Source organism: Gopherus flavomarginatus, chromosome 7, assembly GCF_025201925.1.
Source record: "Gopherus flavomarginatus isolate rGopFla2 chromosome 7, rGopFla2.mat.asm, whole genome shotgun sequence".
Classification (NCBI taxonomy): domain Eukaryota; kingdom Metazoa; phylum Chordata; order Testudines; family Testudinidae; genus Gopherus; species Gopherus flavomarginatus.
In genome coordinates, this window is record NC_066623.1 from 15435643 (window position 1) to 15499079 (window position 63437).

At 42.0% G+C, this 63437-nt stretch overlaps 1 protein-coding gene across 1 annotated transcript; it reads right to left on the reverse strand.

Moving 5' to 3' along the window:
- Positions 1-29635: 29635 nt before the first annotated feature.
- Positions 29636-60430, reverse strand: KIF3A (kinesin family member 3A). The gene is made up of 17 exons (XM_050962651.1): positions 60287-60430; positions 56751-57033; positions 55165-55309; positions 54786-54870; positions 53339-53444; positions 52058-52197; positions 51190-51387; positions 48732-48906; positions 46960-47058; positions 38986-39142; positions 37838-38018; positions 37364-37474; positions 36109-36234; positions 34178-34231; positions 32785-32853; positions 31775-31899; positions 29636-30423 (listed from the first exon to the last, which is right to left on the reverse strand). Exons 1-17 carry the CDS (start codon positions 60290-60292, stop codon positions 30375-30377), a joined length of 2109 nt encoding a protein of 702 aa, XP_050818608.1. The 5' UTR covers positions 60293-60430; the 3' UTR covers positions 29636-30374.
- Between the last annotated feature and the right edge of the window lie 3007 nt (positions 60431-63437).

The following is a 63437-nucleotide window of genomic DNA, read 5'->3' on the forward strand; positions in this document are numbered from 1 at the left end:
AATTTTAGATCCACTTGAGTCCATAGGAGCTACACCCATATGACTGAGGACAGGACTTGCCTCATAGCAATAATATCAAGTCACTATAAGGCTAGAACAACTAACTGGTGGGGGGTTCTGGTTTAAGTAATAATATGCAACATGGTATGGTATGTTATGTGCTAGGCAAGGTGCCCAGAGCATCTGGCACCCAAGAAGTCTGTAGGACTCGGAACAGATGCGCTGCCCAGACCATTAACTGAGTCAAAATGGGGATGTGACTAATTAGACAATAGATGAGAACTTTGTCAAAAGAACTTTGTGGTGATTATCTAAAGCTGAAAAATATTCATTTTACTTAAGACTCTAGTTTTAACTTATTTCTTTAGTTTGTTTTGTTTTCTCCCAAAAGAAATGATAAGGAAATACTTTACCCATAGATTGTTCACTAAGCTTTGCTTGATTGTACTGGGAGCAGGACTGCACTAAAACCACACTGAAAACTGCCAGATAAACTCTCAGTTTTGGTTTAAATCATTCTAAGTTCTTCTTCTGATGCTATCATTTGTGTTGCTTTTCCAGATACCCTGCAATAATACCAGAGTGATGAGGGTCAAATTCACTGATCCAAAGGTAAGAGATGATATATATGTGTATAGAAAAAAAAATATTTAAGACATAGACAGAAATAACTAAAGGTTTAATTTTATATATAAACAGTGTTTGTAGTAGTGAGCAAACAGACATTAAACAGATACGTACCACTAGCTTTTCTTCACACAAACTTGCACTGGTTTACTAATTTGGTTTAAAAATACAACATTGGTGAAATGTCTACACACAAATCTGCAGCAAAGACTTGTTTTACATGAGCCAATATGGAGACCTCAGTTATTAACACAGCTAAAATATTTACCAGTTGGTAGATGGTATGCAATTTCTGCTAAGTTTTCAGATAGTGCAGGGATGATTTAAACACAGGCCATGTTTACAATAATACCCAGGGTGACAATTCATAAATGCTCATCAAAAGTATCCTGTTATCATGTGATAACTGGCTAGTGTAGCCATTTCATGTCAGTGGAACCGTTCTGTGGTTACATAGGTCCTATAAAGACGACACAGAACATAATGTACATAACCAAGGTCATTTATCATATATAAAGGATATAGATGAGATTAAAAAAACCCTGTAAAGGGCAACTAAAAGGATTCTGGTTTAGAGAGTCAATGGCTAATTTCCCATTGATTTCAGTGGGAGGAGATACCCAGAAACCATTAGCTGGGTGTGACTGTTTATAGCAATTGCAAAGGTTTCAATCTTTTTTTCCTGCTGTCTTATGTTTAATAGGTGCCTGAGTCTGAAAAGTTGTGCCAAGCCTCAGAGGCTCTGAAGAGCGTCACTAAATGTAAAGAAGATTACGAACCAATCCTAAGCAATTTGCTCAGTCTGCATGAAAGGAATGTAAGTATCTGTTGAAAGCCTATAGTATAGTTCAGAATGTGTTTGCCAGGCATTTCTGATTATATTCTCATTTCTGATTATAGTCTCATTCCTCAGCTCTATTTGTTATACAGCAAATTTGTATTTTAAACCTGTGTTCTTTGCAATTTAATTGCACTCGGAGTCGGAGAGTGAACCTCAAATATTCTCACAACAAGCTTGTCCAGATCTTAAGAATCAGTTTCAGGCACATACAAGATTTTATGAGCATGGTAATAATCACGAGTGCATAGCAAATCCGGTGCTGTTAGTGTCGTGGAAATAAATGTTGCTCAGAGCATTTAAAGAAAGTTTTCTATCTGTCTTAGAATGGCTCAGATTTGTGATAGCTGTGAGCCATTCAGTATTGGGGGTTAGAAACTAATGCAAGTAAAGCAATGAAATAATATTCTGCTTTCTTCCCCAAAACACAAATAAAAACAACCTTTGAATCTTTATCAGATTGCAGAAAAGCATATTCAGTAGCCTATAAAAGGCAAGCCCTTTGCTATCAGTAAAGCACCTGGCACACTGGGGATGTTATATAAATGCTAATAAAAATCCTAATATCATCAATAGCATAGGGGCTCCATTGTTTCTGAACTTCGAGGTCTTCTCTTATCATCCTTTCCTAGAAAGGCAAAATTCCTGAACTCCAGATTCATCGGTCACACCTCCTTTAACTGAACAGAACGTACTAGTATTATTAATTATCTGTAAAGCTCTGTAGATACACTGGTATCTTATTGACATACAGAGAAAATCCATGACCTGGAGAGCTTAACATTTACATTCCAAGTTCAAGTCATTGTCTCCACAATCAGTAGGAGCAGCTTTGCCCCCAAGCAGTTATTTCATGGAACTGATTTTGCTTACATATTTGGCTCATAAAACAAACAAAGGGCCATTTGTTTTTTAAGTGATTGAAAATTGCTGCTGGCTTTGTTTAACCATTTCTAACTTGGTTTCTTTAGCAGAACTGCTCCATGGAAAACGGAGATGAGATTTATCTGAGAAACTTCTTGCCTCAGCTGGGAAACTACACCCAAGGACTCATCAGAAACTTAAAATTGAACTAAATGAAACCAACGTTTCATCGGGGTGCAGGCTGCAGCTGATGTTTTAAAACCAACCGCCCATTAATCTCTGTTCTGATCACTCTTAAAATAAGTTGTAACATTGATAAATGCACCATGCGCTTCCTCAGGGTTAGACGGGTTAGTGTCCATTCATTGGTATGCTCACCCACCCAATGCCAATGCTCAATTTAACTGTAAAGGGGTCAGCACTAAAATTAATTTGTACTGTCTGTCAAACGTGCAGCTGCCCCTTCTGCACATATGCCTCAGTTCAACAAGGTACTTAGCAAATCATGGCTAACTGTAAGCATGCAATTTGTTCCACTGACTTTAGGGGAACTGCTCACATGCTCAGGGTCAGGCATGTGCTTAAGTATCTTGATGAACGGGGATGATACAAGTGGAGTCATTGTGGACCTGCTCCTCAAGGTACACTGGAATGGTTAGTTTTGTCACTGTATACCCGGAGACATTCTGCTGAGGCACAGTATATAGATATATATATATTTATTTATGTATATATATTTAATTTAGGTACGTGTGTGTGTATGTACCTCAAATAAATAGCTAAAAGCTCAGTGGCAGGAGGGAACATCAGTCCCTCCTTGCCCTGGAGATTTCTAGACCACTGGACCTCAACAGCTCTAGTCCCGTCAGCCTACAACAGGCTGGCTTGGAGGCCATGCATGGCCATTCCATTGTCAAGGCCACACAGGGGAGCTCTGTGTGACCTCTGCCTTTGAGTACATGTCATCTCTATTTCATAAAAATGCTTTTATTGCAGTATTGAACTGGATGACGGTATTTCTGGGAGGCGAAGGTGAGCTGTGATAGGGGCGATCATAGGTCGTGATTCAAGAAACTGTCCTCCTTCAGAAAAGCACTTATTCACATACTTAATTTAGGGGCATGCTTAAGTGCTTTCCTGAAACAGAGCCATAACGGGTAGGGATGTCATTTATTTGTCTGATTTTTGGAGGCAGAGGGGGGTTGTAGCTGCTCATTATTCTCTATGATAAAGTCAGTGCACGTCATCAGCTTCACATAGGGACCACAATTAGGTTACCAAAAAATCAGAAAGTCTAAGAGAAATATTTTCAAGACATGTTTTTTAAAAAAACAACCTTTGAAAATATTTCACTGGGGTTTAAACTTTCCTCTGCAGTGCCCTGTTGAGCTCAAGTTTGTGCCATGCATGAGACTGTCTTAGATCCCAAGGAGACAGATGTATTAGAAATACTTCAGTTATACTGGTTGAAAAGCTAAAACTAGAAAGTGAAATTGATTATAATCAGACCATTTTAGTTTCATTCTCTAAGCTGAGAAAAGTGGAAGGGTTGAACAAAATATCAAACAATCAAGGTTTGGGAATTCTTTCAGATGTAATAATCCAAGTATTGTTAGTACAAAAGGTAAATAATTTTTAATATATGACTTTGATATTAACACTGTCCTTTTAAATCATTAACAGTAAAAATCTAGGATTGTGTACAATGTTGACATCTTATTGGACTGCTTTGATGCTTTTAGCACTTCAGTGGCACAATATAGTTTGATTTTATTTATTATTGTATTTTATTTAAAGGTAACTTATTTTACAGTGTATGTTCTAAAAATTATTTGATCAAGACCAAAGTCCTGATTTAGGAACACGTATGCTTAAATTTAAGAGCGACCTACAATAAGAGGCCAGGGCTTAGAATTTGCATTTTATATTTTAACTTATATGTGTGTAATTCTGTGTATTTAAAATCCTGCTACCTCATTCTCAGGACATTATTTTACAGTTGCCTTCTCAGGACAGCAAGTGAGCCTAGGCTGAGCCATAATTTATTCTTCTTCCTTATATTTAAACTATTTGTATTACAAAAGAGTTGTTAATATATTCAAACTGTCATATATTTGTATTTTATTTTTTTATGACAAGTTGCTACTGACAATATACAGTATCTCTGTTTCCAAACAAGCAATAAAATATTGAACAAGACATTCTTCTAATGACTGTATTTTGTACTACTCTCATGGTATTTTATAAAGTAGCTTGGTTAAAACATGGCAAAAAAACAACAGCTGCCACATTTGTGTGAATGTAAACCTCAGACTAGGGAACTGAAGGGGCCAATCCTGCAATTCCCGTATACTGGTTCCAAGTAAGTCATGTGATTAAGGCCTGTTGGGCTTGCCCTTATTAAAACAAATGTTTGAGCCGAACTGAAGAAAATATACTGGGTAACAAGGTGAACAGAGTGAAGAACAATGAAGTGTCTGGGCTCTGACCTCTTGTACGGTTCAGTATATGAGAGAGGTAACTTTGTGCACCAAACCTTTAAGCAGTGCTTAATTTGTAATGAAAGAGCGGCCAGAGCTCAAGCAATTAGGTGCTGGGGCTTACGCAATATTTTTGTTTTCATAACTGATGCGACAAACCCAGAGGTGCTGGGGCTCAGAACTGCCAAGCCTAGAGGTGCCAGGGTTCAGCCCTGGTAAGCTCCGGCAGAAATTAAGCACTGCCCTTAGCATGCAAGCAGTTCAGTTGATCTCATTACTGACTTCAAAGTCACTTGGAAGGACCACTGAGGGGATACAGGAGAGTGTCAGGCAGGACTGTAGGGTTGCGTAATAGAGCCAGCCAGGCAGAGAAAGCATGTAAGGGTTATACTTAGATTGTAAACTCGCTGGGGCAAGGACCAACTTTTTGTACCGTGTTTGTACAATGTCTCACGTGATTGAGTCCTGGTCTGTGAATGGGTTTTCTAGATAATAATATCCATAAAAGAAAGGAAGCAGGTTTTAGCAATTTTAAAGTTGTCTTGAGTAGCAGAGCTCTGGACTGCAGCCCACACAGTTCCTCTCAACCACACATGGTAATTCTACAAGTTAGCACAGCATGAAAACGGACGAGAATTTCTCTATGCAAGCTCCCATGAACATGTTTACCATAGCTCCTGCTTCCACAACACAACAAAAAAAAAATCTGCATTTTGCAAGCCATGTGGGCATTTAAATCTGTCTTTGGTGCAGCACAGCTTATTTTCATTGGACAAAGGTCCCCTTTAAAAGACAGGTAAAGTGAGTTCATTTTAAGTTAATAATGAAATGTAAAAAAGCCCTCAAATTCCACATAGTTTTTTTTTTGTCTTTCATTGACATATTTCATGTTCTACTTTGTGGAATCATCATTTTTACCCCACACTGTAACTCGGCAATTACAGTTACAAATCTGCAGTTAAAATTACTAAGATGTTATCAAAGAAAGCATCAAAAAAGCAAAGAAAATATACAGCAAGCCACTCTTGAATGAAGAAACACTTCCACGGAAGGTCTTAATAACAGTCCGGCGCAATGCTTAATTTCATGATGGATATATTCCTAGATGCACACAGCCCCAGCATTACAACAACCTGTGTTAGAGGAAGGAGTAATGGAAAAAAAGGAAGAAAGACACACAAAAGCCTATTATGAATGACAAACAAGAGTTTCAAGGACTGCAACCCAGAGACCCTATCAGGATCAAATTATTCCCTCGGGACAAATCACATACTTGGAAATAAGCTACTTGTGTTGCACAGATAAATCCTCATCCCTAAAATGTAGCAGCAGATGGGCATATATGTCACTGAAATTGCCAATACATTAACTCACATAAATATGGATGTGGAGGACGGTAGTTCAGGAGAACAACCTTTAAAAATCTGGGCCTTTGTTCCTAGATACATGGCTTTCACTTGGCCCTATTGTTTACTTGCACCCATCTCACCAAGTGCTTCAGCTTGTTCTGTATCGGTGACATGTCCTCGTCATTATTTACCACGTCCCCCCAATCTTTGTGTCACTGGCAATGTTCATCAGTGATGATTTTATGTTTTGTTCCAGGTTATTGATAAAAATGATAAATAGCCAAGAACAAGAACCCCACTAGAAGTACACCTGGCCAGTGATGTTTTTCTGCACTTATCATTACATTTTGAGACCTATCAACTAGCTAGTTTTTCATCCATTTAATGTGTCCCACATTGATTTTGTAACATTTTGTTTTTTAATCAAAATGTTGTGTGGCACCAAGCCAAATGCCTTACAGTCTATTTCCTCAACACTATTATCTTTTATCAACCAAATTTATAATCTCATCAACAAAAAAAAGCTTGTTAGTTTGACAAGATCTATTTTCCATAAACCCATGTTGATTGGCCTTAATTATATTACCCTCCTTTAATTCTTTATTAACTGAGTCCATCTCAGCTAGTCCATTCTTTTGCCCAGGATCAATGTCAAGTTGATTGGCGTATAATTTCACAGGTCATCGCATTTCTCTTTTAAACTATTGATACAATATTAGCTTTCATCCAGTCCTCTGGAACTTTCCCAGGTTTCCAAGACTTACTGAAAATCAATATTAGTGGAACAAGAGCTCCTTGGCCAGCTCCTTTAAAGTTCTTGGGTGAGAGTTTATCCAGATCTGCTGATTAAATGTTATGAAGAGACCATTAGCACTAGTGCTAGACATTATGTGCAAGCTATGTATATACAAGCTGAACTGAAGTTTTCTGGCATGTACAGATAGCAATGAGCTTACCAAACCTCTTTGTCATTGGTAAATTACAGAAATTTAAGATTTTTGGCACTCAGAAGTGAAAATCTAGTGTATTAACTGACTGTCACAAAGACCAGGCTATCCATGTTGGTTCCTGTTATGTTTAAATAAAAGAGGCTTTAGGAATCAGTTTGCTGCCATTGTTCCTTAACTTTCTGTTGAAAGCAATGGAATCTTAGGATGTAGCTGATACATTCAACAAGCGTTTAACTGGTAACCTTTTCATCACAACAAAATACCAAACTGGATGTATTTTAATCTGCCACAGGGCTATAATCCTGGGAGGCCTAGTTCTGCATTCTACTGGCAACAGTATGCAGAGCTTACTCTGGGCTTTACACTAGCAAGAGTGAGAGCAGCATTTGACTTGTGTCATTATGTAGAAACAATTCTATCGGAATTGCTACTTGTATTTTCCATAAGGTAGCAATAACTTTCTCCCCCACCCCCAGAATCCGCTTCTCGGCATCATAGTGTATAACTTCTCACACTGTTTACAGGTACTGACTTATCCACACACTGGAAAGAAGTAACCAATAATTATGTCATCCAATCGTTGTCAGGGGACACAATGAGAAATGAAATCACATGTTCCAGCTGGGGCTGCATTGATTTTATTTTTAAACATCTCACAAGTGACCCAAGAATTTATGAATAGCTATTCAGACTGTATCCGTACTATGTAACTACGTAATTTAATGCCTAATTACTCTTATACATTGCATCCTACTCAAAGGAAAACACGTGGTAATTTTTTATTTTTTGTATTCTAGCCCAATGATTTTACTACTGCATAAGTGATGCAGATTTCCATAGTGCATCAGAGGCGTTTAAAGGTTAATTTTTTTCTGTCGGTTTAGTGGAGCAGATGATTGAGCCCTGGTTTCATAGCTTTCCATTATGATTGGTGAGAATCGGTGCTCAGTGATGGTAATCAACTGATGTCTTAAAGCAAAATACTTTTTTATTTGGCAGTTGGAACGAAGCATCAGAGAAAAGGGGATTTTAACTTAACAAAAAGCCTTCGTGCATAGTTAGGCTCATCTAGGCTCAGACTTCATAGACGCTAAGTTCGACAGGCTTTCCTCTTCAGTTTACTGAAACAGACCCATGTTACAGTCTCCTACCAGATCAGATCCTCCTCTGAGTCTGTGGGATTCTTGATTTTGTTTTTCCCCCATAGCCACCCTGTTCAGACTGTCTGGTGATGCTCCCCGCCCCACGACCACAGGCTAGAGCTTGAAGGCTGGCTATTGCTTCTGGCATTGTCTCTTTAGTGTAAACTATTGCTAGGAAACTACTAGAAAGTGCCTCTACCATCTTTCCTTAGGTTGGGAGATTCTGCTACCCAGAAAGACGCCTGGGGTGAATGATCCAGCCCTATTTATGGTACAGAGACAGCATGGTAATGACACGTAACATTACTCAAAGTGCACCCCCACATTTGTCACTGTACCTCTGGTCATTAGAGATGCTGTGACCATAGGGTCCTCCCGCTAGATTTCCTTAACTTCTCATTTTAATCTACCATCCATTAAGGAATAAACACAGAAGACCCCCATCATAACCATTCAGATTTCAGAACCCTTTTGGAGGCTTTTTTTTAGTCAGTGACATGCCTTTCATCTGAGGCATTTCATGACTAGCACAAACACATTGCCTCTCAGTTCTTCTGCCCATCAATTAATAAGGTGCACAGTAGCTCTTATCTAGCATCTCATTGAAAGTTGCTATTTGAGTTTGAAAAATACCAGTTAGTTATTGCAAAACTCCAAACTTTCCCAGCCCAGCTCTATGCTCAGCATTATTTCCGGATGCAACACGGTGTGTGATGCTGAGGAAGGCTAGTGTCTGAATCCCCACTAGTCATTGTCACAGTACTATTTTCACAGCCTAATATCTCCATCACACTTAGTTTGCTGGCCTCTTTCTCTAGGTGATTTACAATAATTACTTGCAGTAAACGGACTGGTCTGAGGGAGAATATGTGAAGCAAGCCAAAGTAATTGCTTTGACTTGCGATTGGTTGTGCACATGGGAGGAAAACTCTGAGTCCCATCGGGCTAGGTGCTGAGGGCTCAACCACCCACTGACTTCAGTGGGCATTTGTAGTAACTTGACCATAATTGGGGTATGTCCTAGGTCTGCTACTATTCACTATTTTCCTTAATAAGTACGTTGGAAACTGGAGTGGAGAGTATGCTTATAAAGTGTGTGGATGACACCAAGCTGAGAGGGGTTGCTAGCACTTCGCGGGCAGGCTTAAAAGTCAAAACAACCTTCACAAGTTGGAGAATTGGGCTGAAATCAACAAAGTGCACTTTAATAAAGACAAGTACAAAGTACTACACTTAGGAAGGCAAATCAAATGCACAACTCCAATGGGGGAATAAGTGGCTAGGCAGAGGATCTTTCAGTGGATTACAAACTGAACTGGTCAACAAGGTCTTGCAGTTGCAAAAAAGGCGACTATCATTATGAGGTGTGTTAACTAGCGTGTTGTAGGTAAGACAAGGATGGTAATTATCCTGCTTTACTTGGCACTGGTGAGGCCTCAGCTGGAGTGCTACAGCCGAGTCTGAGTGACACACTTTAGGAAAGACGTGGAGAGAGTTCAGAGGACAGCAACAAAAATGATAAAAGGTTTAGAAAACCTGACCTGTGAGGCAATCTTAAAATTGCTGGACATGTTCACTCTCAAGTTTGCTAACAGGATTCAAATATGTTCCAGGTGGTTCTAAAAAAGGACTGTGATCAGTTGGTCTTCATATTCACAGAGGGTAGGACACGAAGTAATGGACTTACTCTACAGTAGTGGAGATTTAGGATTTAGGTTAAATCAGTGGTTCTCTACCTAGTTACCATTGTGGGCTGCAGGTTGAGAACCACTGCGTCAAACACAGACTGGCCTGCCGAGCCCTGTGCTGCCAGCCTGCCCATTCCCCCTGGTGGCAAGCCCGTACCACATCGACCCTCTGCCCAGCATCCCCCTGACTCCGTAGACCCAGTGCTCCCCACTCAGAGACCCCTTCACAGAGCGGGACCAGGAGCCGGGACCCTGTGGTGCAAGGCCGGGAGCAGAGCCCCAAGTAAAACCTCAGGGTGCTGCAGCACCTCCCTGCCTCCCTCATTCCTGGGCCTATGCTGCCCAGCATCTCCCCCAAAACATCCCCACCCCTCACTGCCCAGAGCAGTGCACACTAACACACTCACCGTTCCTCCCTGCCCCCCCGCCCCATTGCTGGCAGGACTGTCTGATGTTGTCTCCTCATCAGCCATTCCCACCTCCTGCCAGACCGGAGTGGCAAATTTTTAATTTATTTTTTAGCAAACAGTTGGACTGCAGCTGCATGCTAAATGGTTCACTTGCAGCCCACGGGCTGAAAACCACTGGGTTAGATATTGGGAAACACTTTCTAACTAGCAGGATAGTTAAGCACCAGATTAGGCTCCCAGGGGCGTTTGTGGATGTCCCATTATTGGAGCTTTTTTTAAGACCAGTTAGGGCTGGGCTAACTATGGCTGCCTTGTCTATACTACACAGTTTTGTCAACGCATGTTAAGCTGACAACAACAACAAAAAAAACAACACAAATGGTATAATGACATTGCTTGTGCCTGGTCACAGCACCCCTGTTGGCGGCACGTGTCCACAGTTGGTGCTCTAACATCGACAATGAGAGTAGTGCACTGTGGTTAGCTCCTCCCTCTGTGCTGCTCGCCACCTTCAGCAGCTAGACATTGTGGGAAGGTGGTGTGGCTAGCAGTGCATCATGGGTGTGGGCTCAACGTCCCATGCTGTAGTTTCTTTCTGTCCCAGCATTCCATGGGCTTCTGACTCCACTTTGTGGTATTTTTCAATGGCCTCTGTTTACTGTGCACCTGTCATTGTCTGAAAGGATGGAGCCTGCATGGCTTTCAGGGTCACTGTTATGAACACATGGTGCACGGTCATGCAGTATATCATGAGTGCCAAAGCTGAAGTTACTGTGTTCCATAGAAAGAAACACCAGGTTACTTTTGGCATTTATGGAGTTGCTGAACATGGTAGGCCATCACTTTTGGGCTGGGGAAACAAGCACTAAGTGATGGAATCGCACAGTTATACAGGTCTGGGATAATGAGCAGTGGCTGCAGAACTTTCGGCTGTGGAATGCCAGTTTCCTGGAACTGTGCGCAGAGCTCGTGCCAGCACTGCAGGGCAAAGACACCAAAATGAGAGCTGCCTTGGTAGAGAAGCGCATGGCAATTGGTGTGTAGAAGCTAGCAACTCCAGTCTGCTATTGGTTGGTTGCAAATTAGTTTGGAGTTGGGAAGTTGACCACTGGGGCTGCAGTAATGCAAGTGTGCAGGGCCATTAATCACATCCTGCTACAAAGGACTGCGCCTCTTGGAAATGTGTGTGAAATAGTAATGGCTTTGTGGCAATGGGATTCCTTAACTGCGGCAGGGTGATAGATGGCATACGTATCCCAATTTTGGCCCGGGACCATCTTGTGATGGAGTACCTCAATAGAAAGGGATACTTCACTATGGTGTTGCAGGCACTTGTGGCTCACCATGGGCATTTCACTTCATCAGTGTTGGGTGGTTTGGGAAGGTGCATGCCACATGCGTCTTCAGGAACACTGGCCTGTACAGAAAGTGCCAAGTAGGGACATTCTTTACAGATAAGAAGATTCCAGTGGGGGATGTTGAAATGCCCATAGTGATCCAGGGACCCCCAGCATACCTTTATGCCCATGGCTCATGAAGCCTTTCATGGGAAACCTGGACAACAGCGAGGAGTGCTTCAACAGCAGGTGCAGAATAACCGTAGAATGTACCCTTGGCAGATTAAAAGTGAGTTGGTGCTGCCTTTATTGCAGGTTAGACCTAAATGAGGAAAATAGTCCCAGTGACATAGCAGCCTGTTGTGCGCTCCATAATATTTGTGAGGGTAAGGGTGAAACTTTTCCCCTTGGGTGGAGTGCCTGGCTGCTGAATTTGAGCAGCCAGATATCAGGGTGATTAGAGAGGAATAACAGATGGGTGTGGCTGGCATTTGAATCAGGGAGACTTTGAGGCAACATTTTGACAATGAGCACCACTAATGTGTCTTTCCATACAGCACTCTACCATGTTTTGTTAACTTACTGCTATGCATGAAAATTGTGATGATTCCTGACTGGGATTTGTAGTCCACAAATGATTGAACTGCCACTACAACCAGCAGCAATCCCCATGTGTAGGAGACAAATAAAGATTGGTTATTTTTCAGAGAATTTGTTTTTATTAAATACCAATTAATAACACACACAAAAGGCTTGATGGGACAGGAGATAAAGAGTGCAGGGTAGGCTCTCATAGCTGTGTGTCAGGCCAGCTATCATTTTGAAAACTGTCCAAAGGGGTGGAGTGAACGGCGTACTGAGATGTTCTGGGAAGTTGCAAGGAATGTTTGAGAGGTGTTTCAAGAGGGCATGGAAAGAAGTTCTGTGTTGGCTGCAGGTGTGGGGGGGTGAGGGGGTGAAACATCCATGTATTCTTCTTGGAGCGTGATTAGGAACCTCAACATCTTTCTTTGTGCTTCCATCACTTTTATCATCCACTCCTGGCCCTTTACAATGCACTCCTCACTCTCCTTTCTGTCCCGCCTTTCTATTTTAAATTTTTCCTTCAGGGGCTCTCGCCACTCCTTGCATTCTCTTATTCCTGCCTCTGAGGATTGGTGTATCTCTCAGAACATGTCCTCCTTGCTCCACCTTGGTAGCTTCCTTATCTAGCAAAGGTGTTCTGCCAATGTGTAAGGGGTTCCCCTGAAGGCCACATCTGCAGAAGCACAAGAAATGATACACAGACGCACAACTGTTAGTTCACACACAGCATTGACTCATGATAGTAAAATACACCTTTCTTTACATATGTATGAATCACTGTCTCACTATGCTTGGTAAGCATACATCTTGATGAATACCCTAAACATGGTGAGTTAACCTGGGGGCAGTGGGTAGGGAGCAGGGGCGAGTTGGGTGTTCACTATGGGGCAAAGGATTTAGGTGTTTTTTTAAGCAGATCACTGCCGGTCACTAGAGACAATATTGTAAATTCTGCCACCATTTTCCACAAGTGAGTGTCATTTAAGCCGCTATCTCACTCCTGAGGGTAAGCAAGGATGCAAGAGTACATCTCCTGCACACATTCGGTTTCAGACCTAGTCCCTATGCTGCTCGCCTGTGTGCCACTGTGGTCCCTGCACAAGAGACTGCTGAGTGGTATGGGAAAGTTTCCTACACTGAGGGAAGGCACACACCAGCTCTGTCTAGGAACCTTTGGCAGAGGATTGGCACATACAGCCAGGAAAGTTTCCTTGTGCTCTCCCTGGAGGATTCCTGTGAAATCTCGGTGTGCATTAACACATGGTTCTGTCGCATTGCTTAGGTGCACAAGGGAATGTGGCACACACTCAAACACAGCTAGTCTTGTACATTTCTATCCCTTCACCCACTACTAGAATATATATAGAGCACAGCTCTAACTCATATAATTGAGCAGCATCAACTCAAAAAGATCACTGACCAGGTCTCTCCTCCCCTGCATTATGCATGCCAGAGATGGACCACTGGGAGTGGTTAGATCCCTCTGGAGTGGAAAAGAGGTCCCGACTTAGCACACCATTGGACGACCCTGCCATGTGCGCCACATCATTCTCCACCTTGACCACCTCATCCGTGACTTGATCCTCAAGATTGAATCCACTGTCCGCCATCTCCAGCCCCACCGAAGTTAGGGTTGCTAATTTTCTAATTGCACATAACTGAACACCCTGGCCCCAACCCTGCTATGCCCCTTCCATGAGGTCCCATCCCTTCTCTGAGGCCCCACCCCCATTCATTCCAGCCCCTCCCCCATCACTCGCTCTCCCCCATCCTCACACACGTTCACTTGGCTTGGGGAGGGGTTGGGGTCTGGAAAGGAGTGAGGGCTCCAGCTCAGGGTGCAGGCTTTGGGTGGGGGGGCATAAATGAGGGATTCAGGGTGCAAGAGGAGCCTCTGGGCTGGGGCAGGATCTTGGGGTGTGGGAGGCTGTTAGGGCTTTGGCTGGGGTGCAGGTTCCAGGGTGGGGCTGGGGATGTCAGGTTTGGGATGCAGGAGGGTGCTTCAGGCTGGGGAAGGGAGTTCGGGGTGCAGGCTCCGGCTTGGGGTGCAGGCTCTGGGGTGAGGCCAGGGATGAGGGGGTTGGGGTGCAGGAGGGGCTCTGGGCTGAGGCCAAGGGGTTTAGAGTACAGAGAGGGCTAAAGGATAGGGCATGGGGTTGGAGTGCAGAACGGGGTTTGGGCTCTGGGAGAGCATTTGGGTGCAGGAGTGGGGTCCAACCTGGGGCAGGCAGCTGGGGTGCAGGTGGGGGTGCAGGGTCTGGCAGGGAAACAGGGTGCGTGAGGATGTTCCAACCTGGGGCAGGGGGATTGGAGGTGTGGCCTCCGGCCAGGCAGCACTTACCTCAGGTGGGTCCGAGTCAGCAGCACAGTGGGGCTAAGGCAAGCTCCTTGCATGCCCTGGCTCCATGCTGCACCCATAAGTGGCTGGCATAGGCAGCCAGTAGGCAGAGGTGTGGCCAGGCAGCTCTGTGTAGCATGTGCTGCCCATGCCGTTAGCACTACCCCCGCAGCTCATACTGGCCATGGTTCCTGGCCAATGGGAGCTCCAGAGCTGGTCCTGGGCAGGAGCAGTATGCAGAGCTTCCCTGATCACCCCTATGTCTAGGGGCTGCAAGGACATGCTGGCAGCTTCCGGGGAGCTCTGCAGAGCCAGGGCAGGCAAGGAGCCTGCCTTAGCCCCACTGTGCCGCTGACCTGACTTTTATCAGCCCAGTCAGTGGTGCTGACTGGAGCCACCAATGTCCCTTTCTGACTGGGGGTTCCTTGTGGCCAGGACCAAGGACTGGGGGCGGGGGTTGAGGGGGAGGAAAAAGGACACTAAGCCCCTGCCTGGGGTGCTGCTATGGAGCCTCCCAGATGGGCTGGAAATAGCTTCCCCTCTCTACTCCAACACACATCTGGGGTGGAGAGGGTCCCCCATGCCCACCTGTGTAGTGTCCAACTGGTGCTGTGAAGGGCTCTGGGCGGCTCTGGCACATGCAGGGCTGCCTTGGAACCTCCTGTGCAGGAGAGTCTTGGATTTTCCCTGAGTACTGGCCCAGCCAGAGGCAGGAAGGAGCCTGCCGGGCAGGCTGCAGGTGTGCTGAGAACTTCCACCAGGGGCTGGTTCTCCGCAGCGTGCTGGAAGCGGGGCACGCCCTGCCAGGGGTTTATGGAGGAGCAGTGGGGATGGTGGGGGAGGGAGGGCAAAGGGGTGAAGCAGGATTGGACAGCGTGGAGGGGAGCATGTAAAGCACCGCTGGGTGGGCAGCAGAGGAGACACATGGGGGGTTCATGTGACCTCCAAATCTTTAAATTGCCCCCCTTCCCCCCATCAATAGTTATGAGTCACTAGCTCTCACCCAGGTGGTTTTAGTCAGCAAAGCAGAAGAGTTTTGTCAGTGGAAGGAGCATTGCAGCGTGTACACCGCCACTGTTTTGTCGATGACATCTGACTTGTCGCCAAAACGATATAGTGTAGACAAGGCCTAAGACAGGCCTACTTGGCCCTGTCTCAGCTCAGGACTTGATGACTTCTTGCCATCCTTCCCAGACCTCCATGAGTCTATGATCACAGAGTGGCTAGATTGTTAAGCTAACATAATTAACACTGATCAAGTTAACACTGTTGATATTTAAACTCCTGTCATTAGTCTTGGCAATTAACACCACGTTGAGATGCACAGAGCAGCCAGCACTTCTCTTCAATCTATCCTTCAGAGAGGTAGCCCTGATTCATAGTCAGAAGTTTTTCTTTGCAGTTATATAACTACTTGTAACAGTTGGGTGACTATGCAGCCAAGATTTGTATAGTCTGATACTGCAATTTTTTTGAGTTGGTGACTGAATATTTAAGATATCTGTAGGGGCCTGATTTAGAGCCCTCCATGTCTTTCCCTGGATTATATTTTATTATATCACATTCACCTTTTTGTTCTGATCATTTACCCCATAGAAGTAAGCAATAATAGCATTATTAATGTGGCAGCAATTTTCATGGTGCCTAGGATGCTTCTTTCCCCATCAGGGTACCTTTAATTGACCCTATCAAGATAAAAATGTAATAGTAAATGTCCTTCCTTTTATATGTTGCCTTTTTCTATAGTGACCATTAAAGGGTCTTTTTTGCACCAGTTTAAGCCACTGTAGATAGATAATGTTATGCAATGACCATCTTAAAACTAAAACTTGCTTTATATCAATATTTGTAACTATTGACATTAAAGAGAGGGAGCAAGAGCAATGAAAGAGTAGCCAAGATAATTAGAGGTCACCGCAAACCACAAAATTGGGAAGAAGCCCCAGCATTTCCTGGTGTGCAGATATGGGATGTTGGTTTGGGCTTATCTAGACGTTAACTTTGCCTAACATCAAATTATACATCACTTAGTGTAATGAAATTAGAAAAACTGCAATTTAGTTATTTGTATGCAATTACAGCATACAAATACCATGAAGTGACTATCAGTTGTTATCGGCAGGACGGAAATTTCCTATGGTCAATTCAATTGCAAGATTAGAAACAAAAGTCTAATTTTTCCCTTTTATCTATATCCTGGAAGCAGATATAAACTCATGAACAGTAATGACTTAGCCAGTTGTGCACAAAATCTATTTATATTTTCAGTGTTTTTCCGGCAGCTTCAGCAACTTCACATCTATAAGTAGTGACACTTTTTCCAGAATCACACAGCAAGGTGTAAATAAATCCTCTTGATTCACAATTGCTAGATATTTGAATAATATATAATCAGACATGGGTGTAAGGTTTTCATTTATTCTAACTTGCTTATGCTTGTTAGCCTGCAACAAACATGTGGTCCTGGGAAGGCACAGAATCTGCTGGGTCACCTATTTAAGAGAAATCATCAAGATACTGGACAACATAACAAAGCAGAAGGTATGTGAATCCTCCAGAGTGAGCCTTTAACAATTTGATGGAAGGGACAGAAGACTTTATTCAGTTCTGTAACTGCTGAAGTAAAGCTAAGAGCTGAGCTGGCATTGGCGGGCAAAAAAAATTGTTAAGCAGACTAGAGTGAAATCATCCTCCAGTGGCTCCTTGAGGGGAGCAGATAACCTGAGGGTAGCTTGTGGGTTATTGGCTTGTCTAACCTCATGTCTCCTCTCTCTTTTTGCCTTGATCAAGGTTTCCTGTGGTGAGATGAATGTGACGAATATTTTTGCAGACACCGAGGTAAGAGAAAAATAAATCATCCTAAATCAGGCATAGCATATGGTTGTTATGGGCTTCACCAAGAAACCCTGTTCAAAGAATGGTAGGCAACTTGTGTAGCGGTCACAGTGCAGGTGGAACTAAAGAGTTTCCTCTCTTAGCTGGGGAACTGGACAAAAATACACTCCAACATACTGATGATGAACAATGCTGTTCCTCGTTCTGCTAGAGATAAAACTGAAGAGAACTCCTGAGTTAGAGTCGAGGCCACTATTCAGATAATAAAAGTTAGAAGCCTGCAGGCCGCCTTCAGGCAAAACCCTTCCGCCTGGAGGTTTTCAGAATTTAGCAGAAACTAGTTCTGGTAAGAACGTTTGTAAGCGTTCTGTTGAGCTGCTTTCAGCAAAGAGCAATCCCACTTCCACCTTTTCATGTTCTCTGTATGTATAAATATCTCCTGTCTGTGTGTTCCATTCTATGCATCTGAAGAAGTGAGCTGTAGCCCATGAAAGCTCATGCTGAAATAAATGTTAGTCTCTAAGGTGCCACAAGTACACCTGTTCTTTTTGCGGATACAGACTAACACGGCTGCTCCTCTGAAACCCACAGAGCAGTGGTTCTGACAGGATTGCTGGGACTACAATAACTGAAAGGATTTACAGGCTCTTTACCTTTGCTGGCACAAGAGAACACGTTGCAAAACTAAAAAGAATTGAAATTTCCTTTTTCTTGGAGCTGTCTGTGTGTGTGTCTGTCTGTCTCTCTCATACACACATCATTCTATATTGCTATTTCTGGTTAGGCAGAACATCCCTCTAGTCCCACTTATCTGGAGGAAGCTTGTTGAGTTAGCACTTAACGATTTAATAGCAGATAATGAAGTCTCAGATGCCTTTGTTTTCCTCTGAAAACTGCTGCCTAAGTCAAGTATCTCTCTCTCTCCAGTTCCTGCATTCATAGAAAGGTGATGTTCTATACTGCTGAGGCAAGGCAGCTCATGATCCTACCTGATCTTATGGGCAATCCCCTCCATGCTGCTGAACCTCTCTTCCACTTCTGGGAGAAGGGGTGACAAGTCAGGCACTGCACACCTTGTGCCCCACTGAGCATGGCTCTGAACTGCCTCCAGCTGGACTGGCACACAAGGGAATGTTGGGACTGAGCTGGGGGAAGAGTCCCTGGACGCTGGGAATACCAGACTGGGGATGTGCAGTGGTTGCAGGAGGATCAAAAGAACTTCAAAAACAAATTCCAAAGAGAGACTGCTGAACTCGAATTAATATGCAAATTAGACACAATTATCTCAGGCTTAAACAGAGACTGGGAATGGCTGGGTCATTACACTAATTGAATCTATTTCCCTATGTTAAGTTCTCCTCACACCTTCTATGGGTCATCTTAATTATCACTTCAAACGCTTTTTTTCTCCTTCTGACGATAGCTCATCTCAATTGATTAGACTCTTCCTGTTGGTATGCATACTTCCATCTTTTCATGTTCTCTGTATGTATAAATATCTCCTGTCTGTGTGTTCCATACTATGCATCTGAAGAAGTGAGCTGTAGCTCACGAAAGCTCATGCTGACATAAATTTGTTAGTCTCTAAGGTGCCACAAATACTCCTGTTCTTTCTGCTGCTGAGAGGCTGCCATGCCACCTGCTGTCTCCCTGCAGGTTGCACTTTGTATTGGGGAGGGGAAGGTGATGCAGATGCCAGCCTCACAGCCCGTTTGTAGAAAGGCAGGAATGGTATGGAGAGGCAGAAATTTCACCCAGAGCCCATTCCCTCTCCCCCCTCCCCACCCCAAGGCTTCACTTTTGGCACACACCATTTTATAACAGCTCTTGTAAAGTTTTCATTGTCAATCAGTGGCATTGTACATTGGCCCCTTCATGGAGGATACTCACTGGAAAACCACTGGCATGGTGATATTAGTGTTCAGCAGGAAACCACCACTCACTCAATCGCCATGGAGTTTACTGATGCTGTCAATATGTTTTTCTCATAGTCATATTTATTCAGGCTGATCTAACAAACCAACATTCCTTTTTTTCTAATCCAGTTTATGGCACCTACAAGTTTAGTGAACATACAACAAGATCCAACCTGTGCACCTCTCGTCCTGGTAAGTCACATGCAAAGAGTACATTACCATGGAAGCTTTGGCATCAAAGACTAAGTTTGCTCTAAAGCAGAGTCCAACAGGACATTCTTACAGACCAGGGTAGCAAGAGAGATCATCAAGCACATCAGGCTCTGGGCAGAGATGTTGCATCAACACACCTGTAATGTAAATCATCTCTTTTAAGGTGTTTCTAGCTCTGCCTGAATCTGTTCAGATGCAGCTAGCAACTAGTGGTTTTCAGCCCTGGAAGAGGATGGTTTCTAAAACTGTTTAGAAAAGTCAAAAGGACTTTAATAGCTGCTGACACTTCAATTACTTCTAAACTGCCTCCCCTCCCCCCGGCCCCAAATAATCTTATAGTTAACACTTAGGTAGCACTTTTCCTATTCAAAGCATTTGAGGAATATTAACTGACTATGCACAACCCTCCCTCTGAGTTGGGTAGTATTGTGCCCATTTAACAGATGGGAAAATGGAGGGAGTCAGGTTAAAAAGTATATGCTGTCCCCCTGCCTGCCTATTTTCCCCTTGGAGTCCTCAGTTCTCAATCTTATAATCAGATCTATGCATCAGCTGACACTGGGAAGTGCTCCTTGCTTATGCTTCCCTTGGAGTTGGTGCAAGAGAGGAGCCCCTGAATCAGGGCTTTTACTTCAACATTCTTAATTAGGGAAAGGCAAATCTCTAACTATGCAGAGACTGATCTGAGGCATTTTATTTAGCCTGGAGTGTTAAGAACTGCCTTTTTTTCCTGAAAAGTTAGCGCTTCCTTCTCTGCTGCTAGCTGAAACCAGAACTTGTAGGTACATATGTACGCACACAGTGTGAGTAGGAACAAAAGCAGGAAGTAACCATAGCTTTTTCACATCTCATGGTTTTAGTTCAAGGTGCTGTTTTCTTCCCCCTGTCCCTTAGAATCAGAAGTGGATTGCATCTTCCCACTGTTCATCAGCTACCTATCGCGGTGCAGTTATGTTTATCATCTAGTGAGAGTTTCTAGAAAAGGGATACACTTTTTTCTTTTTCTTTCTTTTAGAAAAAGGAGACATCTGATATTTTATGCAAAGCTGCAACGGTTGTTGAAAATGGTCGTTGCTGCCATCCCTACAAATTTCACTTGGAAGCCATTTATGTTAACTTAAGACAGCTAATTCAGAGGGTGAGTAATGTCCTTGCATCAGAGTCAGCCTTTTTGGCCAGCGTATACACAGGGGCAGATTAACCACTGGGCCTAGAGGGCCTGTGTCCCGGCCAATTGGGGGGCCCCAGAAAAATGGATGCTCCTGTGCCCTGACCCACTCTGCCCAGTGCTCCTGTCAGGGAACGGGGTCAGGGCACAGGGGCTTGCCCTATTCTGCCTGCCTGCCTGGCGCTTCTGCCAGGGAGCAGGGCAAGTGTCCACGCTCCGACTCCACTCCCCGGTAGAAGCACCAAGCGAATGGAACAGGGCAAGCCCCTACACCCCAACCCTGCTCACGGGGTAGGGGGGGAATGCAAGTGGAAAGGGTGGGGAGGCGCCCCCACTTGCTCTGGCTCAAGCCGGATTGCTTCTGTACATACAGCACCTGGCACAATGGGATTCTGGTCCATGACTAGGACTCCGAGGCACTATCCTACTAGAAATAATATGGTTCTGTGTTTTCAAATAGGATACATTTTAAAAGTACATTCATCATTTTTCACTTTTGAGGGAACCTCACACAGAGCTCAACCAAGTGTTTTTCTACTAACTGGCTGCTTGCATGACTTTTTTCACCACATCATGGGTGATACAAGCAAACCCTGCTGAGTAATTCTTAAATTCACATACATTTCATAATTTTGCATCATTCAAGCCACATTTGGCTACAAACTATATGAGAAAAGCCTTCTAACCACAAGAAAGGTATTTGTTCTTGCAACCAGTTAGCAGCTAAAACCACCACCATAAACTAAAGTACCTCAGTAATTGTACTAACATCTCTGATGTGACATTTCCTTTATAGGTACCCTGTCCGGTGAAGGCAGACAACACTATTAAGTTGAAACATTTTCTAGAGAACCTGAAAGATTTCTCCCAAAAGATAATGAAAGAAAAGTAGAATTAGAGGATAAAATTTCTCATTCACAAATGTACAGTGGCATTGTATTATTATTAATTATTAAAGATTATTTATAATTAACCTTAAAGTGGTTTTGGATCAATGTTACTGACATGCTATAGGAGCCATTTGTTGGTAACCATTGTTAGAGCATCAGCAATGTACTTGGTTTATTCAGAAGACACAGATATAAAGACAGTCTCTGCCTCATGGATGGTACAATGTAACACAGGAATGGGAGAGCCAAAATGCGCTGTGAGAAAGATGCATTTTTTTCTTCTGTCCTCTTCTCTGCTCACCAACCACACACAACATTGGAGCACAAAAGACAAGTGTGTGTGTGTGTGGGGGGGCTTTATTAGGGAACTGAGGGAGGAGTTTCAGAGTAGCAGCCATGTTAGTCTGTATCTGCAAAAAGAACAGGAGTACTTGTGGCACCTTAGAGACTAACAAATTTATTTCAGCATGAGCTTTTGTGAGCTACAGCTCACTTCTTCGGATGCACAGAATGGAACACACACTCCTGTCTGTGTGTTCCATTCTATGCATCTGAAGAAGTGAGCTATAGCTCACGAAAGCGCATACTGAAATATATTTGTTAGTCTCTAAGGTGCCACAAGTACTCCTGTTCTTTTTAAGGGAGGAGTGTGTTTCTTTCACACTGGAATTGCAAAGTTATTACATGCACACGGAAGGAACGGAAGGTATGAACTTGGGAGAAGGAGAAGGAAAGTAGGACGAGGTGAGGAGCAGATCTTTAATATCGATATGGTGGACAAGGGCAAGTCTGCGAAGGGTTTGAAGGAAGGTGCGGTGTGGGAGGAGCAATGGGTGAAGATAATTTAGCGGCTGCGGTTTGTTAGGACAGGAAGGGAGAGCTAAATACCACAACGAAGGTGGTTTCAGTAATCAAGGAGGGAGGGAACCAAGGCACAGCGACTGACAAGTTGTACTGTTACACCAGAAAACAGGATCAGATTTTGATGATTGTGTGGTGCGAGCAGTGAGAATTGGTGCTAGCCCAGATGCTTCAAAAGGAGCTATAACTCCAACGACAAGATGCTGGTGTTAGTGACAGCAAAGGAGAAAGGAGGAATTGAGCCTGAGAGGAAAGATAAGGAGCCTTGTTTGGTTTCGGCTGGCAAAGGGCAAGAAAGAATCCAAAGCGTGTGAGTCAAATGGATGGTGGGAAGCAGTCGTTAAAGCCATTAATAGAATATTCATAGAGTCTACTTTGCAAATCCAGTGTTCAGAAACGTGATCTTATGCAAGCAAGCTACAGGGATGGCATAAACCTAAGGCCAGCAACAGCAAGCCAGTGACTCAGAAGTACGTAGAAGTTGGCTACATGCTTTAAAGGGCAATATCAATTCTAGAGCCATGAGGTGGCCACAGGTGATCTTGCAGAGTCCTTCATACAGCAGACCTCAGATTTCCTCTTTGAGTGCTCAACTCAGTGCAGCGCGTGCCATCACCACCCCGCTTCACTACTATCAACAATTCAAAGAGGAGTTTGTGACAGCAGCAGCAAAGGGCAAGAAAGGAGAGAGACCAGAGGGGGCAAGAACAAGAAGTCAGAGCTGAACACCCCCAGACTCCTGTGGCATTCAGAGCAGGGGGTTAGTTTCAAGTCTATCAACAAAATGCCTGACGCAGCAGGTTACACTTAACTGCGGCAAAAGTGTGGGAGATTTCTGATGAAACACAGCATGCAGTAGCTTTGGAAAGTCCCTGTACTCCAGTAGAGTTCAACTGGTACATCAGCTGAGTCAGAGTATTCTCAATGGAACTGCTCAGTTATCTATCAAAACCCTTTATCTATTGCCTGCACATAGCCCATGAACGATTTTCTTCTGCGAAAGGAAAGCATTCTAATACACAGTATTGTGTGTGTCAATAAGTCATTCCTTACAGCAGAGGAAATGGAACTTAACTTCTAAAAACCTCAGCTAATTTTGCAGCAGCCTCGCAACACTGTTTAGAGTAGGTAAGTATGGTTATTAACACCAAGAGCAGATTTTGAAATCAAGAGCAGTTTCAAAATGCTCCCCAATCTGTCATCTCATCTTCTACATGCAGGGACTATTTTTTTTGTTGTGTGTACACAATGCATAGGCCAATGGGCCCCTAATCCAATCACAAATAAATACTACAAACTGGGACCCTACCTACCATCAACTCTAGCCTCTCCCCCACTTCCCACCCCGACCCCATTCCCAGGAGAGCAGGATGGGTTGAAGGGAGAAAGGAATTTTTCTGAGGTGAGAACACTATTTCAGAGGATGGCTGCTGGCAGTGAAACTATTAGCAAGGGTGGATTACCATACCAATCAGAGTGGTCTACAAGGAAGACAGCCGAATCCATTCAGAGGTTTAGGGATAGCTTTTCAGTAGTACTCAGCACCCAGCTGCTTCCTCGATAGATTGGTTGGGTAAGAATCAATTTTGAAAATCTGGTTCCTCTACAGAAAGTGTTGCCTTTAATCTATAAATCAAGAAATGAATGGGCAGCCAATGCAGCTGACAGAGCAGAGGGAAAGTTGTGCCCAGCAGGCATCACCACTTGAAAGGTGGGGCAACTCAGAGCCGGTGCAACCATTTAGGCGACCTAGGCGGTTGCCTAGGGCACTAGGATTTGGAGGGCGGCATTTTCTTCGGCAGCAACCGTGGCAGCCAGATCTTGGGCCACTCCAGTCGTCACCGGCATTTAGGCAGAGGGAGGTGGGGCAGGGGAGCGTGGGGAGGGCTGCCTGAAGCAAGAAAGGGGGGGGCAGCACGCAGGGGAACTCCCCGCCCCAGTTCACCTCTGCCCCGCCCCCTCCCTGAGCACGCCGTTGCTGCTTCACTTCTCCCACCTCCCAGGCTTGTGGTGCCTAAGCTGATTGGTGCTGCAAGCCTGGGAGGCACGAGAAGTGAAGCAGCCAGGGTGGAGGAGGAGCAGGGGTGAGCTGGGGCAAGGGGTGCCTCAGGGCAGAGGGTGGGGAGCTGCTGCGGGGGGGCACCTCAGGGAGGGGGCTCAGGGACGGGGGAGGGTACAAGGTGGAAGTTTCTCTTAGGACGCGAAACATCCTTGCACCGGCCCTGGGGCAACTCTATTCTGCGTAAGCTAAAATTTTTAAATGGTCAAATTACTCTTTCTGCAGTCAACACAGGTGGAAGATTGCATCTGAAAAACACTAGGTATTGCATTTGTGGTATGGTCAGATCTCAGAGCAAAGCAGCATGAAGCCAGCCTAGTGGTGGAATAGAAGACTTCCCAAGATACCAAGATGGTGCATGAAGTTGTGGCAGGAATTCAGCAGGTAGCACTTGGCTCTGAGTCACCCCAGGGTGTAAGTAGGAGCCCTACACTGATGCAAGAACCATCTTTTGGGCTAAAGCCTAGATAGTCTGACCACGTTATTAAAGATTCCATGACACTTTCGCTAAAAGTAGATGCATTAAATATTAGTTTCTGGACTAATTCTAGGGCAGGTAATTCCATTCGTCCTAGTTAAAAGTCCCCTGAATTTGAATTGGATACAATCTTCACTTCTGCTCCTCAACTGCATACAACACTACACAATTAAAGAGTATCTAGGTTTGTTTCAAGAGCATGCCACGTTTCAGTAGTGGGTGAGATGTCTTAAGGAAAAAAAAAAGGAGCTCTAGCACAACCAGGAGTTTTAGGCTTGAAGCAAGAATCACTGGGTGAAATTTTATGTTGATCAGACCAGTGTTCATGATGATCCCTTCTGACCTTAAAAACCTATGATCCTTATTGCTCATGTCCCTCGCAAGGCGACTGATTTAGTTAACACCGGATAAAACATTTTTGAGATCCTTGGATGAAAGATGCTGCAGAAGTGCAATTAAGTGCTATCATATTTCAAAGCTCTACTGGTGACCTTAGCTACTATCCTTCAAATGACCATTGGAAGGATCAGTCAACGCAGAAGTTGTGAACACAGAATAGCCATACCAGGTCACACTAATGGTCCATTTAGCTCAGCATTTTGTCTTCTGACGGTGGCCAGCCTCAGATGCTTTAGAGCAGAGGTAGTCTATTTTTTTGACAAGGCCCAAATTTCTTTGTCAAGATACAGTCAAGATCCACATTCCTGGTAACATTTAAAAAAACAATAATGATAAGTAAAAAAGATTTCAGGGTCCATTCAAAGCATCTTGCGGTCAGGAATTGGCCTGCAGTCCACTTGGGATGGTCAATACAAAGGGGCAGCACTCCATCTGGTATCGGGACGGCATATCCAGGTCTTCGGCGGGAATTTGGCGGTGGGTCCTGCATTCCCCCTCTCCTGCTGAAGAGGAAGAGAGGGAGTGAAGAACTTGCCGCTGAAGCAGCAGCGCGATTGAGCAGCAACCGAAGTGCCGCTACTCTTTTTTTTTTCCTGCATCTACCAATTGGAGGTTTAGGGATACCTGGTGCATGGGGTTGCACCTCTGAACATCTTGACTAATAGCCATTGTTGAGCCTATCCTGCATGACCTTATCTAAATTCTTTTTTGAACCCAGTTATACTTTTGGCTTTCACAACATTCCATGACAACAAGTTTTACAGGCTGACTGTGTGTTGGGTGAAGTAGTACTTCCTTATGTTTGTTTTAAACCTGATGCCTATTGATTTAAATCAGGTGACTCCTGGTTCTTGTGTTATGTGAAAAAAGCCACACTGTGATAAAAAGATTAAACATTAGGAGTTCAAATTTTTATTCCTTGGCAAGAACATGCACCACGTAGACACAATACTGGTATGTACAATGTAACAAATAAAATTTATACATAAAATACAGTGAACAATCAGAAACAACACTTCCAACAAACTTAGCAAAACAATAAATAGGGAGTAATTTTACAACTAGAATTTCTTGCCTATATACAAATGGGTGAAATAGAACTAGAGTGTGCAGACTACAGTATAAGTTAGTGAAAGGCACTAAAGAAGATCCTTCCTCCTCCCCTAGCAATCCCAGGACCAGGAAAAAATTAAATGCAAAATATGCTCTATTAAAAGCAGTGTTAAGAATGTAACAAACCAACAAAAGACCCAGGAAATGTCCGTGTTAAGGTCAACACTCCTGAACAGAGGAAACTTGAGAGGAAAACAAACGGACACGCCCACACAAAAGAGCATGAGTTAAGCTGAGACCAGAATAGCTGTACTGGCTAAAGCACAAATTTTAAAAAGATTTAAAAGGGAGTTATGGACAGAATAAGCCTGCAGATAATCCAAGAGAGCTGCAGGGTAAATCTGTAGTCCAGATGCATATTTAGCAACTTTACAAATAATGCCCATACTCAGACAAACATTCAAACCTCTCAAAGACAGTCAGGCTTGATCAATATAAACTGAACCTACTTAAAAGTATTTCATTTCAAAGTTTCTCCTTTTTAATAGCAAAGGATTTTGTACTCCAAAGCCAAAGCTGTGACAGCAAATCACAACCAGCAAGTCTATCACGGAGCATGCTGGTTTTACATGCAAATTGGTATAAAAGAAATGACCCAAGAAGTTTCCTTTTTTAAAAACCAACAAAACAAGACAGACAGAAAAGCTGTATAACCGTAGTTAAGAAGACAGGGACTTGTCTTTTACAGATCTGTTCCACTGTAGCAAATCCACTTTTAGAGTTAATCATTTAATGTTTTGGTATGGGTAGAATGGCTCATAATGGCACCTTCAAAGTGCCATTAATGGTCTGTCCGACAGACAATTTGGTAAGATCATTTATAAAAAGCACTGATTAAGGAGGAATTGTTTATTCGCCTAGTTGCTGGATCCTACTGCAGCAAGGTCATAATGGTATTAACTTTTATCATCAAAACTGAGGAACCCCAGATCTTATATTACTGACATTGGCCCCAATTCTACACGGAGCACATGGCTCCAGAAGCCCACATGAAGTGTGGGCTTCCTGTGGCTGCAGAGGTTCTCTTGCACGGACCCTGGTGCAGGCCTGGGTCCATAACAATGACTTCTGAGCCATTATGGTCTCTCTCCAGTCTTTTCAGCATGTATGACAAGTATACAAGTTAGGTATAATAGGATGTTTAATCAAGTTTACTGCACATTCACAGTAAGATACATTTATGTACCAATACTTTAATTTTTCTTCAAGATGAGACACAAATACACCTCATTTGGGGGAAGAGGTTGATGAATTCCCTCTTATTTAAATACTGTGTTATAAAAAAAGAAATCTGCTGGAAGTTTTACTTAAATCTTGTATAAACTTAAAAACGATAGTTCCAATTGTTTTTTTAAAAAATCCCACGCAGCACAGTAAGTTTTGCTCCTGGCTGAAGACACTGAGGCCTTGGCTACACTGGCGCTTTACAGCGCTGCAACTTTCTCACTCAGGGGTGTGAAAAAACACCCCCGAGGGCAGCAAATTACCGCGCTGTAAAGCACCAGTGTAAACAGTGCCCCAGTGCTAGGACCGCGGCTCCCAGCTCTGTAAGCTAATCCCCTCTGGGAGGTGCAGTACCTGCAGCACTGGGAGCTCTCTCCCAGCGCTGGCGCCGCGACCACACTTGCACTTCAAAGCTCTGCCATGGGAGCGCTCCCGCAGCAGCGCTGTACAGCTGCAAGCGTAGCCAGACCCTTATGCCTACCCTGCAATTAAAGACCCACCGCTAGCCCAGGTCAGCTGACTTGGGCACACAGAGTTTGGGCTGCAGAGCTGTCAAATTGTGGTGCAGATTTTCAGGCTAGGGCTGGAGCATTCCCCGTCGCAGGGTCCCAGAGTCTGGATTCCAACCCAAGCCCAAACAGCTATACTGAAATTTTACAGTCCCTGAGCAAGAGTTAGCTGACATGGGCCAACCATGTGTGTTTAATCGCAGCGTAGACATTTGGGCAGACTGAAAGAAATGGATTTTTAAAAAAGAAAGGACAGCAGAGCTTGGCCAGAATGATACTGAAATTCTCAGAGTTAAATGTCCTTGTGAGATCAAATTTTAACTGCCAACTGTGCATCTTACACTTGCATATAAATCCACAAGACACAACTATTGGTCACAGTACTAAGAAGGGGACATGAACACATGGTATTTTGATGCATAAGAAGGGGACATGAACACATGGTATTTTGATGCATTTTTACATATTTTACACACTACAGAAAGAATATTGCAACTAACTAAGTCTTGTTACCAGAATGAATGCATTACACCTGCAGTGGAACAGTGCTACGAGGGACTCCATCTTTTCACATCAGCAGTCACAGCTTTTTACACTCCATGCAACATTGTAAGGTTATACTGAAGTTATGGACATCAATCAATGGGTTTATGAAGATTTATGACATCTGTAACTGATGTGGTCCAGCACTAGTTACATAATATGCACAAGACAATGGAATAATAATTTCTCCAGTATCACAAAAGCAATATATTAAAATGTTTAGTAGCAGCACAGTTTTCAGGGGGATCAACTGAACTAGTAAATCAGCAGCCACTCAATGCAAAGGATAATGATTTTAGAAGAAATTAAGCTACAGTCTCTAAGTGTAATGGAAAACAAAAGACTAATCGGATGTAGACAGGACAGACTTTTGTGTGAATGTTACTATTACCTGGGTACAGGATGTAAAGGAAGCATCTCTCTATTTTAAAATATAAAGGGTCCAAATTCATCAATGGTCAATGGAGCATTGCCCCCAAAATATTAGGGCCAAGGATGAGAAAGCTAGCCACAAGCTCTGAAAACACCTCGCCTGAGCTATACTATGGGTTTGTCACACTCTCTTTAACATATGATTTTATCTTCTCCATCCATATTGAGAGCAGAGCAATTCATACAAAAAATGCAAGGCTCAGTTACACATCCTCCACCCAGTGCGAGCGCAGTCAAAGCAACAGTGCAAAGCAGCCTTCAAAAAAGTAAAATATATTCTCTTGCCTTTTCTTCAGCGATGGCCACCCTCAAAAAAGTAGTCAAAGAGTTGTTGCCTAGAGACTGTGTGCATTTAAACAGTAAATAAAAGGACAACAGCACTTCAAATAAAATGAAACTAAACAGTTTTGTTTTCATTTGTACTGAAACTAAACAAAACGTTGTCCCTTGCCCAGTGTTCTTGAATTTGTACAGTTTAGATTTTCAAAACAGTCACTCTTTATGCAACAATATACAGTAAGTCTACATATGTCAGTTACTAAAGGAACAGAAAGACAGTCAGTCATTTAATGTATGAAATGCAAACAACAGCTACTATTAGGGAGTATTTAAATAGCCAAGGAAGGGGGCTCAGTATCCAGATTGAGTTACATCATGGATTTATACTCACCACATGAAAACATAACAGTGCAACACAGGACAACAGTGTAAACTGCTAGTTTATGTACAAAGCAGGACATAAAACAGTTATCAAGATTTAAAGTTCAGGGTCTACCAACCACTGGGCTAATATTTTTAAAATTTAAACACATCTAGAGTTCTTGCTTTCTATACATTTCATTTCGACAAGGGTTACTGCCAATGGTTTCCCTGCACAACACAAAAGTGGTGTAATACATTGACAATTTTGCAACAACATATATATTGGTTTAACATATGTTAATATAACATACAGTATAAGGGTAATTAGAGAAACAAGTTCATTTTTGTTTACTGATGACGCATTGTTTTGTAGCCCCTTCTGGTCAAATTGTGCCAGTTCCTCAATATTTTCTAATGAACTATGAATTTTAGCAAAGCATTACAACACACATTAATCTTTACTCTGACACTGAATGCATAACACCTACTGAAGCAGAGAGTCAATTACGGCTCCTGGCTTTGCTGAACGTTTTCTGTTTGGAGAGGAGGGATGGAAAAAGACAAAAACACATTACTAGTCTACCCAAGAAAAGGAAGGGGTGACATTTTCCAAATCTAAAGTATAAACTATTAACATTTACACAAGTTTGGTTTCTAGTCTCTAAAAATAATATGCTAAAATCTCAACAATTGCATATTTAAATATTTTAGAAGGATAACTCAAAATACAATCTATCTAGGTTTACATTTGGTCAGCCATCAGCACCACTCTCATTTGGATAGGTAACTTTGTGTATTTTCGCATGTCATTTGTGAATTTGGCCCCCAAAGCCTATGCTAGAATAAAACAAATCAAGTAGCCAGAGGAGAGGAATGTAGCAACAACAACAACACACAAATGTTTAAGAAGGCGTTAAAGCAGGCCATTTCCTAAGTCACTGATACTTGATTATTTGTCATTAAGAGTCAAATTTATACTGCTTTATGCCTCTTAACTTGGCCCCAAAAGTTAATGTTTCTTGCCAAAGCCAGCTTTCTCATGATAAAACACTACATAGTATGCGCAGTATGTTTTCTCTGTTGACTATAAATCTTCATGCAGTACAGTCAGTTAAAAAGTATACCTTAAAAAAATGTGTAACATGCCCGAGTAACCATAATGTATTATATTTGCTGACTTGGTGTTACTTTACCAATCTTAATGTTGCTGGGCTTTTTGGACAATTAGCCCAAACTGGAACCAGAATTAAACTCAGCAATTAAGAAACCTTTACTGAGTCTCTACCTCATATCGCCTACGGAATGTTATATTCCTCTGTGTAGGCTTCAGTGATTTTAGCATTGTTGAGGCATGTATTCATGTGTGTCTTCCATTTAATTCCATTCTCCATTTTATTTACATACAACCTCGGTACCCCCACTATTTATACTATGAAAAATCTTATACCACTTTTTATAGCTCTCTGCAGATATAAGACCATGTAGTCTGAAAAGTTAGTTTTTTAAATTTCAAAATTATTTAAAAAAGGGGAAAAAATAAACTGTCAGTTTTTGAAAAAATGGAGGAGAAATCACAACCAGCTCTAATAATCTCATATTTTGGCAACAGAAAATTGTCCTTAAATCAACAGAGCATGCTTTCCAAATATTATGGATTTTGATCAGCATTCACTATAGTTCAATTACTTTCTATGTTGAATGAATTACAGCACTGCTCAAAGTGCCTGGGGTCCTGTTGTTCATTCCTTAACTCACATTCAAATTAAAGGGATTCCCAAATGCAGCCTACAGGACTGATCCCCAAAATAAACCTTTAGTTAAGACTTAGAACACTTCACATGGAAGCTCCCAATCACATACAAAACCATTCACAAGAACTCTCACCTTCTACTGGTTTTAGGCCTTGATCTTCCTTTTGAAGTCCTAGGCCTCTCTAACTTCATCAAAGACTGCCTCAGGCTCTCTTCTGTGTAAGCTAGATAAACATAAGAAAGGTCCACCTCGAAGGGCTGGGGAAAGAATACACAGAATCCACTTTACAATTGTGTAAATATATAACACTTACAGAAGTGATAGCATGCTTCTTGATAACACTTATCAAGAAACATGCTTCATCAAAACACCAAAGACTATAAAAATCAGAGTTTGAAAGTTTTACAGCAGAAGATGCAGTACATATAGGTAGGGCCCTACCAAATTCAGGTCCATTTTTGTCAATTTCATGGTTAGAGGATTTTAAAAGTTGTAATTTTCATGATTTCAGCTATTTACATCTGAAATTTCGCAGTAACTGTAGGGGTTCTGACAGAAAAAAAAAAGTTGTGGGGTGGTCACAAGGTTATTGCAGGGGGGGGGGTGTTTTGCAATACTGCTACCCTTATTTCTGCGCTGTTGCTGGCAGTGGCACTGTCTTCAGAGCTGGGCAGCTGGAGAGCGGTGGCTGCTGGTAGGGAGCCCAGCTCTGAAGGCAGAGCCGAAGCCAGCAGCAGTGCAGAAGCAAGGATGGCATGGTACGGTATTGCCACCCTTACTTCTGTGCTGCTGCTGGCAGGGTGCTGCCTTCAGAGCTGGGCACCTGGCCAACAGCCACCGCTCCCTGGCCACCCAGCTCTGAAGGCAGCACAGAAATAAGGATGGCAATACCACCAGCCCCTTGCAACTCCCTTTTGGGTCAGGAACCCCAGTTTGGGCAACACTAGTCACCTCCTTGAAATCTGGTCTTTTGTGTGCTTTTGCCGTATACTATACAGATTTCATGGGGGGAGACTATATTTCACTGTCCTTGACACTTTTTTCATGGCTATGAATTTGGTAGGGCCCCACATATGGGTATTCATTGCCTTGTACACTATTGATCTATACAGTTTGATCCATATTTAAGAAGAGACACTTACATCTTTTTCCTTTTTATCTGGTACTGGGGTCTGTTTTCTCATGTTGTTCCCTGTATATGCAACACATTTCTTAAAGGAAGAGAAAGATCTGTTAGCCAAGTCAATTATATTATAAAACTGATTTCACAATTGAGTAGGTTTATATTTGCTTCCAGCCTCAATTCAATTAATCTGAGAGTTTGTAAAACGAAAGACCCATGTCGCACCTTTAACCCATCATGACAGTTAAGATTATCTTGGATTAGAGCTGAGTGAATAATTTTTTAAAAATCCATTCATTTCAAACCAATTTTTCTTTTTCTCACCAAAACAAAAAAAAAATGTTCAAAATTTTTTAATTTAGGTCAAATCAAAACATTTGACAATTTTTTGTCTTGAAATGTGGATTCAAAACATTGTCAAAAACAGTTCAATTTGACATTTCCAACATTTTTGTTGTCCAGTTTTTTTGTCAAATTCAATCCCAAATTCACGAATAATTTTAGTACCCTGAAAAATGTGTTTTTCTATCTTTACTTTTTTTTTTTTCCTGCTCAGCTGCAGCTGGGATGTTCTTTATAGAAGTACCTGAAGCAGAACTTCCTAGGAATAGTGGCTAAATTGAGCATTTACACATCTAGAACTTTTACTCCCCTTGGCAGTTTGCCAGTCTAGTGGACTTCAGGTCATGATGCAAGATAAATATATAAGCTTTCAGATGATCCTTTCTGTTCCAACAACATAGCTGGTAATATTGTTGGTGACAGCTGCAATAGTTTTGATTAGCTCATGTCAATGAAACACCAAAATCCTCAAACACCAAATAAAAACCTGCCATAACATCTGGGTTTAGTAACAAACCCATCACAGAGATCTTGCAGTCGTAGTATTACTACAACTCCCTGCAAGTCCTAAATTTCCCTTGTTTAAAAGACCCTCTGTTGTGATGATACAGTATGTCAACTGAAGTACCTCTGCCCTGTTAGAACAGGTTTCAAGCAGTCTGCAGCCAAACAATAGTTGCAACAAAGGGGAGAGCTCATCCCCTCACCTACTCCGTTTATTCTGACAACAGGTGAACTCCAAATTGGAATTTGCATTTTAATAGTATTAAACAGAAAAAGGGTTGCATCCTGGTTTGCTTTAGGAATGCCAGAGAATTAGGAAAGCCAGAGAATTAACTGCAAGAGACATGAATGCTACATGTCTTAAAGTGCAGAAGTCAGGAAGTGAAGACATGAAGATTATCAGAGTAATGCTGACTCTCCATTATGGCACAATCTAACTAGTCAATGAAACCTGTATAGCTAAGGTTGGCAAGTTAGCATGAGACCCCTCACTTTCATTTAATACCCCTTGAGCACCTTGCATTGCACTAATGTAGCTACCTGCATTTTCTATCAACTAAGCTTACCAACTGCCATTCTCCAATGTCTTCATTCCAGTGAACATAGTTTTCAATCATTTCCTTAGAAGAAATAAGAAAAATAATAGTTTTAACTCTTCATAGACTCTAAATACATGTTCCATAAGGCACACCCAAGAGATCCTGGGCAAAGTGAATTTAACAACAGCATTAAAGCCCTGTTAATTTAATCAAGAATAGTTCACTGATGTGGATGGCCATACCATGTTAAAAAAACCACACACACACACTGAAGGCCATGGCCTATGAGGATAGGTCTATAAAGCCATAAAAAAATAAAAAAAAAAAAATCTGTAGAAACAAGTCTCAGAGCCTAGGTCAACTGACTGGGACTATGGGGCTAAAAATTGCTGCACAGATGTTTGGGTTCCAGTTGGAGCCCAGGCTCTGAGACCCACCCTGCTTGTAGGGTTTCAGAGCCTGGGTTCCAGCTGAAGCCTGAACATCTACACTGCAATTTTTAGCCCTGCAGCCCTAGCCTGAGTTAGCTGAACTGGGCCAGCCATGGCCATGCTGTGGATCTTTTATTGCAGTGTAGACATACCCTTATCCTGAATCACCTGTTCCAGTGCATGTTGGGGTATTCTGCGCATATACAGGTCTCCAGTTATGGTGATATCATTAAGATAGTTGTCCAGATGTGATATTAATAAAAACAAAGGAAAAAGGCTGTGTGTGTTTTGTACTGGGTGGCGCCAGGTATTTAAAATGCCAGATACAATGAATCTCAGGGATACTATATAGTAGGGAGCCAAGAGAGCATTACAAAGGAATTAAAAAATGAAAGTTCCAGGTACTGTCATGTTGTGTGGCTTTTAACATCAAGTACTGCTGCTAACTGCACCTTCATCCAACTGTCCCTAGCCCAAAATGGGTCCTGAAACATTCCATGAGCCATTCTGGCAAATGGATCAATTTTCATTAATATTCTTGTGGTGAACGGATAGCCCTGTTTTGGGGGATCTACACCAGTTTTAACACTTTGCCTTTGGGTAGGCTACATAATCTGGCTTTGTGCCTTGAAACTCCTGCTCCCTTTTGATGGGAACTGTTCATCCTGAATCAATAATACTTTTTATAGTAGGAGGTCCAACAGGAGATCTTCATTTCTGTGAAGAGCAGAGTGAAAGATGAATATTTAGGATGTGTGGGCAGCGTTTGGGCCTGTAATTCCCTGCTGGTGCAGTCCATCAGCTATCTGTAACCACTGTTGTCCAAAATCTGCTTAGTTCCAAGGTGAAGCTGTCACAGTGGACAATTACAGCTATATATTTTCCCATTGTAGAGATTGCCTTCAATTTTAGAAAACGCTTCAGATATTTTAGACAGAGTGAGGAGGAAGTGGATCCTCCTCAGATAATCAAATAATTGCTTCACTTTATCAATATACTCAACCAGGCTTTTCAAAGCATTACACAAAGACTAGAGGGAGAAAGGGGATTGGTGAAGTCATTCTGCTTAGTGAACAATTGTAATCACCAGAAACCTCCCTCTTGGTATTTTCAAAAAGATTGATTCAGTCACATCTGGGGTCTCTGATTCTCATGTTTTTGACAGTGATTTAAAACTAATATGGAAATGTGACAGAGCTGCACCTGGTAGCATGTTCATATAACTGCGTTGGTCTGAAACAAACCTAATAACCTTGACTTTACTTCTAATTACATTTTATTAGAAGTTTTCTGTGTTTTAAAAATACTCCTTTACAAATAAATACATAACTTAGAATCTTATGTGGCTCATTTTTTTTTGTGCGATGCTATTCAACACCTACTAGCTCTAACAAACTGGATACAGAGATGAGGTGTGCTGAGCCACTCCCACTACTGATGGGGACAGAAGGAATGATGGAGAAGTCAATGGGTGTCTCTAACATTGCTAAAAAACCCAAATCCAAGACTAGGCTTCCTCTCCTTTACCTGATAGTCCTGAGGAATGAAGTTATTTATGATGAGCATTTGAAGACGAAGCTCCCTGCTGAGCTGCCGAATATTCTCCAGCAATCCTTCAATCTCTCTCTGATGTTCCTGTTGCAGATCTGCCATCTATGGGCAATAAAGCAAGCCATCAGGAAGCTAGAAGTAGTTCAAACATGAAAGCCTTTAAAAAAGTTGTTGCTCTTCATGGACTGACGAAAGGCCATCTCCATTTAAATTCATAGGCAAAATGAATTCTTTTATTCTAAAACTATCCCCAAGAATTGTTAAATTAAACATACTAGCTCAGACTGGCACTTTTTGGCTCCAAGAGTTCTGCAAATCGCCAGGTCTGCACTTGTTGGAAGGAACCAGGAGCAGAGCAGTCTAGGTACAAGCTGCTCAAGGAAGGGGCCTGCACTCCCTAAAGAAAATCCCATTATCCAACAGACTACTATGTACCACATCCAGCTGCAGGAAGCAGCTCTCGGCCTGAAGACCTCCTGCAGCATGGGCTACAGGCATCAGCCAATAGACATTCTGAGCTCCCCCAGGTTGGCAAGAGAGGGAAAGAATGTGGTAGCCAGGTGGCGCGTGATTAGGAGATCCCAGTCAGAGGGACAGGATAGGGGAAAAAACTACAGAAAGGAGAAAAATATGATATGGAGATGAAAGGTCACAGGAGAGAAAGGAAAACAAACAAGAGTGAAATTTCAAGGAGATACAACTAAGAGAAATTATTAATCCTGTATTCTGTCAGGTTATTACATTACCCTGACAGAAAGATAAAGGCTATCCAAGTCAAGAAGGAGCAGGGAATTGTGCAGAGTGTGTTGGCAACTGATGCTTTTATAACATTCAGTGACAACTGGTTATTTTATTAAAGCTCCAGCTTCCATAGTCATATGAATGAGATCCTCCACTTTCATTAGGGTGACCAGGTGTCCTGATTCCATAGGGACAGTCCTGATATTTGGGGCTGTCTCTTATATAGGCATTTATTACCCCCCACCCTGATTTTTCACACTTGCTCTCTGGTCATCTTAGCCCTCATTGATTCAGAGAAAAGCTTAAAGATGTAACCCCCAGAGGCTCAAATTACCAGTGTTCAGTTAGTTCTTTGAAAACATACAAACCAAGAGGTGCTTTATAAAGACTCTGGCAAAGCACTTTTCCAGAGTTACACAATGTAGGCCACAGTATTTCCGAAACAGACTTGTTTAGTTCTATTTATAAACTAACTCTTTTGGACACCGACCTCTGATTTTGCAGCCATTAGCATTGTCCAGACTTTCTTCAGCTTCTTGGTCTTGCCCTGTGCCTCCTCCTGCAGGCTGGTGTACTTCTCCTCAATGTCCAGGCGCTCTTGCTGTTTGCAACATTTAAAAACAAAAGACAACACACAATTTACTATTGTCATAGAAGCATTTGGCTGTGAGACACCAGAGAAGACACTACTTGGAGTAAGTGAAGTGCCAGCTCTGCTTACACCAATCTGTCTCACCTTCCAACCCCTTTTACTCACTGCTATAAAGCTAGTCCCTGCACAGACTTCCGTACCAGAGGACTGCCGACCCATTTCAGGTGACAGTCTCTAGGAATGTTGGCACCAGGTCCTGCCATAGCTTCCATATCAAGTGGGCGCACAAGGCTGAGAGAAGCAGTCGAAGGCGAGCACAATCAGGCCTGTCAGTTAAAATCATCAGCACTACAATAAGGAAGCTGATCACACCTCTTTTTCCTCAAGCTCTTTGCGAAGCTGCTCGGCTCTTCTCCTTCGCTCTTCAAGCTCCATGTTAGATTCCTCTAGAAGTTTCTCCTGCTCCTCAGCTTTTGCTAGCAAGTCCACACCTCCCACAATCACCTTCTTCTCCAGAGCTGATAACTTCTCCAGCAGTGACTGGTGTTCCTGTCTGATGAGAGAGAGATAGGGAGTGGAAGACCATGTATTCCAGGCTCTCTCTAGTGGTGGGGCATGGCCTCTGGGTGGAAGGGGGCCTGAACACTCATCTTACTTTTGAGATTGTAAGAAGAATACACAATTCACTGAAAAGAGTTGCAGCTAAAGTCAAACAGGGCAGCTGACACTGAACAGTCTCTCCTGCTGCAAATCCTCCCTTTCACTAGGGGCTGCTGGGGCACCAAGATCAGGGAGACTCTCTCCTCCTCCACTTTCAGTGCTCCCTCTACTAGGGCCCAGGCAGCATGGAGACCCAGGAGGAGAGAGAATAAGAGATGGCAGCAGCAGCTGAATACCTCAGGGCCTTGGTAGCAGGGAGATGAGAAAATAATCACACATGGAGGCCAGGGGAAGACAAGCAGGGATCGTGGAGGCTTAACACACAAGTCCATTACCTCTGCAGCCCTAGTCCCACCAGCCATGGGCCTCGTGCACCTGCTTGCCTTATGCTCTGCCCTGAGGCCCTGTGAGAACTCACTTTCCAGCGCCAGCCTGGATCAGTCTTTCCACATCAAGGTAAGTTCTGTGCCCAGAATCAAGCACATCCATCTCATTAAACTGTATGGCAGTAAAAGCTGTTATGATGGTTCTTAGTATTTGACTACTTCATTAGCAGTCAATATATACAGGAGCTTGTCCAGCTTTTCAAATGTGGATGCTTTTTTTTTTTTTTTTTTTTTTAAGCTCCCTCTCTGGCTGGCTGAAATTTTGAAAAAACAATTTAAAAATACAGGGTTTTATTTTTTTTAATTATGTTTTCTGAGCAGAATCTAAACATGAAGCTCGTTTGCTGTAATGGGTTTGTGCATCACTGCTTTACTCTACCAATTCATTTTAATTTCCACCAGTCACACATCCCAAATTGGGTCTGATTACTGAACTGAAAAAATAAAAAATTGTTCTTATGATGCAATACTAACTGGGCTTTGAGCAGATCTTTCTCTCTCTTCTCCAGTTCAGCCCTGGCTTTGTTTCTTTCTTCCTCTTCCATGTCAAGCTTGGTTTCAAGCGCTTTTCTCTCTTCATCGATCCTGGCTTGCATCTCTACCATTTTATCTGGGGAAACTTTCTTCTTGCCTTTGGAAAGATTCAGATTAAGTATGAATTACTTGATGACAAAAATAAATACAATTATTACAGTGAGGATTTCTATCTTATCAGATTTCAAATTAACTGATTTTCAACAAAAGTTAAATAAAGATTTCAATGGCAATATATAGTTCTACTGTATCTCTGCAGCTACTGGAGTTTATAATAATACTATTCAGTGCTAATGGATATTTAAGAGTGCTGGTGATGCTTCCAATTCTGTCAGGAAACCAGCTTGTATCACGTCACTGTCCAACAAAGGCAACTTTTATACCAAAGGTTTTAGTGTAGCTTTGTTATTAAGACTATGACTTCAACAAAGCCATGCAGTGGCACTCTGGAAACTGGGCAAGAAGAAAAATAGTAATGGATTTATAAGAGTTATGTGCACACCAGACTAGTTCCATCTTGGAGATCTAGTGACATTTACAAGCCACTCAAGCTCTGCTTTTGCTATGTATTACCAATGGACACACTGAAATATTAAGCTAATATTAGCAAACTGTACTAAAATCAAATTTGAAAAAAGAATAAACCTTGTGAAAGATTGCCATCTTAAAAAGAGCCAGAAATTTTAAACTTAAACTTCTTTAAAGGGATAATGAAAAGTTAGTCTGCCCAGTTCAATCCAGAGTTTATTTTTTATGCAAACTTTAGCATCTAATTCTAAAGAGAAGTGATTACAGTTTAATGTTTCTTTTTGTAGCCCGTTAGAAGAGTTCAGTTCTAAAGCTAAGTTCAGAATTCCACTTTCCAAAAATTCACATTAGAAGAAATTTTCTCCAAGGTATCCTTCTGTATTCCATTCCCTATGGAGTGTCACTGCGAAAGTTAGCAGTAAGGTCTTGTAAGACTGTATTGTCCACAATGAAGAACTACAATGTGCAGAGAAATAGAGAAAAGCCCTATTAAATAACAGCAGATAAGCGATGGACAAGAGTTTATGGACTCAGATTGCCTTTGTAGCAGTGTCTATTCAGAGATGTTGGGGTGGTGGGATTTGTGATGGTCTATAAGGTAGTACTTTCAAGATATGACCACTGGTAAAAAGTAAAAACCAAACAAATTTTTTTACACCTACACCTCTGTGATTACAATGGGGGTAACTTGAGTAGCTAACTGGTATTCAGACCGAGTTCAGTAACCCTAAAAGGTCATCTGCAAATAATTCAGAATTCTAGAACAAGAAGAATGGCTCCTATAAATCATCCTCCAAATCTCAGAGATCAACATTAGTTGAAAAATAACTTTGGATTGGGAAGATCTTAATTCCAATGCTGCACAATATATCAAGGCATGTAAACATGAACAGGTTTCAGATTAATTGCACGACTGGTGGCAGAGAGGACAGCAAGACACCAAGCTAAATTTAGATTTCTAGAACTTTTATTGGGTGGAAATACCCTTTATTTACCCTGTTCTGATCTTTCCCAGACACATTCTAACAAAATCTAGACCAAAAAAACCTAACTTACATATATGAAAATCCAACAGCAACAATTTGCCACCACTGCGGAGGGGGGAGGAGGGGAGGAAAAATACCCATAGAATACCCTGCCAAACATTACTGTTCAGTAAAAGGCTCTCCCCTGTGTGTGCACACACAACTTTCGTAATGACACTGAAACATCACCTTTATTTTTAAATTAGGGCTGTCAAGCGAGTAAAAAAATTCATCTGTTAAACAATAACAGAATACTATTTAAATATTTTTGCATGTTTTCTATATTTTTAAATATATGATCTGAATTACAACACAGAATACAAACTGGACAGTGCTCACTTTATATTTATTTTTTATTACAAGTATTTGCTCTGTAAAAACACAAAATTGTATTTTTCAATTCACCCAATACGAGTACTGTAGTGCAATCTCTTTATCATGAAAGTTGAAGTTACAAATGTAGAATTATGTACATAAAACTGCATTCAAAAATAAAACAATGTAAAATTTTAGAGCCTGCAAATCCACTCAGTCCTACTTCTTATTTAGCCAATCGCTAAGACAAAGAAGCGTGTTTACATTTGCAGGAAATAATGCTGCCCGCTTCTTGTTTGGAACATCACCTGAAAGTGAGAACAGACATTTGCATGGCACTGTTGTAGTTGGCACCGCAAGGTAATTATGTGCTAGATATGCTTCATGCTTCAGTCATCATTCCAGTGGACATACGTCCATGCTGCGGACAAGTTCTGCTTAATATCAATCCAAAGCAGTGCAGACCATTGAATGCTCATTTTCATCAGCTGAGTCAGATCTCACCAGCAGAAGGCTGATTTTCTTTTCTGGTGGTTCGGGTTCTCTAGTTTCCATATTGGAGTGTTGCTCTTTTAAGACTTCTGAAAGCATGCTCCACACCTTGTCCTTCTCAGATTTTGGAAGGCACTTCAGATTCTTACACCTTGGGTCTGTTAGAAATCTCACATTGGTACCTTCTTTGCATTTTGTGAAACCTACAATGACAGTGTTCTTAAAATGAAAACATGTGCTGGGTCACTATCCGAGACTGCTATAACATGAAATATATGGCAGAATGTGGGTAAAACAGAACAGGGGGACATACAATTCTCCCCCAAGTTCAGTCACAAATTTAATTATGGCATTTTTTTTTTAAAAACAATCATCATTGGCATGGAAGCATGTCCTCTAGAATGGTGGCCAAAGCATGAAGGGCCATACGATTGTTTAGCATATCTGGGACGTAAATACCTTGCAACTACAGCTACGAAAGTGCCATGCAAATGCCTATTCTCACTTTCTGGTGAAGTAAGAAAGAAGAAGGCAACATTATCTCTTGTAAATGTAAACAAACTTGTTTGTCTTAGCGATTGGCTGAACAAGTAGGACTGAGTGGACTTGCAGGCTCTGAAGTTTTACACTGTTTTGTTTTTGAGTGCAGTTATGTAACAAATCTACATTTGTAAGTTGCACTTTCGCAACAGAGATTGCACTACAGTATTTGTATGAAATGAAAAATACTCTCTCTTTTGTGTATCTTTTTAAAGTGCAAATATTTGTAATCCAAAAATACTATACACTTTGTGTTCTTGTTGTAATTGAAATCAATGTATTTGAAAATGTAAAAAATATCCAAAATATTTAATAAATTTCAATTGGTATTCTATTGTTAAACAACAAACAATAGATTAATTGCCATTAATTTTTTTTAGTTAATCGCGTGAGATAACTGATTAATCAACATCCCTATTTTAAATATACAAACACTAGCAATGGGGTGTGGGGGGGAATTATGTAGGTATCTGGGTGTAATATATAATTTCGTGGCAGGATATGTGACAGTACTTCAGGTATACAACAATTAAAATAATTTGGTTTAGAATCCATTTCTTCTCCTGTTGGCCAGATGGTAAGAAGCAGTAACACGTAGGTTCACAGCCCCTGTATTTTGGTTGATCAAGCTTTGGGCAATATGCTTTAGAAATTTGAGTTTTCTGTGAAATTCTATATAGAGAAATCCTTAAGCAAAAAAGGTCAGGGACAGGTGAATGAAGGACCCTTACCTGTTAAAACACATTCTTAGGTCTTCTCAATTTTAAAGAGTGAAAGTTAGATTGAGCAGCAAGACCCTTTACAAGCTCTGTATCTGTACTATCAATCACAAATCAATCACACCAACCTGCTTGATCTTGCATTAAGAGGAAGTAGTAAGCAAATCGCAGATAGGCAGCATATGTATAAAAAGGGGAGGAAAAAGAAAAACATTACTGCTTGATTGTTTTGTGATAAAGATCATCAGTATCATAAAAGGATTCATCTAAATCTGCATCTACAGACAGAAAAAAATCAGCAGAATAATCATTGAGACATAAGAAGCCATTAAACAAATATTTGCGCTATGATTTTAGGGTTGGCCAGAGCAAATTTTCTGAACCAAAGGATACTTTTATTTTTTATTATTTTTTTTTCAGTATTCGATTCATCTTCAACCCATTCTTGCAGTTCAATATAATGCAGATTCTATATATGACATTACGAGCCTGCCGCAAAGATCATGCCCTAAGAAACATCCAAGAGGGCATCTACCACCCGAAAGTAAGACAGAGTTATGTTTTCAAGGTAGCCAATTTTTTTTTTTACATTACCTGTATAAACTTAGCACACAGAAAGAAAGCTTGCTTTGCATTTTAGTGAGATTTCCAAGTCAATAATTTGTTTTATATGACCAACTGCACATACGAGATTTCAGCACAAGATTTCTATGTTCAATTAAACAGGATATTAGTAGGTTATTTGCAGTAACTGATGCTTCCATGGAGGTATATGGCCAATTTTGGTTATTCAAGCAGGTGTGATCAGAATGAAACAGGAAAAAAAGAAAAAAAAAAAAAAAAGGATAATGCAGACGGAAGACACCATGCAAAAGATCAACACAACATATGAGGACAACTACTATTTTGACTGTAGAACAAGTAGTGTTCATTCTATCACTGACGGCCTGAGCCAACTTCCATCATAGTTAATCAGAGTCTCTTCACCCACTGACAGGAGGTGGAGTGGTCCCCAAGTATTTCAGTGGACAACTTGCCATTAAGTAAATTGCCCACATCCAAATATTCTGGTTAAAAGCAAGTTTGGAAAAGCAAATGCACTTCAATGCCTCCAATAACGTAAACCACTAGAGGGTTTTTACATTTCAAGCCTTCTTGAATGTGACAAGTAAATGGGATTTTGTATTTTACGATTGGTAGGAAAATGTTAATACCACCAATAAATGAACAGTTTAGAAACTAAGGAGCTCTCCCTTTTAGATATAACTAGATATCAACACCTTGAACTATCTCTCTCTCTGCCTAAGAAAGGGGAAAAGTGTGACTCAGGCTTGCAGAAGTAAGCTACAAACTAGTATTAGAAAGTTCCACCAACCTGGAATTAGGGCTTTTAAAGAGTACTTTGAGTAAAACAGTCATCTCTAATTAATTCTAGTGTTCATAAGAGGACCAAAAGCCCTGCCTAGAGCCAGGGGCAACTAAGCCAATAGTTTCTTCATCCAGACCACTGGTCTCTTCTCTGAACAAAGAATGGCAATAATGCTCAAGCAAATGATGATTTAGAGAGACATGGATATCTTTCCACAATAGACAAGTCACTTTTACTTGCCACCCCTTAAAGATCTGAATCCAGATCTCTTCAGATCAAAAGACTGTGAATTAACCAAATACTACCTAGCCCCCTTTCCAGATTATAAATCTAAAGTAGGATTTTGATTGTTCCACTGATTTGTTCTCTGTCAATGTCTTAATAGAGAAGGAAACCAATGAAACAAAAACTGGAATTGGATTTTCCATCCTATTTCCCCATCTCTTTACAGACAGCTCGAACAAAGCACTAACTTGCCTTACATCATCTCAAACATTAAGCTAAGTTGCACGTTGAACAATTGTTTAAAGCTTGGAAGCAGCAAAAGAAAAGCATGCTTTAGCCAACTTATAAATCCACATTTTTCTCTTAAATAAAAAAGTGGCAAGGAGCAGTGTGGCATTTACAAAATGGAGTGCACAGGTTATGGAAAGGCCAAAGCTTTGTTAAATGACTTAAGAGCTCCCACTCACTAGTGAAGGACTTATCCAGAGGTTTCTCTATGACAGAGCATGTGGAGTCTGAACTACTGCTGCTGCTACTGCCTGGAAAACAAAGAAGTAAGACCCACGGAAAACCCAGGAAAGAAGAAATAAGAATATGAAGAAACACGCAGCTAAAAATTAGATCCAAAGGAAAGAAATCCAAAGAAACCCAGAAGAACCCGCAAACTGGTTTGAAAAGGCAAAGTAATACTTATGTTTGGAAGCATTTGCTTGGATCCCTCTTGGATTCAGTTCTGTAGAGCCACCATTTCACATTCTAAAATTTATGCTATAGAACAATCATATTTCAGCAAAACTCCATCCTGACCATGTCTAGTGTGAAACCCAATACCCCTAGTTATTTTGTTTGTTGTATTGCTCAAAATGGAAAGTGACTCTCATGCCTATTTTCACCTTACTTCTACAGACTCTGAAAATATTATGCACCATTCGTTGTTATCAGGCACCTGAATCCAAACAGGGTTTGTCCTATAAAGGGTCATAATACCTGCCTGCAAAGAGGCAGTTACTAAAAAGAAACCTGTTGAACAGTTCACTAAGGTAACTAAATCACAAAAGAACACTTGACCCACTGCACTATTTATAATCTACTAGTTTAAAGCACCAACATAAGATGTGGTGGTCAGCGTTTTTGCCACAAGAAACGACCCTAGCACACAAGAAAAGTGCTAGGCTACAGACCTATTAAACAATAGTATATGCAATGAATTTCTAGATTCAATTAATCTTAATTGACAGTAGATTCTCAGCACCATACAATCCTCTGAACTGGCATATGTTGAAGATTTATAATACTTAGCAATGAAGGGCATATTACTTCACTTTGAGCTAAATTCTGAACTCAGATAACCTTCTGGATTTCCATCAGTTAACTTGAAAGCAGAAATTCACCCCCAGAGAGATTTCTGTAATTGTACTGAAGACCAATTACAACAATTCTACTTTTTGCCCTTGTGGGCTAACAACCCACTATGAACATCAAGTAGAGTGCATGTAAATGTAATATCATCTAACCAATTGAAAATGTGAACAAAACAGGAAGGCCACTCGTGGATTTTTAAAAACACACCAGCACTAGCAGCAATTTGATTGAACATGACAAACAGCTGTAACATGAACATTACCCATCAAAAACAATCCCACATAAGCTTGTAAGGACTTGTTTAAACCAAACATCATATTGTAGATTTAATATAATTATGTTGCAATACTGATAATCAATAATGTGACTGAGGCCTCATTAAACATCAACAATGAAACAGATTGTAGAGAAAGCTGCAGAATTTAGGCTCAGGATAGAGTTCTGGGAGTTCACTATGGCAAGATGCACTTTTTACATCTCTGTAAACCTTTAACATAAAAAGGTTTGTTAAAACTGGCATTTGAGCTCGGGGCCCCTCTGAAGAAAACAGAGTGAAGTCAAATGTAAAACAGATTCCCTCCAGCGTTAAGTCTGGAATTCTGTTTAAATGCATTCTACCCTTCAGACAGGAAAGAAGTCTGAGCACTAAAATAGTTTAACCAACAGGATGAATTTAGCTTGTAATATTAGAGCCCAAGCCTATGGTCACTACTCCCAGCAAAGAGAAGTCAATGGGAGTTCCTTCATCTCTTCCAAATACACAGCAGGCTTTTATTAGACAAGGCCACTAAGTTTCCTGGGTTTTTTGAGAAACTGATCTGTCTCCCCGTGGCAGATTGTTGGACTCTCCCACCTAGGACTGCCAACCCTGCAGGATTCAAAGATTAATCTTTAATTAAAGATTATGTCATGTGATGAAACCTTCAGGATACGTCCAAGCAGAATTGGCAACCCTACTCCCTCCCCACAACTCCATATCCCAGAGGCAGTTCTGTTGCGTGTGTTTGCAATTAATCTCAGACGTGCACAGTAACAAACGATACGCAGCCACCCGGCCGTAAACAGGGAACCATCACGTAAGAGAAAGTTACTACAAGCAAAACTATCCAAGTGGAAGCAGATGCTATATAAAGGTATAGCAGTCTAGCTAGACTGACTGCTTCAAATGGCTTAGTTTCTACAAGAGGCATGATAATTGCAGCGGGCACTACAACTTTACTACAGTCTCAGTTAAACTCATACTTAAGCAAAGTTGCATACCGATTCTTTTATGCAAAGATAATTCTGGATACTTCTTGATGACAAAGGAAAAGAGAATTGGAGCATGCTGACACCTTACCCCTTCGTTTTTTACACTTTTCCCCATCCTCTCCAACCTCCCCATCATCTTCATCTTCATCTTCAGAACCACTTATATCAGAGCCAGATATCTCTTCCCCTAAAACACAAATATATGTTTCCAAGACATTCTCTTTCACAGCATATCACACAAGTAATTGTAACAGCAGCATTTTATCTACCTTCAATTTTATTTGAACAGTGTCTTGGCAGTACTAATGACTGTACAGGCAACGCAGATTTGGGGGAGATCAGGGTTTTTCCATTTGTTTACTTATGTAATAGGTACATGTTTCTTTTTCAGCATATAAAAACAGATAAATATTAAACCAGCAATCTCAGTAAGGCTGAGAGTCCAGTTCCAAAATATGATGACATACCAACATTCTACCTGTAATTACGTATTTCAGAAAGTTTGCGATTGGAGTCTAATATTACAGTGTTTGTAAAGCACGAGTGCTAAGTATTATTATGCTACGATTCTTCAACAAGGTATTATTTTGCCTCTAAACACTTTAGATTAAATTTTAAATACAGAGAAAAATAACTACTGTGTTTATCAGGAATAAATATTTACACTTTAAGTATTATGCCACACAGATGAATTTTTAAATGTCCAGAGTCTCTCAATTGTTTTCTGAAAAAATGGCTCTCTGCTATAATCACAGTATGCTTTGGTGTTTTTAATGCTTCAACTTGAATTTGAAACCAAGGTCTGTCAGAACTCTTGCACTTAATTACACTTTAAAGTTCAGAAAAGTAGCACAGCTGCATCCTTACATCCATGAGTTTTAGTGTCAGTTTCTCAGCTGTATGCTTTAATCAGACTTCCATTTGCAAGGCATTTATTCTGCAGTGCGGGACCCAAAATTAGCAAAGGGACTCAACAGGGTTGAAATAATGAGTTAAGAACAGGGGGTGGGAACACTGATGTAATTTCCATGTCTCTCTCGGATTGAAAAGATTTCCAAGTGGAAATCCGAGTGGAAATCTCCTTCTCTGTGCCTTCTCCCTTAACCACAGTTGTTAGGATACTCATGTGGCCGTATAAACCAATGGAATCATAGCTCTCCTCCCTCAGGCTATATGCTGCCAAGGACCCCATCTAGGAAGAGGCTGGTTCTCCTTTGTGGGATGTGCAGGGTTCAGTTGCTCAAGAGCCTGTGGAACCATATGGTTTTATAGTGTTACCCCTTATTCTTTATAAAGAGACTTAAGTGCCACCTCCACAAGTTCAGTTTGAGGGTTTTGGAGGCACTTGTTCCCTTCCCACGCACTTTCTTCTGCTAGGAGACGATTTAACCCTTTGTCATTATGCTTTTTAAACCCCCAATTTGCACTTGCCCCCACCCTATTTGTGATTAACGTAACATGAATGAGACTTTAAAAATTAGTACATTTCATCTATGTCTAGGTCACATCCAAACCTAAACCAAGGAGAAAAGAAATGATGAAATCTGCTCTCTTACATTAGCTCTAAATACCATCTAGTGGACATATCCAATACTTAACTGAAGAAAAGCTCTAGCTTTCATTCAGCATAGAATTATATTCATGCCATCTATTTCTATTTATGGGTGATCTTTGGGTTTCTTTTCTTTACTTGAGACAATTATATAACTAAAACTCATATTTAAAAGCATGGGGACTTCAGATGTTATTACAAAACTCCTGAAAAGCATACCATGGTACATCTTTAAAAAGGAGACGTGTCATACAGGAATAGAATAATCTAAAGGTACAGAGAACATTATTAGAAACAAGGGAAGTTACCTTCCTCCAGCTTTTTTTTAAGTTCTTCAATTTCTTTTTGAAACTGACGGAGCAAGGCATCCTTGGGATCTTCATTAATTCTGGCCTTATTCTTGATGTTTTTGGCACGGTTGGCATATCTTAGTGTGCTGATAGTCTCATCATAATTATAGTCTGCCGGACCAATATTTGCACACTGTTACATACAAAAAAAAAGGAGTTACTTGTGTGTATGGGATTTAGCAGCATGTAAAAGCTTGAATGACACAAATACAAATAATTGCAAGACCAGGAAATGTAAAAGCAGACCCATACCCTGTTCTACAAATCCCTTCCTGTAGTTTTCTGCCTGCAAACTGTACTTTTTTGCTGCCTCCAGAGCATGAACTAATTCTGCCCTGGAATGCACAAGCATAGCTTCCATTTGACTCTATATGTCTGGGTACTCTTGTGCTGGTCCATAGCCTCCCATGTCCATGAAGTGATAATTTTATATTCAGATAAAGGTGAGGCTAAAAGCTGTACAGAATGAGAGTATGTTAACAGGACTGTTGTATATGAGAGACACAGGAGGCAAATGCACTGCTTTATGAGGCGCTGGTGAGGCCTCAGCTGGAATTCTGGATCCAGTTTGGGTGCCACATTTTAAGAAAGATGTGCCAAATTGGAGAAATTCCAGAGAAAAGGTACAGAAAGTGACAAAAGGTTTAGAAAACCTGACCTATGAGTAGGGCCCTACCAAATTCACGGTCATGAAAAATGCATCAGAGACTGTGAAATCTGGTCTCCCTCCATGAAATCTGGTCTTGCGTGTGCTTTTACCCTATACTATAGGGATTCCATGGGGGAGACCAGCAGCGTTCCCTCTAATTTTTCCCACGCATGAGAGGAATGAATTTTGTTATGTGCACGAATATGGAGGCGATGTGTGACACATCACCTCCATATTGGTGTACATAATAAAATTAATGTGGCGGGGGTGGGGCCGAGGGGTTCGGAGTGTGAGGTTCAGGGTGCAGGCTCAGGGCTAGGGCAGGGAATGATGGGCTCAGGGCTGGGGCAGAGGGTCGCGGTACAGGGGGAATAAGGTGAGGGATTTGGGGTGCAGGCTGCCCCAGTGCTACGGTGGGGAGAGAGGACTCCCTTCAGCTCTCTCTCACCACAGCAGCACCTGGGCTTGAGGGGAGACGCACCTCTCCCCACGGCAGCTCTGGCGCTAGGGCAGCAGGATAGGCATTTCTGTCCTGGCCGTGGCAGGTCCAGGGCTGGGCTGAGTCTGGGGCTTCTCTCCACACCGCAACCCTGAGTGCTTGCACAGCATTTAATAGGCTGCTGCGTCGCTTAGTGGGAACTTAGGAGACCAGCATTACTCAAATTGGAGGTCCTTACCCAAAAGGGAGTTGCAGGGGGGTCACAAGGTTATTTTAGGGAAAGGTCACAGTATTGCCATCCTTAATTCTGCACTGCCTTCAGAGCTGGGCAGCCAGAGGGCGGCGGCTGTTAGCCGGGCACCCAGTTCTGAAGGCAGCACCCTGCCAGCAGCAGCGCAGAAGTAAGGGTGGCAATGCCATGCTATCCTTACTTCTGCACTGCTGACAGCGGCTCTGCTTTCAGAACTAGGCTTCTAGCCAGCAGCTGCCTCTCTCCAGTTGCCCAGCTCTAAAGGCAGCACCAGTGCCAGCAGCAACGCAAAAGTCAGGGTAGCAGTACTGCAACACTCCCCCTCCACACACACACACACACACACACACACACACACACACACACACTCTAACCTCGCAACCCTCCCCCCTCAACTCCTTTTTGGGTCAGGACACCTACCATTACAACACCCTGTAAATTCAAATTTAAATAGCTGAAATCATGAAATTTATAATTTTTTTAATCCTCTGACTGTGAAATTAATCAAAATGGACCACGAATTTGGTAACGCCCTACCTATGGGGAAAAGTTAAAACTGGGCATGTTTAGTCTTGAGAAAAGAAAACTGGGAAGGGGGAGGAGGGCTGAAAGAAGTCTCAAATATGTGAAGGGCTGTTATAAAGAGGATGGTGAGCAACTGTTATCTATGTCCATTAAAAGTAGAACAAGAAGTAATGGGCTAAACCTGCAGCAAGGGAGATTTAGATTAGATATTAAGGAAAACTTTCTAATTGTAAGAACAGTAAGCACCAGAGCAGGCTTCCAAGGGAGCTTGTTGAAGCACCATCATTGGAGGATTTTAAGAACAGGTTGCCCAAACACATATCAGGGATGTTCTAGGTTCTTTGTCCTGCCTCAGCATAGGGGTTGGACTAAATGACCTCTCAAGGTCCCTTTCTGCCCTATATTTCTATGCATCAATGAAAGAGCACAGTCCTGAAACAAAAGAGATAAATACCAGCGTCAGACTATTCCCATGAGAATTTTACTTCAATTCCACCTTAAAGATATAAACCAGGTTACTGGGACATTGAACTTTGGTGTATCCCATTCTTACCATCATGGTTTTTGAGTTGCCCCCTAGGGAATCCTGAAGAAGTCGAGTCAATTTAGAGTTACGATAGGGCACGTGAGTGCTCTTGCCATCCACCAATGCAGAAATAACATTCCCAAGAGTGGAAAGCGAAAGGTTAATTTTTGTGGCTTCCTTTAGTCGTTGCCCAGTGGCTCCAGTTTTTGTCTGCCTTTCTGACCCCTGGCAGAAGGAATACACGGGCATTTAGAGGATGAAAGGACAGGGTCAAGCAGGTCTTAATAGAATCTTCAGACTCATGGTAGCACTGAAGAGTGCACAGCAAAATGACATAGCTGGAAAAATAGAACGTACCGTTCTCATATACAAAAATTTATTTTAGAAAAAACGAACTGTAGCTAATACACAACACTGCTTAACACCCAAATGGTAAGCTTTTAAATATGATCTCCTGCTTCCCCCAATCAATGGATATAAGAGGAAAAAAAACATCAAGTAACTTATAAACGATCACCCTTTCACAAGGAAGAATGTAATGGAACCATCTAGATGCACATAACACACTTGAGTAACCTCAAAAATCTGATTATTATATCCCCTTGTCCTCCCTTGGTCATCCCCTCCACCAGGAAAATTATGCATGTCTAAGGAAGGCCCCAATCCTGCAATTTATTTCACATAGGCTGATCCTGCACTCAGGCAGAACTGCATTGATTTAAGTGGAGTTTCACAGCAGTCTGTCCCCACAGAAACTCTTACTGGATCTGGGCCTTATGTTGTAAGCTCTTTGAAGGAGGGGCAATGCCTTTTGCCTGTCTTGTTAAGGGTCCAGCACAACAATCAGTAACCGTCCACAACCAGCATTTTGTTAGATCTGCATGTTACTACTTACAGCTAGATCTACAAGGTGCAGCTTGCCCATACGAACATGCATGTTTCCATCAACACCCTTCTCGCTGCACTCAATGGTAATAGTGAAGATGGCATGGGAACGAGAACTGTGCTCATTCATATTAGTGGCACCAACAGAACCTTTAGTGAAGAGACCCAAAAACATCAGCATTAACAATGAACTGTATGGTAAAATAGTCCCTACTCTGAAAACAAAGACACCACTAAACAGTTACAATTTACAGAGATTATAATCGTACTTAAAACAGTTGAATACACTTGTTGTTTAATTTCTGAAAATGATAATACTTAATAATTAGTGCGGAATAATTATCTCAGCTATAACATCAACATTCTGCAGGGTTTCTGATGCTGCTAATAAATGTGATTCATCTCCCCTCAGACTGTGTGATGAAGGATTTTTTTTCTGGTGCTTGAAATTGCAGCATTCATCTTCAGTCTGGACATGCAATCATTTGAAAGAGAAGCAGAGGTTTTGCTTCTAGTTGTATCCCTGCATATGCCTTTCAAGGCCCAATCCCATAAGGCACCAGGCAGCCTCACACTCATTCATCTACTTTGGAAAAGACAACAGACTCAGCAAAGACTGCAAATCTAAGACAGATGATGCTCAGTACCCAGTAGAGTCAGACCATTAATCGTTGCTGATTGAGTTGTATTTTAAGAGTAGTAAAAATGTTGCAGTTTCCAATGTAGCGGCAGTGATAGTCATTAACCCTTGCTTGATTTGTATATTAACCTATAATACTTCATTTAGAAAGTGTCCTGGATGTTAAACTGAGCTGTTTTGTTGGGATGCAATCACATCCCAGTTTACAACACTACAGAGCACAACACTGGTCTAATGCTTGTTCACCTTGGCAAAGGTGAGAGAAAGAAAAGGAGAATGAATGGGCAAGTTTAAGACCAGCTAGAAGACCCAGTGGTTCCCTCTTTTGCTTTGCTGTATTCTCACCACCTCAGCTGCAGCACTTTCAAGCCCCACTCTCAGACCTTCAACTATAGCACCATCAAGACTCCACATTGGAACAAACCTTCCAGCCAAGAAAAGCTGCTGTTTAGCATCTGTCCTACCTCACTGGCTGCTCCTGAATCACAGGACTTAGCAAGGAGACACCCCTCTCGCTGCTCAGCTGAGTATGCTGTTCCTGAAGATTGCACTCAGGTCTCAAAAGTCAACTGTCTACATGGCAATGCATAGTGCTACACTAAACTGTGCTCTGGACAAGAGTTTAAAACCCTAATAATGAGTACTACTTACGGTTTTTGTGGCCTAGTGTCATGATTCTGTCCATATCATCCGCATTGTTTACAACATAAGCTGAAAGATCTTTGATATAAACTCCCACGTCAGGTCTCTCTTTAACCTAAAGAAGAAACAGATTTGCTGGAACACTTCCAGGAGGTGCACAGAGATTATTTTTGGAAGTTGTTCTCTGCAGTATTCACATATACCAGTTATCATAACATAATGCACTAGTGTACTTCTATTTCTAGAAGCATAGTTTCTGTTCTATATAAGCATGATTTATCAGAACCATACATGCCTATGGATCAAGAGTGTTGTAGCCTTCTACTAACCCTTCTGCCAAGGCAAATCAAATGGAGGGAACACCAGTCAGGAGGAAGCCTCAAATCTCCAAAAAGAGATCGTAAAGAGGGGTTCAGAAAGGGGAGAAGAAACATAGCACATTCAAAGGAAGAGAAAGCACTCAGTCTAATCAACTGTTTCCTGGCCCCAGGAACCATTGGGAATTTCTGATGTATTTAAAAATAAAAAGCTGGCTTGTCCATCTCTTATTTCTTCTCTCAAGAGAAGTACTTCAAACAGACAAAGGTTTATGGGATTGCTACAATATCTGAAGAGTACACCCCACATGCCACTCCCCTATTCTGTACAGATGCCGACATCTTTGCCCCTAGCGCCGGGAAGAGTTGTTATGAAGTCAGCTAAAGAGCCATGGTTTAGAGCCTGGGGGTCTGCAGAATATGTCGAAGGGGTCCACGAAAGGTTGTCATTACCACAGAACAGTGGTTTTCAAACCATGGCTGCTGAACCCCTTGGGATCCAAAAACTATGTCTAAGATTTCCAAAGGTATCCACACCTCCATTCGAAATTTTTCAGCGGCTGCAAATGAAAAAAGGTTGAAAACCACTGGCCTAGAACCAGAGAGTAAATATACCACCTCACAAACTGTTACGCTTGTAACAGGTTCATAACTCACTGAGCATTTTACAGTCTGTCAGGGAGCTCCCAAAAGTCTTTGGGACAATCATAAGATTGTGAGAAAGCTTGCCATAAAAGTGAGAGAAGTTCCCTGAAGGAATCATAGGAAAAACACCAGTGTAAAAGGACAAAGGAACTTCAGCCACTGAGTTCATTTGACAGCAATACAGGTGCTGAATAGAATATGTTTCTGTATCCTGTTTTGAATATTTTCATCTATTCTTCCCCAAGTTCTCCTGAGGGGAATTAGTCTAAAGTGTGAGGGAAATAATGTTACATGATTAGACCAAAGGTTAAGTGAGAAGGAAAAATGACAAAAGGCAAAATATTGATAGTGGCAAAAGGTCACCTTTGGTGCTAAGGAAAACTTTTCTTCCCCTCCAAGGTCTGTCTGTTCTTTTAATACTCAGTTGTTCTTGAAGAGACAATTTGTTCCTTGAAAATGCAAAATGTCAGTGATTCAAAACACTCCATCCTCACCTCTAGTCTCTGTGTCTGGTCTTTTCCGAGCAGGTCGCGCACTTCTTCATTGTAAATTTCCAAGTAAGACACTCGAACCAAAAATCTAAGATTAAAAATGACATTTGTAAACTGAAATATTTGTTAAATGTAACTGTTTTGATCTCAGTGTACAAAGAAAACATGCAGAGTACTAATACAAACTGACAGCTTACTGATTCATAAACAAAGATGTGCTTAAGCACAAGTGGTGAAATCCTGGCCCACAATGAAGTTAACGGCAAAACTCCCATTGACTTTAATGGGGTTAGGATTTTACCCAAGATCTTTGAAAGCTTGTGCTTCAATCTATTGCTTGTCTCAGGGATAGGAATGAGGCACAGCAAGAAAATTAGTTCACCTTGTGTCCCCCTCTGCCTTTGCAATGTGACCAAATATATGGGCAAATGAATTGGGGATGATTCCTCTAAGTTCAGGAACAGCTCGTACACCTTCCATGGTAAAAGTTTTGCCTGTACCAGTCTGTCCATATGCAAAGATGGTGCCTGCAGTACAAGAAAAATATTTATAATGAATTGTAATACCAAAGATGGCAGTTTTTAATCATTACCTAGGCACTACCAAAACCACCAGCAACAATGAGTTAGAACGGACCAGCTTTTCCAATACACAGTATACAGGCCTAGAGGAAATGTAAGTGTTGTACAGTCTTTGCAAACAGGGCTGAACCACCGCAAATGACTAATGTGTTATTTCAGTCAAGCACAATTGCTCTAGGAATATGTTTCACACAAACCAATTAAGCTAGGTCAATCAATAATGCATTCTATTAACAGGGAGAACAAATATGCAAATATAGAATGAATGACTCTGTTCAGGCACATTTACTCATTTCCTTTAATTTTAAAAAGTAGAATATTTCAATCTTTGTCTTGTACAAAGGCAAAGAAGAGTAATTAACTAGACAAGCATAGCTCATGTTCCAGAATATGTACAAACCTGTTAAGACAAGCATAAGGCAGAAACATAAGTTTCTTTTTAAAAGGGTAACTGGCTGTGGAGTGGTGTGAGTTTGCCTCAGGGCCACTCCCCATAGGTGGGCATCAGCATTCACTCAACCACAGTTGTAGCAGCCTCAAATTGATTCAGCATAGGCCACATATGGGCATAGCACAAACCGAGATACAGATTTTCAAACTCAGTTACAATTTGGATTACATCACCAACCTTTGAGGCATGGAACTTCCTCCTTCAGTTGTATCAGAAAGACTTACCAGAATTATGAACCCAAGTACTGCAAAAATAAGTTTGGCTCCTAAGTCAGGTTTATGCTTTGTTGCCGCTACAAAAAACTCCTGGCCAAAACCAGATAATTAATTCTGTTCGAATATCTGGATACACTTTACACACAGCCTTAACAAAGCTTTTGCCTTAGCATTCAATCTTCAGGGAACCTCCTATATTTTACATCTACATTGACCCCAATACAAATAAAGTATTTCACCTAGATCTTTGAAGTCTTTGCAACTTACTATTATTTATAACATTTTTCTTCCAGTATACATATATGCCAAGTTGTTAATACAGAGTTGCTGACACATGCAGGGCAACTGATATTTTACAACAAGAAAAGCACTCAAAAATCCAAGTATGCTAAAAAGATAAATAAAATGCAAATCCTTTACAAATAGAAAAAAAGTAGTTGAGAAGTTTGTCCCACTAACCTTGATAATACCTGATGCTCACAAAGTAACTGATAATTATCTGTTACCAATTATAAAAAGCACAACCACTGGCAACAGGGAACTCAGAATTGTGAATACCCTTATTGGACATTCTATTTTAAGTAAAATGACATTACAGTTAACTATATGAATAATATGGCGTTAGCACGAGTAGTCTTTCTTCAGATAAACTCCTACTAAAATCAGATGGAACTTTGACAGCATAAGAGATCCTTAATTTTTAGGACAATAAGGGACTTACCATTATATCCTTCCAGAACAGAGTCAATAATTGGTCTCGCAGTTAAGTTATAGACATCAAGTTGTTTACTCTCTGGTCCAAAAACTGTATCAAATGTAAATGTCTTTGGAGGTTCATTGGAAGAGTCTGTTTTATGAACAGTAATGGTTCCCCTCATTTCATCAACATTAACTGCCATCTTGTAGCACATTACTTTCTCTCTTTCATTGAAAGGTCGGCATCGGACGACAACCTTGACATTATCACAGCTCTCAGGCTTGTCCGGCTTCTCAGATTTGTTGACCTACATACATGAAAAACAAAATAAAACATCTTCATCTGTTACTATGTAAGACTTACAGATGTGCTTGTGTACACACTGAATAATTCCACTGCATATATTTAAGTACATGCAAGTCTTTGCAGGATCAGGGGCCTAAGTGTTCAGAACAGGACTGATTTACAACTGGGGCTAAGAAATTAAAGTGCAATAAAGAACTAATTTGATTAAATTAACCTTTTTCTGTTCACAAATTATACACAGGTTGTGAAATTCAAATTTATTCGTCATTCAAGATTTGTGACTTTCAACAAGTGATTCTTTGTTTGCGCACTTTGTCGAAAATATTTGTTCATTGGAAAACGTGCACTGTACTGCTTAGTTACATTGACGTTGTTTTTATTCCAACTGAAAGAAGTAAGTAAGTAATGAACACAAACTGAAGGTTTTACAATCAATTATACTGTTAAACATTTGATTTTGAACAGTCAAGGTAAAATTCACATTTTGCAACTACATACACTAACACCACATGTAAGCTTGAACATTCCTAGAATTCAAATACAGAAGGGTCATGAACACAATAAAACAGAAATTTCTTTGCAAATATTCACTTCAAAAAAGTCCATATACACATTTCATTCAGCTCTATGTCAAGTGCAACTTGGGGGACCCTATTTGTGGTGCTGTGTCTTTTATATACTCCTAAAATACATGCAAGTTTTCTATTCTGTCATCTAGAATTTCAAACTATGAATTGTAAGCCAACAGTTACACACTTCGAGACTGAACACTGCTGATGAAAGATATCTATCACTCATCTTAACACTTACAGTTGCCCAGTCAGTACTAAAAATCCTATCACTGGATGCTACAAAGGTTGCTAACTACCAGCCTGCATCTAACTTTTGCTAAGCAAGCTAATCAGGATGTTAGCATTTGGAGAGTGGGGTTGGTTTGTTTGTTTTTTTGCTACCAGTCAGCAGCTAATATTCTGGATTGCTGTCAACCTTTAGGCCAAAGCACAATTGGGCAGCATTTGTTCCGCTAGTAGATGAGCTCCTCCAGTCCCCAGACAAGAGAAGTACATATACTCACCCGGCTGAATGGGTGATCGATTATTGTTCCATCACAGAACCAGCACTCCAAACCTAGGGGCCTCAGAAGTAAGAGACACTCCCTGATATGGTCTACAAAGCAAGTGGGTCATAACAGGCAAAAGTTCCTCCATCTCCAAAGACCTCACCTGCGTCACTCCACAAGACCCTGTCCCTTCTCCCATTACTCTTTAGGAAGCCATTAGGAGAACCCAGTTGTAGAACTGGCTAAAGCTGAACCCAGTAAGACTGAGGAAAAGGAAATAGCTTTAGAATAACTTTCTTCTTGTATAACACTCTCCACTCAGTGAAAGGGATCTGCCCATAGATTGTTAAATTGGTTACCATTATATTCCACTGGAACAATGAAATCACTAACCAATAAGGGATGGGTGAGAGACACAGCTTTCCCAGCAGTTGAACTTAACCTACGGAGATCACTTCCACAAGAGATCAGAATGACCAGTAAACTCAGTGCTTTGAATGAAGCATACTCACATCAGAACACAACATGTAGCCAGAGCAAAATCAGTAGTTCTCTGCTACACTGAATATTATGTACTTTGAAATTCCTTGAACTCTCTAGCTCCTTAACATTAAAAAAAAACAAACAAACAAACAAACAAAAAAAAACCTCTGTGACTAGTTGAGATTCACCATATGAAGAAAAATAAGTTGTGGGGCATGCATCAGACAGTACATGGGGCACCAATCATTCTGGCAGCATAGATTACCAAAAGCACCTGTCAATGAGTATTGGAAAGGCAGGTATTTTGGACCTAGGAAGCATATTACCTTAAAAAAAAATAGCCTTATCACATAATAAGTGTGCACAATACTCAGGATGACTTAGTGAATAATGTAGAGACCACAAGAGGCACAGCAGCATGTTATTATCTATAATAAACTGAAATATGCATGTTCTGCAACCCAGTAATAGGAATATAGTATTTGCCGTACTACATACAAACCATTCACTCAAGAAGCCTAGTATCTAGCACTACCCAATGCTTCAGAAGAAGGTGTGAAAAATCTCTACACTTTCATAGTACAATAATCTATTTGAGGTGTGGAAGCCATTCTCTTTCTGAACCCTGCAATGACCAGTTTATGCATTGACCTGTGAGATTTGTTTGCATACAGAATTATTGGTAAAAACCATGAAATATACTAAACAGCAGTTGGCGTGGAGTAAACAGGGTATTATTCTAAGAAATAGTAGGCTATTGCCCAGATCTTCCACCATCCATCAGGCTTATCCATTATAAAAGAGCATCATCTTGCCTGCTTATAAATGCACATGATTTAAGCTTCCCTGTGTCAAATTGCAATCAACTTTGTTTAGCACTTCTCTGCCCCTCCCTTCTCTCCGATCCCAGTACTCAGCAACACCCCAGACCAGCACTCCTATACCTGACTAGCACCTGCCCACACTGTGAACCCTAGGTCCAGTACCCCAAACCTAAGGGCTCCAGAGCCTTCCTGCACTGTAAGCCTAGGGCATCCTACACATGCTACCCAGAGACAAGCACTTTACCAGGGCCCCTCTGCATCCTTCACCTCTGAGTGGGCACCACTCTTAGCCCACGCCCTCCTGCACCCTGCACTCCATCTCTCAATGCCAGGCTCATGATCTCAGACCCGCTCCTGTACTCCATGCGCCAATGCCAAGTCCCTGACTCAGTCCCCCCTCCCCAGCCCAAGGATCCCTGCACCCCACACTCCACCCCTCCCATGCCAAGCCCCTCCCCTCAGTCCCCCCTCCCCGGCCCAAGGATCCCTGCACCCCACACTCCACCCCCCCATGCCAAGCCCCTCCCCTCAGTCCCCCCTCCCCGGCCCAAGGACCCCTGCACCCCACACTCCACCCCCCCATGCCAAGCCCCTCCCCTCAGTCCCCCTTCCCCGGCCCAAGGACCCCTGCACCCCACACTCCATCCCCCATGCCAAGCCCCTCCCCTCAGACCCCCCTCCCCGGCCCAAGGACCCCTGCACCCCACACTCCACCCCCCCATGCCAAGCCCCTCCCCTCAGACCCCCCTTCCCGGCCCAAAGACCCCCTGCACCCTTAGCCGGCCCAGGCTCCCCGCTGCTCCCAGGCCCAGAGCCACCCTAGCAACGGGCACAAAGCTCCGTAGCGATAGGGAAGGCGGGACCGCGGGCCGGCTCTGGATCCTCACCGGCATCCTGAGCGAGTCCCTGTGGGGCGCCTCCGGTCCGCACCCAGCTTCTCCGCCCGAGGGGGAAGGGCGGGCCCAGTGTAACCCCGAACCCGATACAATGTAACAATAACACGGGCGCTAGAGCCGCGGCGCCTGCTCCACCTGGCCCCACCCCACGCGCGAGTGACTGGGCGCTCAACTAACCCCTGCTCCATGCAGAGGCAGCTCAACCAATGGGCTTGGGGATGGGGCGGGGCATATCTATTCCCCGCGCAGCCATTGGTGCAGGGCTCGAGCCAATGAGGGGTGAGGCAGGGGCCGGGCGAAGAGGCTTTACTGCAGCGGCCGCGCCCGATGCTCCGAGGGGTTTGGATCTGGTGAGGTTGCGGGGTGGGTGGCGGCCAGTCGCAGCCCAGAGCGGAAGCTGGTCCCAAAATAAGAATTAATGCTAATTAACTAATCATTAGCACTGATTTAGGGCTTCTCATCCAGAGAGCTCCACGTGCTCTGGCCAGTTTAGGAGTTGATCCTGCAGTCTGATCAGCTCGGTTGTTCACCGTACACCCACACAGACTCCAGCAAAGGGGCAGAATCTGGCATTATCTGGCCATCTGAGGATTCACTGGTCTATACAGCTAGCTTCTACCTCAGTCTCCTGACCCAGAGACAGGCCTGGTTGGAGCACTGCTAGATTCTGGCTATTCTGACTTGACAGGTGGCCTCTTTGCCCGACTTTTGCCAGATGGCCCAGGTCAGAGCAAGATCCCAAGTTGCTCTAACCAAGGTGGTGGCATGACAATAACCAATTCTCTGATGGCCTCCTGTCTGCTGCAAGGTGCAGCAGAGAACCTGGCCCAGTGACTGTAGATGTTAGTGTTCACCATAGTCAGGCTATTAGTTTAGTTGGTAGAAGGCTCTGTTGTAATGATGGTGACACTATGACATGTACCGATGGGAAGCAGTTATTACACAACACAGTGAAAGGGTCTGGTCCTGCAAAGTGCTGATGCCTTCACGTTTGCGCAGCACAAAATCAAGCCTGGTCTCCTTCCTCACAGAAATACTCTCATTGACTTTAGTGGGGCTTACTCACATGAGTAAGGTGAAAAAACATTGAGACCAATTTTCTCTTAAGGGGGCCATTGCGAAAAATGAGAACACGGTATTTTTATACTGAGGACCAAATCCCGGTTCTAGCATGTACATCCTGAGCACTGGGGGCTGGGAAGAAATTATTCCTTCATAAGCTGCATAGTAACTGTAAAACAGCAAAACCCTGCTTTGGTTTTACCCCATAGCTCCTAATTCCACATGAAATGGATCTGATTCTTCTCCAGTCTCCTCCCATCCTTCCCCCAAAATCCATGGGGATTTTTTCCCACAGTCCCTGCAAAGCAAATCTGTGTAAGGTCTGGGAGTCCTGTACCATCTGCAGAGTACTAGTAGAACTGCAACAGGTACAGCTACAGGGACCACCATTTACAGTTACAATGGGCAGCCATGGAGAGAGGAAGAAGTATAGATGGGGAAACTTGGCCTCTGATTGCACAGAGCTACAAAACACATCAATATCGGAAGAAAGAAGGTGAGGTCTGTAACATTTAGCAACTGTGCACATTTGCCTTCCGGTTATAAGAGAAAGTGGAAATATGGCAGGGGTCAAGACTAAGTTTTTATAAGAGGATGGGTTAGACACCTAATATAGTATTATACAACTAGCAATTATCATGTGGCATATGCATGGGAACTTACACATAATTACAGGTGTGTGTATCATTTCCTCAGACCTATAGGCAGTGTCAAAAGTGAGTCAAAAAGGTGAGAACAAGTAAGTAAAACATAATCTCTTCACAGCTATTTTTCATTATGTCCATAGCACCACAATGGTATATAGCACTTTACAGTGTGCAAACAATCCTAATGGAGACATTTAGCCCTCCCCTCCAAGAGTCTTATAACTTAAAGGCAAGAAGAGGTTCAAATACAGTAAACAGACGGAATGGTCTGTGAATCTCTCCACAGATCAGCTGGGGCTTTGAAAGGGCATGGCATATGTTAGCTGGGGGTCTACTCCATATGAAAGTGCTGAATGAAAGAATCCAAAATTAGGCATGGAGGAAAAAGACGAGGGAAGCAGTCGGGCAGAAGCTTGGGTGGAACAAAAGGAGCAGGAGGGAGTGTAGGAGGAGAGAAAGTCAATAGCAGTTATATAGAGCTACAAGAGTGAAGAAGAGATGCTTGGATTGTCTTATGAGAAACCAAGGCAAAGATCCAATTCCTATCATCCTTGAGTAGTGGGTAAGGAAACTGCCCCAAGCAGCTGCATTTTGGCTGGAGCTATAGGAGAAATTGCACAGCAGTACACCAGAGAAGGACTCTGAAGGAAGTTGTTGTAGTCAAGGCAGTATTCAATGCAAGGAAAGGAAAAAGGAAGGAACAGATTCTGGAGATACTCTAAAGGAAGAAAAGGTAGGAATTGTAGCCCAGTCTTGCATTTCTTCCTCTGCCAAAACTTCAGCTAGCTTCAATGAAAGCAAGGTCTGGCCCTATGGTAGCTAATGGACAGATTCAGCCACCTTTACTCATACTGAGTGGAACTTTGAAATCAGCTGGTCTACTTGTGGAATGAGGTACTATCCAATTCAAGTAAAAGTGACACAATTTGGCCCTGAATGTGTGGGAATTAATTTAAAATATTTATTATGATATAGGTCTTAGCTTTTCTTTCTTTTTTGCTGAACATATTTTCCATTCGTATAACACAACATTTTAGTCACTACCACGATAGTTTTCAATGGGGGTCTGAAGACTATGTCTAAGGGGTCCATGAAAGGTTGTTGTTACCATAGGACATGATTTTCAACCTGTGGTCCACGGACCCCTGGGGGTCTGCAGACTAAGATTTCTAAAGAGGTCTACACCTCCATTAGAAAATTTGTAGGGATCCGCAAATGAAAAAAGGTTGAAAACCATTGGTCTACACCATGAGTTTACTGGAATTTATTTCGGGGTGGGATTTTTAATATATGGCCATCAAAGGCTTGGGCTGCATGTACATTGAGAATGACTCCTAGACTTTAAGGTCAGAAGGGACCATCATGATCATCTAGATTGACCTCCTACACATTGCAGGCCACAGAACTTCACCCACCCACTCCTGAAATAGACC

Bases quoted from the DNA above. Each gene is read 5' to 3' on its own strand.
- KIF3A (XM_050962651.1), bottom strand. The intron at 39,143-46,959 runs GTAAGGTGTCAG...ATCTTTCCAAAG, and splicing joins AAAGTGTAAAAAACGAAGGG to GCAAGAAGAAAGTTTCCCCA. The intron at 30,424-31,774 runs GTGAGAGTTCTT...CTCTCCAAACAG, and splicing joins AGGCCTAAAACCAGTAGAAG to AAAACGTTCAGCAAAGCCAG.